Here is a 55,488-nt window from a genome sequence, read left to right on the forward strand (position 1 = left end):
TGTAAACTAGCCTCGGGGGTTGATCTGAGGAACGCCCCTCCGATGCCTAAGTTAGTTATGGGTAAACCGGTAGGTCTCAAGTATAAATTCTTGGGATTCGTGAACGTACCTTATGACTCAGATCAACGGGGTATTTATAGGGAACCCGGATAGGCCTGTATACAAGTTGGGCCCTGTATTTACGGGGGATATTCCATGTATATTCCCTTAGGATCACTCTTATCTTGTATGCAAAATCTATCTCTAGGCCCGTAGGCGCTGATAAATAGAACTAGATCAAGCCCAAACTCTTGGCAATAGGCCCGTAAGATGATACTGGTAAGGCATCTCAATAGAACCGGCATGAAGAAGTTAACGGTTCTGTAGAAAACATGTGTGACCTCATTAATGTATTTCGGCCTTGGTAAACCGGTATGCAACTTAGTCAGCCCCCATGCAATTATATTAATAAATTATTTTTTCTTACCCGGGGAATAACCCGGGCCTAAGAACTAGTTATTTTTCAAAAGCAGACTGCACTGCTCTTTTACTTTGGCCCAAGCCGCACCGAGCCACAACGCGTTAAATAGCTTGGTGCAGTGTAATTTATTATTTAACTTTGTGACAAGATTTTATAATTTGCAATAATTTTTTTTTCTGGTAAGGTGACAACCTTTATTAATAGACTAGTTATTAGGCCTGAGCAATTCCTCAGGTTATTAATATTTTCATGTGAAAGGATTGCATATAGTGTTGTATACTCCCTCTGTTTCCTAAAGATCTTCCCACTTACTGTTCCTACAGATACCAAGGAAAATCAAGTTGTGTGGGGCATGGTGTGAGTAAAGTAGGAGAGAGAAAGGGGTTAATATAAATAAACAAATAAAAAGGGGTTAAAGTATGAGAGAGAAAGGGAGTAAAATTAAATTGATAATGTAATGGTGGACCATATGATAGTGACATAAGAGGGTAAATAGGGAAATTTGTTTTGCCAAATAAAGAATAAAGCAAAAGAGGGAAGATCTTTTGGAAACACCCTTAAACGGAAAGAGGGAAGATCTTTAGGAAACGGAGGGAGTAGTTCATTGGTTAAAACTTAACTATATTAAGTTTAGGTCACATGGTCGAATCTTGTATGAAGCATGTTTCTTACTTTTTTTTTTATATATTTGTTGATGACATGAAAAGAATTGAAACAATTAAAAGAATAATACCACGTGTAGTGTAGACTTGCTTAAAAATGTTTCTTTAATAATTTGTGTATATTATCAAGTTGTGTTTAACTTCTCTCGATGCCCTTCCGGCCTGCCCATTGGTTTGATATTACATTGATGGTTTTGTTCCCATCGAAATCTGATCGAACAACTTTAGCTTAACTGCAATAGTATATCCATGCATGTTTTCTAAATTTCCCGACTATAACACCCCTTGCTTCATTTTTTCAATCTTTTTGTTTCAAAATGTCATTATCATGCATATAACACATTTTTGACCATAAATAGTCATAGATATATGTAAGAATTACGACAATCGTGTGATAGTATCTAGTTATTTTCATTTTTTAGTATACATTCAAATTATCAGTGTTTTGATGACTATAAAAAAAATGTCGTTGCGTATAAAAATATTAGTGCTCAAAAATTTACATTTATAAATTTAAAGGTAAATAAGAACTTCAAAATAAAACAGGAAATATTCATTATATTTTTTGTGGGGTCCCTTTCGAGAATTACATGGTAAGATAAAAGACATAATGTATACTCCCTCTGTTTCATTTTAATCTACACACTTACACTTTTCTCACATGCCAATGCAAAACTTTGAGGTCATATATCTTTGGTTTTGTATTTGTAAAAAATTATAAAAAAATACATATTAATAAAATACGTGTTATGATGAATCTAACAAGATCCCACATGACTATATTTTCATTCGCTTATAAATCACAAATGATGGTCAAAGTGAAATTTGTGAATAGTGTAAAATATCAAAGTGTAATAATTAAAATGAAACGGAGGGAGTATAATTGCCGTATACTCTTTATGTATTTTTTCTTTTTATCTTTCCTACTTTTCATTTTGCGTGTTTGTCAATGCACTTTTTTGACGTTAAGTATTATTCATTACATATTAATAAAAACTATAACGATTAAATATTAATAACATACTCACTAAGATGAATCAAATAAGATCTCACATGATTATATTTTTTTCTTATATTTTCAGAATAATTTAGAAAATTATCTCTGAATTGAATATTGTTAAAATTACAAGTGAAAAAAATAAAAATAAAAATACAAATGGAATACTTTATTTTTGGCCATCGCGCTTTGATTCGAAAGCTACTAACATTATAAAACACCATATCAACCTTGGTATCTACAACTTATCGTCTATCCTGTAAATTTGAAGAAAGTGTAGACTAATAAATTACATCGCCACTGTTAGATATTAATTTTGTAACATATAGAGACGACATACTCATTAATTAAGAGTTCATGTGATTACAAGATAGACATAAATAGATAAAAAGATGGATATATGATATGATGCCAGACGTAGAGAGAACCTATTATGAAATAAGATAAGATTGTAATTATAATCTTTGTTTATTAATATTTTACTTTAACATCATAACAGCAAAATATTATTTGGTTTAACGGTTAGGAATTTAGTACATATAAGTTTGAAGTCATGGGATAAAATCTTATTGCATGCTTTTTCTAAATTTTTTATTGTATGTGGAGTACATGAACGAAACACTATAAGACATAACATCACGTGGGACTATACTTTATTTAGAAGTGCCTTTTAATATATTAGTATAGATTCCATATAAGTGAATGTTGCAATTTATATGCAGCTGATTAGATAATAACATTAGCATTTAATCTTATATATGCAAAGCATACATCAAGAGAGTTCACCATACGCCCATCTAAAACATATTATACTCTATCTGATTTTTAGATATATGCTAGCTCCATTTGGACTTATAATACACTATTCACATATGCTATTTTGACCTTTTTTTATAACATGTGCAAAAATTCAATATTTACATACAAGATATCGTTGAATTTGTCTCAACAAATGTTTTCAATATATTAATTTATCATTTTTAATAATGAATAATTAATGCATGAAAATTTTGGTGGTTTTTAGTGGGAAAATGTCGGGTGTTGTTAAGTGGGAAAATGTCGGGTGTTGTCAACTCAAGATTTCTCTAAAGAGGATCTTATATATTATATGAGCTTCTCTAGCTCCCTTGGTATCCCTTCTGAGTGACGTCAGTGGCCATGGCCAGAAAATTCAAGGCTCCTGGGAAGAAAGCAACCGTGATGATGCCGCCTGAAAGAATGAAAGGCCCAATCTAAATCTCAGGCCAAAGCATCGAAATCAATGGACGCCGTCTTAGGTGTTTCCGCATTGGATGAGGATGTTGTAATAATCCAAGAGGGGATTTATTTTATCGCCTCAAACCTCTCTGGCATCGTTGCAACATCAACCTGAGCTGCGTACCAATTTATCATAATGGATGGAAGCGATTCAGCGTTCTAAAGGAGGGAGAAAACTGGAGCCACCCGATAAAACAGTGAGTATTGACCCCGTTCCTATCCTAGTTTATCTTGCTACTGATGTGAATGATAATGGTGGTTCGTTCTGTCCCCCCTATTAAAATTGACATTAACGAAATGCAACCTGAAATTGATTATTGGGCCTGCTAAATTTTCTATTATGTGATTGGTATTAATCCCCCCCCCCCTCTTTGTTATGGAAGGATTATTTGTTAAGAGGGTGTGGAGAAATCAGGGAGTAGATAAGGCGATGATAGTGAAAAAAAGGGTGTTTATGGTTAGGTTTTGGTCTGTGGAGAAGAGGGACCATGTTTTAAATGACTCTCACATTTTTGATAATAAGCCAGTTATGGTGAAGCCATGGAAGCCTAACATTGATATGATATAAGAAGATATCAAAGCCCTACTTGGGTTCATGTGCACTTGTATTGGGGGAGGGATGTCTTAACAAAATTGTTAGCCAGATTGGGAAAGTGGTGAAGTGTGATCAAGCCACTCTTAAACGTGGAAAATTGCAATATGCTAGGGTTTTGTTAGAAGTTCGGATGGAGCAAGCCTTCCCAGATGAGATCTCATTTTTTAATGAGAGACACTAGTTAACTATGGTGAAGGTGGAGTGTGAATGGAGACTAATTTCTTGCAATGTATGTAAAGGAATGGGTCATAATAAGAGTAAATAATGTAGAATTGTTGTGAAAAGGCAGGAATGGAGACAGAAAGAAAAACCTGTTTTGAGGTGGTGCAAGGTGATAGTGGCCCTGGACAGGAAATGGAGAAGGGATTTTAATAGGTGATGAATCCTGCATAAAGGTTGGTAGTTTCTCCTAAACCAACTGTAACTCAAAATGAGTTTGATCGGTTGAATGTTCAAGTGAATGAGGTGGTGGTTTTACAAACCTAGAGCACAAATGTTATAGTACCCGACTCAGGAGAGGGATAACCTCTTGACAACACTGGATAAGTTAAACTGTTGGAATGTCAGGGGGATTAATAGCCACCAAAAATAGTTAGATGTTAAGAAATTTCTCAACATGAAAGCTATGGGGGTTGTTAGTCTCCTTGAGACAAAGGTAAAGGCTACTCCTAACCTAAGAGTGCTTTATCAAAGGTTGTTTGTAGGGTGGTGTTTCACTTCAAAAGTGGTGGCTCATAAAGTGGGAGGATTCTTTATGCTTGGATTCCAAATAGTTTTCATGTCAACATAATAAAGGTTATCGGTCATGTAATTCATTGTGTAATTACTTATAGGATTAACGGTAATCCTCCATTTGGTGATACTTTCATCTATGCTTTTAATATTGTTGCTAATAGGAAGGAGTTGTGGGAGGATCTAAATCATATTCACGAGACTATAACTGGTCCTTGGATCACGACAGGAGACTTCAATTGTGTAATGAAACATGAAGAGAGAATTGGTTCCTTAGTGAGAGCTCATGAAATAATATACATTCTGAAATGTATGATGAAATGTGGGATGTCTGATTTGTCTAGTACTAGTTGTCTGTTTACCTGGAATAAAAAGCAACATGAGGAGATTAGTGTGTTTAGCAAATTAGACAATGTGATGGTGAATGATGCTTGGTGTTAAATGTTCCCTGATGTTGATGCTCACTTTATGCCATAGGGTAGCTTTGACCATTCTCCAATCATAGTCAATGGGTATCCTCAAGTTTAGTCTGGGAGACAACTATTTAAGTATTAACTACGTGGAGCTTAGCTGTAAATTCCAGCAGATTATTAGATCATGTGAGATACAAATGTGGTTGGTGCCTCCATGTAAAAAGTGGTGAGTAAATTGAATAAGATAAAAAGAGCCTTGAAAAAGTTGAATGTTGAAGGGTTTAATGATATGAATGATGCTGATATTCATACTTTGCACAATCTGACTAGATGTCAAGCTGAATTACAGAATGATGTTACCAATCAATAGAAACAGGAAGCTGAAGATATATAACGTTGACATGGAGTATAGAAGAGTTCATACGCTTTACCTGTCCTTCTTAGGTCCAAAGGCTAAGATGAATTGGTGTAAGGAGGGTGATAAAAATACCCACCTTTTCAACCAATCCATTAAAGTTAGGAGGGTTAAAAATATTGTCTATGCAATCAATGATAATGCTGGAAAGTGGCAGGATGACCCCAAAAAGGTTTCATAGACTTTCTTGGAATATTATCATGAATTGCTTGAAACTGCTATGACAAATAGAGTGCGTGTAAAGAGGGGTGGGGGTGATCGATAAGGGCCCAAAAATCATAGAAAAGCAGATTCAGATGCTAAATATGCCTTTACAAGCTAAGGAAGTGATAAATGCAATATGGTCTATTCCTGGGAGAAAGCTCCTGGCCTAGATGGCTTTGCAGGCTACTTCTATAAAGATGCATGTGCCATTGTGGGCCAAGAGATCACTGATGCATTTCTTGATTGCCTTCACTTAGGTAATCTTCTCAAGGAGGTAAATACTACTATTTTGTACATGGTTCCTAAAGTAGTATGTCCTAGTAGTGTTATGGAATTTTGACCTATTGCTTGTTGTAATGCTCTTTACAAAAGTATTACAGAAGTCTGGTGTAATAGATTGAAAATGGTGTTGCCTAGTTTGATAGCTGAAAATGAAGGTGCTTTTGTCTGGAGAGGTTTATAGTGCGTAACATTATGGTGTGTTAGGATCTAGTTAAACACTATGGTAGGTAGGGCTCTGGACCTAGTGCTTTGATGAAACTTGACATAAAAAAAGCCTACGATAGAACATTTGAATTTCCCAAGTCATTTCATTAAGCTTATTATGGTGTATGGGAGAACACCTAAATTCTCTCTCATGCTCAATAGCTCCCTTCATTTTTTATTTTTTTTTTTTTGGCTAAGAGGGGACTTAGACAGAAGGACCCCATATCCCCCTGCTATTTGTGTTATGCATGGAGTATATATCAAGGATAATGAGAATAAATGCTTCATGAATTCCCTCAGTTCTCTTTCCATCCTAGATGCAAAAGTATTAAGCTCAATCAGTTGGTGTTTACTGATGATATGATATTATGTTGCAAGGGAGATTTTCCTTCAGTTTATTTGATGCTTCAAGTTTTTTCATTTATTCTCTAACTCTTCTGGTTTAAGGATAAATGAGATTAAATCTGAGAGTGGAGTAATATGATATTCAGAGGATAAAGGATGTTTCAAGGTTCAGGCATAGTAGATTGCCTTTCAAATACATATGGGTGTGCATTTTTGCAAAAAGGTTTTCTGCGTCTAAGTATCATGCTCTGGTGGAAAAAATGTGTGCTAAGATTAAAATGTGGCAGTAAATTTTGTACTCTTAAGCATACACATTATATATTGTGCACAACCCTATATTCTCTCCAAGATTGTGCTAATGGAAATTGAGTAAATTTGTAGAGCTTATTTGTGGCATGGCTCTTACTTTAGCATAAAAGCTGACAATGTTGCTTGGGAGAGAGTGTGTTGTGACAATAAGGGGTTTGGAAGTGAGAAATATACAAATATGAAACAAGGCTGCTATGATGAAACATGTATGGGCTTTTACAGCTAAGCAAGATTCTTTGTGGATCAAATGGATGAATGGGGTGTATGTCAAAGATGCAAACTGATGGAATTAGGTTCTACAATCTGGGTGCAGCTGGTACTGGAAACAGATTTGTAAGTTGAAGGAGGAAGCAAAGCAAATTTATTGTGAAGCTAATTTTAGGAAAATGACAAAGTTCTCTATCAAGAAATGCTACAATTAGTTGACAAGAAAAATTGACAAAGTGCATTGAGATAGATATGTGTGGAATAGGTGGTCTACTCCAAAGCACATGTTTATCTCATGACTTATAATGCTTGAAAGACTTAAAACAGAATGGTCATTGAATGAATCATGATAGGATAAGTATTATGAATTTTAGCATTACTTAAAATAAGAGTAGTTACAAATTTTAGCATGAATGAATAATGACAGGAGATGAGGCAAGCGGATCAGTCATTGAGATCTGCAATGATGCATGTACAGCTATAGCCTATAGGTCAACTACTCAACAGGATATTTCCTATTTCCTATTTCCTATAAAAGAACACACCTGATATCCTTCATTTTGTGACCTAAGTAATAAAGTACTTGCCCTTTTCCACTAATAGTAACTTCACTGAGTAAATTGGCGATCACTATCTATAATCTATGGCAGGTCTAAAGCGTAAGCTAGAAGGTGAGATAGAGATAAGAGTTGCAGGGGGTGATGCCTTCCATGAACTGTTCCAAGACAGACCTCATCACATCTGCAACATTCATCCTGAGTTTGTGCATGGCTGTGACTTGCATGATGGTGCTTTTGGTACTGCCGGATCTAAAATATGCTGGAATTATACTTTAGGTGATTGTGATTCATGCTCAAACTCGTTAATTTACAAGCTTTACTTTATTGCTCCCGTTTTGAAGTATATATACGTTGCTTTTCTTTCTCTGCAAATAAGGTGGAAATATCAAATATATACACCATCCGTTTCACTATTGTTACTAAACATCATTCTTAGGCATATACTCCCTCCATTGTGATTTACTTGAAACACTTATTACTTTGAATTATTTTAATTTACTTACAGTACTATTTGTTATGAAAAATCTTTCCTTTATGTCTCTTCTCATCCCATGGCTTGTCTTTTTTCCCTCTCTATTCACCTAAATTACTATGCATCTCCCTTTGTTGTAAGTAAATCAAAACGGAAGAATTATTTGTTTAGGATAGTCATGTAAAGATAAGGGAGATATAGATAAACAAAAAGTGGCATGTACTTATGTGATAAAAGAGAGATAATGATAAGATGTTATCAAATAAGAAAAAGTTGTAATTATTGGGAAATTTTCATATAAGGAAACGTTGGAGCTCATATAAAACGAGAAAATTTTAATATAGTTTAAGGTGTGGCCATTTTTTTGATAGATTTCGATATCAAATTGAATCCATGTCCTGATAGAATGACTCTCATATTTATTTCAACTATGTTTTAGCACTTTTTATGATTTTATCGATTTTTCGCTATCAATCTTTTGATCCATATGATTATAGATGAACGATTCGAAGAATTGTAAATCGATAAATAAAGGAACATTTAGTCCAACCTAAACTGGATTAAAAAAAAAACACTTTCAAGCTTTAGCACATGGAGAAAAATCAAAATTACATAAAGACTAAAAAAATTACATAGAGAGAAGTAATATACTTATTGCGAAAATGTCTAATAAAAATAATGAGGCCAAAACTACCTTATAATTCTTTTTTTTTTTTTTTTTGGCAAGATATTACCAATAGCTAGATTTTAGTGGGTTGACTTTATTTTTCAAGACATTGTGGCTTTGATTTTTATTTTTCTCCTTTTGTTCCTTTTACCTCTCTCTTGCATTTCTCTCTTACTTTTAACAAGATTCTTCCCCATTCCCTTCTTTAATTAGTCCTATCATTAGAAAAGATGATATTTCACTTAGGAATGGATAAATTGTTAAATTCCTATTCAAAATTACAAAGAATGAGGTTGAATCACACCAGATTTTTACGATTTTGGCCTAATAAAAAAAGAGCCTAATGGCTGAATTTAAAAAGGGGATGGGAAGAAATCATGCCAAAAAGAGAGGAAAAATGAATAAAAAGAACTAAAATAAAATTGAGTGCAAGATACATGTGGGTCAAAGCGGGAAAACAGTCCAGGCCATTGGTATCCGGCCACCGATACCTTTTTGCCACAAAAAAAAAAGAAATTTAACGTAGTTTTGTACCTCAAATTTTTATATTAAGTAGCTTATGGCAAAAATTAAATTTTATTCAAAAAAAATCCAAAGCAAACCAGTACAATTTGGGAGTTAATCACCGGAAAAAGTCCAAATATCCAATAATAGACGATATAACTACTTGTAATGGAGGCCGGATAATCTCTATTACTTAAGATAACTTCTGCAAACCCCTTCATAATAGAAAACACTTATGTTAGCCAAAACATAAAAAGTAGAGCTTCTATGATTAATTGTTGTTCAATCTTGTATACTTGTAACATTTCTTTGACATATGCTTCTATTATATTGTAGATGGGAAGCGTCAATCTGCAAAGCAAATACTTGAATTGATCGACGAGGAGAATAAGATCATCAAATTCAAGATGCTGGAAGGAGATTTGATGGAAGACTATAACACCTTTGTTCTAACTTATCACGTGATACCAGAAGGTAAGGAAATTAGTTTAGTAAAATGGATATTCGAATACGAGAAGAAGCATCCAGGGGTTCCTGAGCCATCGTCTTTAATGGATGCATTGCTCGGACTGGCGAAAGAGATTGATGATCATCACCATTGCCAAGATAAATAGGCTTACATTGAGCCATAGCCCATATATCTAGCACTGCTTGCTTCATTACTTGGGTTTCTACTTGCATTGTGATAGGAGTATTGTTTCTTTTAAGTTGTGTGAGATGTAATATTTGACATGTTTTTCACTTACATGTGACATGTATTGTTATGCATGAATGTCAACTAGCTTATTTGCTAAGGTCTTATAAAGTCATGGTATTCAAGATCAACTGTGGAATGTAGTACATATCACTATCTTCCGTGTTTTTCTAATACCACGAAAATAAAGCACGAATTGTAATGCATTCTTTTTAAATGTATGTTATCATCTTTGTGATAATAGTATTGAGAAATGTCAAGTATATTCTATATAATCGACAGTTTGCTACTCTTAAACATTCGACGATTTGTTACCTTTTTATAACTTTTATTGTTTTATTTTTTGCCAAGCACGAGAGGATAAAGGTCCCCAAAGAAAATAATAAAGACAAATATTCTATTATAAAAGAAACAATTTTAATTAAAGATGATACTCTAGGGGAACTACATGAGGGGGTAAATTGTACTGGAGTTCATATACAAAATTTTCAACTTTGATTGCAGAATTTAGATCTTTAAAAGTAATAGGAACTCAAAGTATGTAAGAGAGATTTAACGAGGAAACTCCTTAATTATCTCAATACAAGGAGAAAATCCTGGACCCATTAGGAATTTTCAACACTTTTACTATAATAGACAAACATCTAGTTACAATGGATTATAGATTCTACAACTCGAGTTCCACTAGGACGTAGCTAACCCACAATGATAACTCTGTCACTATGATACTCTCTCTCAATTCCTAACTTTACTCAAAGCCTTAAAAGAGTTCCCACAACTCTTTTTTTAAAATACAACACTGTAGAAAGAAAAACTCTAGTGTTTAGAAAATTAAGTGAAGTTCTAGGAAATCGAAACTGACAAGTTAACTTGTGGATTTTCTCAACAATTTTTAGCTCGACAATGCTTTCAGAAAATGATACTTGTTTGTCTCAAAGCCAAATATCCATCTCTGTTTATCGAAAAGGTGTAAGGACTATAAATATACATAGTTCCAAACTTCCTCCACTAACTGATTTCGTGCCTTAATTTTAGGCACTTAGTCAGGGCCCGTTTGGCATCATCGTAAGTTTACAACTTTTAGTTTTTTAATATAAAAGTCATATAATATAAGGGGGTATAATAAAATTAAAAATTAGTCTTACTTTGCAAGTGGTCTATCCTACTTTATGAGTTCTATCATCACAACTAGGTTGGCCCTCTAGCTAATGGTGATGATCAGAACCTAGCATACCCGTGACATACAATCGTTCTCCTTGTTTAAGGATTCAATGATGAAATACACCGTAGCCTTAATTGGTCCGATCGAAAGGGAGACCATTATGAAAAGACAACCAAAAAAAATTTAAAAGGTATTTCAAAATCTTATTTTAAAAGCCCAATAAATTATTCATTGTAATTAATTGTATTTTGAGACCATTCAAAAATATTTTAATCCCAAAAGCCCGATTGTTTATTTATTATTTTTAATAAATATTCTCATAAAAAAATTAAAATCAGATTTTGAATCCGTAATATTAAATTTTCATATTTCAAGGGATAAAAGAAATCTTTAGAAACACGTTTAACAAAAATAGTGGCAACATGTGTTGGACGCATGTAGTGCTCCCAACGTATTGGTTGCAATGCGTTAGGCACACCAATCTGCGTTTGACATGTGGCTCTGTGTCCCACAAAACCCTGCGCCTGGCGAACCACTTTGTGCGACAAACAAGCTACTTTTTTATAAAAGCGCGTACGACGTGTGGTTATGGTCACACAAAATTTTGCGCCTGGCGCACCTAGCGCATGACATGCAATATTTTTTTTTTCTTAAAAATAGGTGTTGATTTCATATGATTTTTCCATAAAATACATACAAACAAACACACACTCATATTTCCAGGCTTCACGTTTCCTCGTCCTGTAGGTTGTCAACCTCTCATACCCAAACCACGGTATAATCCTGACTTCTCGTTTGGTAGTGGTTAATAAATTGCGGTAATGGGAATGAATTTTAAGTGTAATTTTATCAGGGAAGCATCCTTAAAATCTCCATGGAGAGGCATTTTTTCTCCATGGGCAAGCAATCTCACTCCTAAACTTGTGTTTTTCTCTTCAAGGTAAAGCAATTTTCATTACCACTCATTACCACCTACAAGGTGGTATTGGATGGCAATGAAAATTCAAGAAGGAAAGTGGACACTTTAGGAAAAATTAGCATTACCATGGGAATGGACAATGATATGTTTCACAAATTTACACAGAAATTCATTCCCATTACCACCATTTATGACTAACTACCAAATGGGTCGTGAGGGTCCTTGAATAAATTCTTTATTCTTATATTAAAGTTACTAACTATTTATTTTCCGATGTGGATATTTACTATAAAAATCGTTCTTTTCTGTATATTGTAACCCTTTTCTTTCTTTTTATTTATTTTTCATATTCATATGCATGTATGATTGTCCTGTTAATGCTTTCATCACCCAACATTTTCTTTTTGCTAATAAAGACCTAAAAAACTGTTTTAATATTAATCCGATTATTTGAACAACCTTTGAGGTTTCCTGTAATTTGATTGCTTAATAACTTGTCATCACTACAAAATAGACTTTTATGTGTTTCAGGAACCAACTTAGACTAAATTATTTTTAGGGTTTATGAAGATATTTCGTGGTTATTCTATTGCATAAAACTTGACATGAGTCTATATTAAGTAGAGGCCATCAATGGGCGAACGTGGTTCTTGACCGTGTTCGTAGCCTCTCCCCCGAACTCAATATTTGGTTCATTGACCATATAGGGAGCGAGGCCGGGAAAATCTACATTGGATAATTCCCAAAGATGTCCAAAGGTTTCCCAATATCCAATTAGCTTTATAAATCTTCCTTTAAAGACTTGTTGGCTACTTCAAATCATTTACAATAAAAACTTTACAATGAGGTAGTTAAATACGTGCTCATCCCCTGTATGCGAGATACAAATACGCCTACAATTTGGCGACTTAACTGGGGAGAATTTTTAAAAAAAATTATATTTTTAAATGAGTGGGTGAAACTCGAAAAGTACGATTATTCATACTATTTTTATGCACTATATGACACGTGGGCTATTGTTCAAGCCAACATAAGGACAATCTACCCTGCCTCATTAGCGCATGTTTGATAAGAGGTTTTTAGTGTGTCGTTAAGGCACTAAGAACCGCTTTCCAAACAATATTTATAAGTGCTAACAAGCAATTACTAAGAGAGTAGTAAGGGCAAGTCAAGGGTCGATCCACAGGGAAATAGGGATTGGTTAAAGTTTATCAAGTCTAGACTACCTAATTGAAGGGTATTTGGGGGTTTGAAAGAGTTTTGGTATCTATTAAGTCTAACTAATAGCACGAACAAGCAAATAACACGAGTTCAAATATCAGATAAAAGACATTAGAGTTAAGGTTACTAGTATGAATAAGAATAGCCAATGAATGCAAGGTTTAGTTTCCCTCTAAATTACTTGAGTCCTCTCTCGAATGGTCCTCAAGAGTAATCACTTAATCAATCAACTAAATCCTCTCTCGAATGGTCTTTAGTTAATTGATTAAGAGATTCAATAAGTTTGGAAAACCCCTAATGAAGGTCCCCTTAATTTCCATCCAATATCTTGGCATAGAAATTAAGTTGATTCTTGGGGATGATAAAAGATTCAAAATTCGATTAGAACTTTGAAATCAAAATACCAAAGTATAAATGTGATCAATATCTATCCTAAGGTTTCAAAACACCAAGATCAATGCATAAACTTCTCTAAACATCACAATCACATTAACATCATATTTAAAACCCTAATTCATACTTTCACCCTAACCCTAGATTATGAAACTACTCACTAATCATGGAGTTAAAGCAATTAAACAATGAATCTATGACTAATCTAAGGCTAAACATGATTAAGTAATGATTAAACTAATGAAATCGCAATTATTAAACTAAGAGAATGAAAATCTAAAATAAACTAAGAACATAAACAAACACCAAGAGAATGAATTAAAAACTGAAACTTTGAATTAAGATGAACGAAAAGTACCTTCAATATCAATGGAATTACAAACTATGATCACTAATCTCATTACCAATGAAAAACTCAAGTGTTTTCTCTCTAATACAAAATCCTAAATATCTTTGAAAACTAGAATGAAAGCGTAAGTCTAAAAAAAAGAGAAAAGGGTTTAATGAACGAAATTAAATTCCCGGAACGCACGGTGCGGGCGCACCATAAGTAGGTGCAGGCGCACCATGCTGAGGTGCGGGCGCACCAGACCTCAGGTGCGGGCGCACCTGAGTCTTCTGCCTCAAGGTGGAAATCATCCGTCATAATGTGCGGGCACACAAGTATCTGGTGCGGGCGCACCTTGTGCTGGGTGCGGGCGCACCTGAGTTTTCTGTCTTTTGTAAAAAAATGCTCCGTAGTTGGTGCGGGCGCACCAGCAGTTGGTGCGGGAGCACCAGACACAGGTGCGGGCGCACCTTATGCTGGGTGCGGGCACACCGAAGTCATCTGTAATATGTCTCATAATAAGTCGATGGTGCGGGCGCACCAGCAGTATGTGCGGGCGCACCATCGTGTGCGGGGGAGCTCTAGCGCACCTCATGCTCCCTCTCATCTTCTAGCTCGTTCCCTTGTGCCATGTCTCGCATTACTCGGCCCCGAAAAGGGTCATACCTGCAATAAAAACACGAGCAAACATGGTGAAAGCATATGCGCTAGAAATTCGATCAAAATAGATCGAAAATCTAGCAAAATGTCACTATGATCAAATGAATGAGATAGAAGGGAAAAGTGAGGAGAAAGAAGGAAGAAAAGGAGAAAAGGGGAGCTAAAATAAGCCAAAAGAAAGTCATAAAGTGCGTTAGAAACGCACTTATCAAACTCCCCCAAGCTTAGCGTTTTGCTTGTCCTCAAGTAAACCAAGAATGATAATGAAGGAAAGAAAAAGAAAAGGAGAATAAAAAGAAAAGGGAAACATGCAACAAACTAACCTATATGCTCTAGATGCAAGGTTACAAGCATGACATGCAAGCTTAATGAGTTCATAGCAAGATTTAGGAGACCAACCAAACACAAGAGGGAAGATGATTAGGAAGCACAAGAGTGACTATAAGGTCTCAATCCACCGATCAACCGAGTCTTTTTGAAAGAAAGCTTTCCAAGAATGATTTCTCACTCTTCTCCACTTCCAAGACCCAAGTTTGACTCCTCCCTAGGGATGCTCAACCATAATTGCTCGCCTCTACCATGTTTTGATGACCCTCATCATGAGTTGCACAAAATCTCGCCCGCCACTACTAAATAGATCAAGTCCAATCTAGAAGTCAAAAGGGACTTTATTAAGGTTGTAACGGGGCTAGGTTAAGGGTGGGATTATATTCTAGGAATGTGGTGCAAAAAGGGTAAGTGGAGTACAAACTAGGGTAAATACTCCCCCAAGCTAGTCCTAACACTATTCTCAATTAAAGAAATCTCACACATAGCCTTGAATTTCACTTGTTCCTTTTTCACTTGGTGAACTTTTTCATTTTTCTCATCACTTTGATCTTTCTTTCTTTTCATTTTCAATAATAAACCAAATCAAACAATAAGAACTTTCCTTCTTTTATTTCTTTTGTCTTTCTTTTTCACAAATTTATTTTTTTTTTTTAACTTTTGCTATCATATAAGCACATTAACTCTCTTTCAACCAAGACTTAATATCAAAACAACTTAACTCAACAAAAACTACACATGCACTCCACTTTGGGGAATGTTTGGCCATGACTCATTATGTGGGTTAAGCAAAAATAGGATAGAAAGGCTCAGATGGGTTGAGAAGCGAATATTATGCAGGTATACAGGCTTTTGGTTTTGTAGCTCCTATTACTAGCAAAAGAAACGCCCTAAATCATTCTCCTAGAGGCTCGTTCTTATGTAATCTTGGGGAGCTAAAATGCAAGTCACAAGTTAGGCGATCAATGGTGAGGGTTGTGAGTGAGTCTTAAGAGGTTCTTGGCCCTCCTTCGGGATTCATCGCACAAGGGGCAAGGCAATCCATTCATCCAACTCGCCTAATTTCATAGAGACTCTACCAAAAGTTATCGGTTTCAAGAGACGCTTAAAGTCACAACAGGGCTTCCAAAATCATCAAGTCTAATATAAGGAAGGTCTTCCCATCGAGACATGAACACTTTAGCCACAAATCATGCATGCAACCAAGCTATCCTAAATGCAGAAAAAGGAGAAGAAAAAGAGTAAAAGAGGAAAATGTTTATATATATATATATATATATATATATATATATATATATATTATATATATATATATAATATATATATATATATATATATATATAAATATGCAAAGCAAAAGCAAAACAAAACTACCAAAGCAAAGCTATACAGGTGAAGAGAAGTCAGCATGGGTGGGGGAAATCAAAGCCAATAGACAGGAACAATCACCAACTGATACCGAAAACCAATGAGACCCCTAGATTCTAACCATCAATGACCCCAAAATCCCAAGATATAGACATACATGCAAGTCCCCCAAGCTTAAGCAAAACTCCAAGCTCGGAGTTGCAAAAGGAGGGAGAGGGAGGGGGGTTATGAAAAGCTCCTAATAGCTCCCACCATTACCCCCATCGGGAGGGGGGTAAGGAGGAAAATACCCACCAGAGTACCCATCAGGATAGTAGGATGGGTAGTGGGGGTAAGGACGGAAAGAAGGCTCCTCGAACGGCCCTTCTCGAGGGTCGAAAGAAGGAGGATAGTGGGGATGGTTAGGGAAGGGAGGCTCATGTCCGGAGTGGACATTGCGAGGTGAGTGCGCCAAGCCACTCGAGACACATGGTCGAGCTCGGTGCGGATACCGGCAAGAGCAGCAGTAACCGCACGGTGATTGGCCTCCTGAGAGGCCTGCATCTGGGCTATGGCCGCCATGACGGAGCCCATGTCAAAGGATTGAGATGAGGAAGCTTCGGCCACCACACTCTCAGGAATGCGGTGGTCGGCCTCGGACTCTCAGACGCGTGGAATGCGCTCCGTAGGGATGGGCTCAGGGATAGCCCGTGGGATGTCATGGGCATGGGGAACACGCCAACGGTTTTCACAGTTAGCGGGGAGGTCCCAAACGAAGTCGGGCCCTATAAACAGTAAGGTCGCCCCCCCCCCCCCCCACAAGCCAGATGTAGTTTTCCTTCTTATAATTGCGCAGAAATTTCATCTGCTGCAGACTCGCACCATCCAATCTGTTGGACTGACCAACAGTAGGCACGCTAGCTTCCAAGCGAGCCAGGTCATCGTCCAACTCGAGGTAGGACGCTAACTGGGTGACCATTCCACCACAAAGGATCTCCCCAGTCACCGTAGTACCCCCCCCCCCCCGAATCTTCTGCAGTCGGTGAAGGGAGGAGGAGCGCAGCAAAGTTAATTCGGCTCTATGGTGGGCCCCGTCAGTGGCCAACCAAAGAATCAGCAACTCGTCCATCCTCAACTGTCCTACTTCCTGTTTAGGAAAGATGGTGTAAACCAACATCCTATGGAAGTAACGAAGAGCAAAATGGATGATCTTCGACGCTTTGGACGAATTCGTCCGAAACGGAGTCGTGCCGTTGGTGATTTTGGCCCACCATTCTTGCTCATTGTATCCCTGCCAGATGGTGCCCAAGGGGCATCACAGGGAGCTCGAGAATCCATCCCGAATGCCTCACAGAATTCGTCGAAGGAGAGTGCTCTAGCTTGATTAAACATACGAAATTGGATAGCTAGAGCACCCGTGCCCGACTCCTTACTTATGTTCAACGTACTCAAGAATTCGAGAGTGAGTTGATCATAAATAGGTGCATGGACGTCAAGAAAGTCCGATAACCCGACATTACCTACCATCTCCCTTATCATCGATTCGATGTTAAGGTAGTTGCAGGTAGTGTAGTCATAGAACTTTGTGCGACGAAACGTGCGCTCAGAAAGTTGTTGAAAAATTTGTATATGAGCGGCATTGGGAAGTTTCACAGCATAGAGGGGAGGGGGATGCGAGCTAGATGAGGGTCCTTGTGAAGAGGACCCGGTCTTTGCTCGCTTAGACCTGGAGGAGCCTTCACCACTACTTCTTCCCATGGTGGTAAAAAGTTTTGTTTTGCAATAAAGGGGAAGGAGAAGTGATGATCTGCTGCAATGACACACCACAAAGCGGACTTTTCACTCAAAGAAACACACAAAAAGAAAAATCAAACAACACAAAAAAGAAAACACACAAAAAGAAAAATAAAAAACTAATCCTAAGATCTACTAGCTAGCCAATCCACAATTAGTAGCAACCAAGTTGCTAACAATCAAGAGTATCACCACTTACAAGAGACTTTCAAGACAAATTCACCAAATCAACCACAATTATGCACAAGAATCAACAACACTAGAAATTCATGCAATGTAGTTCAGAAAAAATTCAGAGAATCATGAAAAATACCACAATCAACATGAATTACACTTGTTCACCACCACAACAAACACAAATAAGCGCAAAGTTCATGAACAATCAAAAATTTGTGGAAAATAAGCATGCAATCTAAAAGAAAACACACTAGAACTCCAAATTACTAGATTATTGATGAAAAAGCAAAGATTAGGAGAGAGTTACCAACATGGAGATGAAAATCCCCAATTTCGAAAGCCTAGAAATCAAATCCTTGCAAAACCCCCAATTTTTGTGCCCTTGAATGGTGTAGAGAGGAAGATGATGAAGATTCTGGTGAGATTTGCCGTCGGAAGTCGCCGGAAAAGGGTCGTGGTGGCCGGATCTAGAGAGGGGCAAGAGAGAGAAAGTGAGTGAGTGTGAGAGAGAGTTCGAATTATGAAGAAGATTGAGTGAGGAGGGCCGAAAAAAAAAGTCTAAACTCGCGTTTTTTTTTGCCCAGCCAGGTTGGTGTGGGCGCACCTCTCCCTGGTGCGGGCACACCAATCGAAAAAAATTTCAAAAAAAACGTGTGGTGCGGGCGCACCAAGAAGAGGTGCGAGCGCACCAAACCCTTCTGTTTTTTTCTAAAAAAATTCCGGAGGCTTTGGTGCGGGCGCACCATGTCGAGGTGCGGGTGCACCATGCTGCAGTGCGGGCGCACCAAACCTCAGGTGAGGGCGCACCAAACCTCAGGTGCGGGCGCACCTAAGTCTTCTACTTTTTTTTCAAAGACAATCGACAGAATTGGTGCGGGCGCACCAATTTTTTTTTTTTCGAAAATTTTTTATAAGGTGCGGGCGCACATTGACTAGGTGCGGGAGCACCAAAGTCTTCTGTTTTTGCTGAAAACATTGTAGAGGAAGGTGCGGGCGCACCTGCGAGATGTGCGGGCGCACCAAACTAAATTTTCGAAAAAATTTAGAATGGTGCGGACGCACGTCCATGCGGTGCGGGAGCACCTAACCTTCTGTTTTCTCACTCTTTCTTTTTCGATTCACTCATTTCTCTTAACTTTTCACAATAACTCAGATGTCCCAATGTAGCTCTCATGGCTAACTGATAAATCAAAATTCAATAACAAAAGAAAATAACTAAATAAAAGAAAGGGAGAAAAGAAACGGGTTGCCTCCCGTGTAGCGCTTGTTTTAAGTCATTAGCTTGACTAAAAAGGATACATCCATCATGAGAGTCGCTCAGGTGAGCGAAGAATCAAGCAACCAATGGAGCCAACAGCATGCGAATCATGGTAGAGCTTCAATCTTGACCGTTCACCCAAAGAACCGTTCTCACCCATAACTTCATAAGCTCCTATGGAGTAGTCTTCAACACGGAGAAGGGCCCCGACCACTTGGACTTTAACTTTCCGGGAAAGCTTTAGTCTTGAGTTGAACAACAAGACTTGTCCCCAACCCGGAATTCTCGTTGTTGAATCCGGTTTCGTGCCATTTCTTCGTTTGCTCTTTGTATAGTCTAGAATCTCATACGCGTCAAAACGAAGTTCTTCCAGCTCTACTAGCCTTTCTTTTCGAGCTTCTCCCGCCAAGTGAAGATCCATGTTGAGCTCCTTAACTGCCCACCAAGCCTTGTGCTCCAGTTCAACCGGCAAATGACATGCTTTGCCATATACAAGGCGGTAGGGAGTGTGCCTATGGTTTCTGAAAGCCGTGCGAAGAGCCCAAAGGGCTCATCAAGCTTCAAAGACCAATCCTTTCGTGTCCTATTGACCACTCTCTCAAGGATTTCTTAACCTCTCGATTCGAGACCTCAACTTGGCCTTGGGTTTGGGGGGTGATAAGGGAGACTTACTTTGTGATTCACCCCGTATTTCTTCAATAGAGCTTCTAATTGCTTTTTGGCGAAGTGTGAACCGCCATCATTGATCAACGCGGGGCACCCCAAATCGAGGGAAGATGATCTTCTTCAAAGCTTGGTGACTACCTTATGGTCATTGGTAGGAGAGGCAATGGCTTCAACCCATTTTGTCACGTAGTCGACCGCAACAAGAATGTACATTCCCACAGGAAGGAACGAATGGACCCATAAAGTCGACCCCCAGACATCAAACGGCTCAACCTCAAGAATGTTCTGTTGAGGCATCTCGTGTCGCTTTGTGATGCCACCACTCCTTGACATCTATCACAAGCCACCACAAATTCCGGGCATCCTTTTGCAATGTTGGCCAGAACATACCACATTGGAGCACCTTAGCAACAGTTTTGCTTGCTCCATCGTGCCCTCCACATGCCAAAGTATGGCAATGAGTCAAAACAGAGGTCATCTCATGATTAGGCACACACCGCCTAAACACTCCATCAGCACACTTCTTAAAAAGGAGCGGGTCATCCCAGTAGAACCTCGAAACTTCTTTAAAAACCGCTTCCTTTGTTGGGAATAAAACCATGAGGCTCAATCCCACAAGCCAAATAATTCGCATAATTAGCGAACCATGGAACCTCATTTTCAGAATGGCGAACAATGCTTCTTCTCTCAAATCTTCCTCGATAGGAATCTCCTCCAGATTATCAAGAGGGAGGCGAGAAAGATGGTCAGCTACCACATTCTCCGTCCCCTTCTTCTCTTTCATCTCAAAATCAAACTCCTGAAGAAGCAACACCCACCTAATGAGCCTAGGCTTGGCATCCTTCTTACTCATCAAATACCGGACCGCAGAATGATCCGTATACACCACCGCCTTATTACATGTCAAGTAGGAACGGAACTTGTCAAAAGCAAAGACCACGGCCAACATTTCCTTCTCCGTAGTTGCATAGTTCCGTTGAGCATCATCCAGAGTCCTACTTGCATAGGCTATCACATGAAGCCTCCCTTCCTTGCGTTGCCCAAGAACAACTCCCACTGAAAAGTCACTAGCATCGCACATTAGTTCAAAAGGCAAGCTCCAATCCGGAGCTTGCACAATGGGGGCAGAAGTAAGGGCTTTTTAAGAGTTTCAAAAGCCTTAGTACAAGACTCATCAAACTCAAAATCAACATCTTTTGAAGTAGATTCGTCAATGGTTTGGCTATTTGAGAGAAATCCTTGATGAAACGCGGTAAAAACCAGCATGTCCAAGGAAAGCACGAACTCCCGTCACCGAGTTCGGTGGCGGAAGCTTCTCAATAACCGAAACCTTTGCCGGATCTACTCAATACCCTTTTTCGACACTTTATGCCCAAGCAATGCCTTCCTCGACCATAAAGTGACACTTCTCCCAATTCAGACAAGGTTCGTCTCTTGACACCTTTTTAACCACATTCAAGATTAACCAGACATGTGTCAAAAGACGAACCACACACACTAAAGTCGTCCATGAACTTCAATGGAATCTTCTAGCATGTCAGAGAAGATTGCTGTCATACACCTTTGAAAAGTGGATGGGGCATTACACAAACCAAAGGGCATCCTTCGATATGCAAATGTCCCATACGGACAAGTAAAGGTGGTTTTCTCTTGGTCATCCGGATGAATGGGGATTTGAAAGAATCCGGAATAACCATCGAGAAAACAGAAGTGTGAATGACGAGCAAGCCTCTCCAACATTTGGTCAATGAAGGGAAGGGGGAAATGATCTTTCCGGGTGGATTTGTTCAGTTTTCTGTAATCAATACAGACTCTCCACCCAGTGACAGTCCTAGTTGAGATTGTTTCTCCTTTCTCATTCTCAACTATAGTCATGCCTCCTTTTTTGGAACCACGTGAATCGGGCTCACCCACTTGCTATCTGAGATAGCATAGATGATTCCCGCGTCACGTAGTTTCAAGATCTCCTTTTTCACAACCTCTTTGAGGTTGGGATTGAGCCTTCTCTGATGCTCGATGGAGGAGGCATTACTATCGATGAGATGGATACGATGCATAGCAAGAGAAGGGCTTATCCCCTTAAGGTCATCAATCGAATACCCAATGACATCTTTATATTTTTGCAAAATTCCAATCAGTTTTGATATAGAAATGTCATCAAGACTCGAATTGACAATAACAGGATAAGTACATGCATCATCAAGAAAAACATATCTAAGAGAGGAGGGAAGGGGTTTGAACTCTACCTTGGGAGGAGGCTTAGAACACTCCTCTTTATCAGTGGATGATGAGCTAGAACCTCAAAGCCTCATCTTGCGTTTCTCTTCCATGTCCAAGCTAAGGTGTCGGTAAGTAGCATACAATCGTCCCAGAATTTCCACACTCATGGTCCTCTACCTCATCTTCCACTAGGCTTACCCGGCAAATTTTCTCCATCATAGGTCTCTTCATGTCTTAGAGAACTCAAACACCACCCGCTCATTAGCTACCTCAACCGTGATTGTGTCGTTTTTGCAGTTTATCACGGCACCCAAAGTCTTTAGAGCTTCTCTTCCCAGAATAAGAGGAGTCTCAGGATCTTCCTCCATATCCATCACCACAAAGTCGCATGGTACAAACACATGCCCAACTTGAATCGGTATATCCTCCAACTCACCACCACAGGGACTCTCACAGTGCGGTCCGCCAATTGAATCGTTTTGCGCGTAGGATGAAGAGGAAATTTCAGGTGCTTTGCAATAGAAAGGGGCATCAAATTGACACTGCTCCCAGATCGGCCAGTGCACCCTTAGGCTCTAATCACCTATCTTCACGGCAAGGTGAAACTCCCGGGATCTCTTTGCTTCTTGGGCATAGTTCGTTGCACAAGAGCACTCACTTGGTAAGGTAGGGAGATAAGCTCATCTTCAAGTTTTCGCTTATTGGAGAGGATCTCTTTCAAGAACTTAGCATAAGCTGGCATTTGAGACATAGCCTCAAGGAATGGGATGTTGATTTGCAGGCTCTTCATCACATTTAGAAATTTAGTGAACTTGTCACTCAACTTTCTCTCTACCAACCTATGAGGATAGGGAACCGGAGGCACATAGGATTGGTTGGTGGAGGTGATGGCAATGGTTTTTGTCACCAACTTGAACATGTGACTCATCTTTCTCCCAACTCCTCTTTCTCAGTTTCCTCAGCTCCATCCTCCTTCTCAACAACCTCAGTTCTTATCCGTCTCTAACTCCCCATTGGCATCTTAGGACCCGCATAATCTTGTTCCCGACCTCAAATGAATGGCTTTGGCTTGATGGAGGTTGGGTTAGGAATGGGTTGGCCGGAAGTTGATTTGTGGGGGTGAGGGACTTTTCAGCTACTTGGGCAATTTGGGTTTCAAGCATTTTGTTGTGGGCTTGTAGCTCTTGAAACCTTTGCTCATGGTTTTGGAGAATTTGGTTCATGGATTGGAGTTGTTGGAGAATTTGGAGAGAGGTTGGATCGGAAGATGGTGTAGGTTCGGGATTTTGTTTGGGGAAATGGAAGATTGGAGGGAGGTTTTGGGTTGTTGGTCCTTTGATGTGGAGCTTGGTATGTGTTGGACCCTTGTGAGGAGGAACCACCTTGGTTATAGTTTTGGTTTTGGTTATACCCTTGCGCAAACCCTTGGTTGTGAGCTTGGTTGTACCCTTGTTGAGGTTGATTCCATCCTTGTTGAGGTTGGTTGAATCCTTGGGTGTAGTTTTGTTGAGGTTGTCTCCAACCTCCTTGTTGATTGTTCCTATACCCTTGGTTTCCTTGATATCCATCTCCTCTTGAATTATTGCCGCCACATGCTCCGAATGGGTACCTCCACAATAAGAAGTATCATGGTTAGTACCACCACAAATATCACAAGAAAAAGAGTTTACCTGTGAAGGAGTAGACGATGCAAGATTGATCTTGGAGAGCTTCTTGTCGAGTTGGTCCATCTTGCTTGAATTTGATCCATGGGGTCATTTTAAACTTTCCGCTCTTCTTAGGTTGAGCACCTCTTCGTCTTCCACCCCATGAGTAGTTCTTGATCACTTCCTCAATTGTGGACTCAAGTTGTTCTTGCGGGATCTTAGATAGTTGACCTCCCGCTCCAGCATCAAGGTTGGCCCGTGAAATCGGATCAAGACCATCATAGAAAATCGCATGAGTAGATTCTTGTTGAACTCATGGTGTGGGCATGAACGGATCATCTCCTTGAACCGCTCCCAAGCTTCGGCAAGTGTCTCATCGTTCTCTTGCTCAAATGAGGAGATCTTCCTCCTTATGTCCGCAGTCTTCCACTCCGGGAAGTATTTCTTCAAGAAGCCATTTGACTTCTTCCCATGTAGTGAGGGAATTAGCAGGCAAGCTCTTGAGCCATGACTTTGCTTTTCCGGTAAGAGAGGACCGGAACAATGCATCTTGATGTAGTCAGGAGAGACATCATTAGTAGTTATCATGGCACAAATCTCGAGAAACCTGTCGAGATGGTCTAGAGGATCTTCATCTGAACCCCCACAAAACTGCTCTGCTTTCACCATCCGAGTATACTGAGGGTGAATGCTGAAATTTGTAGTGGTGGTGGGAGTCGAATTCCACCTTGAAGAACATAGGAACCCGGATTTCCGAAATCCCTAAACAGTTGTGGATTTGCTTCACCCATTTCTGATTCAACTTCACTTGATGTACTTGAGATTGGTGAAGAAGGCTCGGAACCCAAAGTCAAATTTTCCAAATTCTTCCGAAGCTTTCGCAAGTACGGTCGATTTCAGATCTAGAGGCAATGTGGGTGAACCGTGAGTTCTTCTTCTCATGTAACACAACAAAGCTAAGCAGAGGATTAGCAAATAACAACCACAGTTAAAAAGAAAATAAAAGAAAAATCAACTAAGCAAACTAAACTAAAATATACTTCAATCAATAGCACAATTTCCCCGGCAACGGCGCCATTTTGATAAGAGGTTTTTAGTGTGTCGTTAAGGCACTAAGAACCGCTTTCCAAACAATATTTATAAGTCCTAACAAGCAATTACTAAGAGAATAGTAAGGGCAAGTCAAGGGTCGATCGCGATTGGTTAAAGTCTATCAAGTCTAGACTACCTAATTGAAGGGTATTTGGGGTTTGAAAGAGTTTTGGTAACAATTAAGCTAACTAATAACAGAACAAGCAAATACACGAGTTTAAATATCAAATAAAAGACACTAGAGTAAGGTTACTAGTATGAATAAAGATAGATGATTGTTAATGCGATTGTGAGACGAAGAGATTATGCAAGGTTTAGTTTCCTCTAAATTACTTGAGTCCTCTCTCGAATGGTCCTCAAGAGTAATCACTTAATCAATCAACTAAATCCTCTCTCGAATGGTCTTTAGTTAATTGATTAAGAGATTCAATAAGTTTGGAAAACCCTAATGAAGGATCCCCTTAATTTCCATCCAATATCTTGGATAGAAATTAAGTTGATTCTTGGGGATGATAAAAGATTCAAAATCCGATTTAAGAACTTTGAAATCAAAATACCAAAGTATAAATGTGATCAATATCTATCCTAAGGTCTCAAAACACCAAGATCAATGCATAAACTTCTCCTAAACATCACAATCACATCAAATCTATTTAAAACCCTAATTCATACTTTCACCCTAACCCTAGATTATGAAACTACTCACTAATCATGGAGTTAAAGCATTTAAACAATGAATCTATGACTAATCTAAACATGATTAAGTAATGATTAAACTAATGAAATCGCAATTATTAAACTAAGAGAATGAAATCTTAAAATAAATAAGAAATAAACAAACACCAAGAGAATGAAATAAAAACTAAAACTTTGAATTAAGATGAAGAAAAGTACCTTAATGTAAATCGAATCACAAACTATGATCACTAATCTCAATTACCAATGAAAACTCAAGTGTTTTCTCTCTAATACAAAACCCTAAAATATTTTGAAAACTAGAATGAAAGCGTAAGTCTAAACTAAAAGAGAAAAGGTTTAATGATCGAATTTCCCGGAACGCACGGTGCGGGCGCACCATAAGTAGGTACGGGCGCACCATGCTGAGGTGCGGGCGCACCTGAGTCTTTTGCCTCAAGGTCGAAATCATCCGTCATAATGTGCGGGCGCACAGGTATCTGGTGCGGGCGCACCAGACACAGGTGCGGGCGCACCTTGTGCTGGGTGCGGGCGCACCTGAGTCTTCTGTCTTTTGTAAAAAATGCTCCGAAGTTGGTGTGGGCACACCAGCAGTTGGTGCGGGCGCACCAAACACAGGTGCGGGCGCACCTTGTGCTGGGTGCGGGCGCACCGAAGTCGTCTGTAATATGTCTCATAATAAGTCGATGGTGCGGGCAGACCAGCAGAATGTGCGGGCGCACCATCGTGTGCAGGGGAGCTCTAGCGCACCTCATGATCCTCTCATCCTCTAGCTCGTTCCCTTGTGCCATGCTCGCATTACTCGGCCCAAAAAGGTCCACCTGCATTAAAAACACGAGCAAACATGGTGAAAGCATATGCGCTAGAAATTCGATCAAAATAGATCGAAAGTCTAGCAAAATGTCACTATGATCAAGTATGATCAAGTGAATGAGATAGAAGGGAAAAGTGAGGAGAAAGAAGGAAGAAAAGGAGAAAAAGGGAGCTAAAACAAGCCAAAAGAAAGTCATAAAGTACGTTAGAAACACACTTATCAATGTTCTATGTGCAAAGCCATACCCGAGGGGTTTGTGCGTTGTCCTTCCAAAAAGGTTCCTAAGCGATATAATGTTGGATCTTAGTGACAAGCAAACCTACCCGACCATGGTATTGTTCTCTTGTTCCTGACTTGAGAATTGAACTGCATCTTACACATGGCCACCTTTCTAAGCAAAGGTAGGAAATGTGGGATCAATCTCTTAGTCATGGACCCTTTCAGACTTAACCTAAATCTGACAGTAGTTGAAACATAGAGCTGGACTTTAGGTTGGAACTTTTGCATCCATGTTACATGACATTTGCTTGTGATTGCAATTTTGCGTGTTATAAAATTGTCAAATTGTCATTATTATTTATCGCACCTAAAATTGCGTCTAAAAAAAGATCGTCAATTGGCCAAAACCTCGCATGAATCCCCGAAAAACATGTCGGGGGGAGTAGTGCGCCAAGCGCATTAATGTGCGCCTCGGGGCACCACTCCCGCGCCAGACGCAGTGCTATGTGACGTGCGCAACAATGCTGCGTGGCACGTAGCCTTTGCATCGTATACTTTTAATCGATTTAGCCGTCATGGTGGTTGATCCTATGTTCGGTCCGTCTGCATTCGCGTAAAAGCATGGTCATTCTAGGGGTCTCACTATATGAAACGAAAAGAAAAAGAATTGGTCTTTTCATGCAAGGTCGAGTCTGTAGTAAAAAAAGTGCATATAGAAAAGTGGTCATGGTAGATTTAGAATTGTCATGCATGTGCACCCTCTCCCTACTATCCAACTAATCTTCCTTATCCATCTTACCTTATCATATTCAATCAAGTTAAAAAATGTACATATTTCAAAATCAATCCTACACCCATGTCTATTTTACCTTTTTACAAAAACATGTTCAAAATTAATCCATCCTCTTTTCCGAACAAAAGATAAAAATAAGGGGTTCCTTTCAAAAACGAATTTCGAAAGCCAAGTCGAAACACTTGCATACAATACAATCCCATCAATATCCACTTGCATTCATTTTAGGCTCACGTGCATTAGAGTCCATTTTACATATATATTAAGTCTATCTAAATTTGAGTCCATATGTTAACAAGCATTAAAGTCGATCTCGAGCCCATATAAGTGTAGTTCAGGTCAAATACTAGGCATGTTTGCTTATGTCAAGCCTAGTTCCAGTCTATTCCTAATCCATTTCAATTTAAGTCTAATTCTAATCCAATCCAAATATTAGGCTTATTTAGTTCATTCCCTAGGTTTAGTTTGCATTTCTAAACCCTAGTTAAGTCTTAGGACTATAAAAGTTCATTCCCTAGGTCTAGTTTGCATTTCTATATAAACCCTAGTTAAGTCTTAGGACTATAAAAGTTCATTACATCGGGTTAGTTTGCATTTATATGTAATAGTTAAGTTTTTGGACTATAAAAGTTCATTCGCTAGTTCCAGTTTGCATTTCTATGTAAACCATAGTTATGCACTACTATAGAAAAGGGCAAAGATAAATTTCAAATAAAGCCTTACATAACACTTTTGAGGCGTTTTCCAAGTCATCTTAATGTAACGTAAAGATAACGCTTTGTCAAAGTGTTATATTTGAGAGAGAAAACACAACAGTTCTTTATTACAACTATTATACGCACTAAAAAATACCTTACCCAAATAACTGTTAAGTTTGCTATTATGCTAGTTCTTTGAAAGAAGGAAAGCATAACACTTATGTTAAATAATTGTTATCTTTCTTAAAGCCGAACAATACCCCTGATCTCAACCGAACTGTTATGTTTTCGAATAACAGGATACAACTATTTTTCCTATAATTGTAGACTTTGATATTCATTTCCATTTTTTAAAAAAAATCTCACATGCATCACATCGCTAACGCTTACAATGCCCATCCAAATTAAAGTTAAACTAAAGCACGTGTATATACAACTCATATCTTAATATTAAAAACGGCTTTTTAACCAAGTACCCCCGAGTTTTCATAAAATTCACCTGCTACCCCCCAACTTTTCAACATACACGGGGTACCCCTAAGTTACTAACTAATACACTCAAATACCCTTAATGACTAACGGCATTAACCGTCGTTGGTCTTAACCCTAATTAACCGTTACTTTTAACCTTAAACCCTAAAATCTAACTTTTAACCCTAACCCTCTTCCCCCACCCTCCCACCACCCCTGGCAGCCCCCACCCCTGGTAGCCCCCACCCCAACAGGCTCCCTCCTACCCCCGAAGCCCCCCTCACCCTATCCCGTCACCACCCCCCCCAACCCCGTCGCCAACCCCGGCGAATTCGGCACCCCTCCCCCACCCCCAACAAATTCCGCAACCCTTCCCCCACCGCCGATTTCGCATCGAATCCCGCGTACTCCGCTCTACTCTAGTTCGAAGATGAAGGCGAGAATGTCGTCTGGGAGCGCGCGCTCGCGATTGGGTTATTGGATTATGAGCTCGCGACGGCAGTGGGGAAGCTCGTCGGTGACTGGCACTAGTGGAAAAGAACAAAAGGGTTGCGGTCAAAACAGCCCTAAGGGCTGCGTTTTTGGCCAGCAGCCCTTTCCATAGCAGCCCTTCACTAAAAGTGAAGGGATGCGGTTTTAAACCGCAACCCTTCACAACGAAGTGATGCGGTTTTAAACCGCAGCCCTTCACAACGAAGGGCTGCGGTTTAGGCCCAAAACCGCAACCCTTCTTTGTACAAAGGGCTGCGGTTTTGATCATAATCGTAGCCCCTTTGACCCAAAAAAACAAAAAGAAATTATTTCTTTTGGCATTATTTTACTCCTAAATATCAAGAAATTTACGACGTAAACTGGTAAGATTGAAAAGGTGAGAACGCCATAGTCCAAAAAACGCAAATTAATCAAAAAACACAACAAACTTCTTCTTGCATAAGAAATTCAAGACAACTTTATGCAAATGTCTCGCAACAGCAAAGCAAAATTCCAGCAACCAAATTCACAAAGATCATCCAGATTAAACCTAAATACTGATTCTCATAACAATATCAAGATAAAATTTGAAAAGAAATCTCTCTCAAATGAATCAACGACATAAAATCAAATTAATTCCACAAAATAAAATTAAAAAAAAAACTAAAACTCAAAAAAATAAATTGATAAAAACTGAGTAAATCTTGAACCCTAGATCTGGTGTGAGCGACGACAGAGGAGATGCGAGTGGTTTGTGTGAATGCCGGCGAGGTAATGTGAGACGAGGAGCGATTTGTGCGAATGCCGACGAGGTGGTGTGAGCAACGGCATAGGAGACGCGAGTGGTGCTCGCGAGAAGAGAGGGTGTGGTGGTGTGAGAGACGGCAAGAGGAGACATGAGGAGCGATTTGTGCGAATGCCGGCGAGGTGGTGTGAGCAACGGCAGAGGAGATGAGAGTGGTGCGCGCGAGATGAGGTGGTGTGGTGGTGTGAGTGACAATAAGAGGAGACGCGAGGAGAGCCTAGAGACGAGATACGAAGGAGGATTTGTGGTGGTGGTGTGAAGATTTGTGGTGGTGGTGGTTTGAAGATTTGTGCGTGAGAGACTGATCGACGAGGGAGATTTGTGAGATTTGTGTGAGAGGAGAGAGAATGATGGTTTAATAAGGAGTGTTGAATATTTTAAAAGCCCACCTACTGAATTCCTTCCAAAATATTTAAAAGCCCATTGAAATAATATTTTCGCGGATGGCTAAAGGGCTGCGGTTTTTGGGCTAACCGCAGCCCTTCGTTTACGAAGGGCTACGGATTTTGGGCTAACCGCAACCCTTCACTATTTAGGGCTGCGTTTTTAGAGAAACGCAGCCCTTGCACAGCCGCCCTTCCGTTTTTTCCCCTAGTGTGGCATGTTGGATTTCAGGCTCGCGACAAAAGATGGGGGAAGGGAGGGTGGGGGTGGGAGAGGGGGGTCGCGGGGATGGAGGAAGGGGGTGGTGGGGTGGTGGGATGGTGGGGGAGGGGGTGATGGGAGGATTAGGGTTTAGGTTTAGGGTTAGGTTAGGGTTACGGTTACGGTTAGGATTAAGGGTTTGAGGTTAGGGTTAGAGGTAGGGGTTAGGATTAAGGTTAGTATTAGGAGGTTATTAAGGTTTAAAATAGAAAATTAGGGTTAATGACTAACGGTGGTTAACGTCGCTAGTCATTAAGGGTATTTGAGTGTATTAGTTTGTAACTTAGGGGTACCCCGTGTATTTTGAAAAGTTGGGGGTACCAGGTGAATTTTTTTAAAACTCGGGGGTACTTGGTGAAAAAACCATATTAAAAAATATGATATTTCAAAACCTCCAAAAATTTGTACGTATACAAAATACCTCAATCAAAATTACCATTCCGAACCTCCAAAAACTACTATACATATCAAAATCAACAAATTTCATATTAATCTAAACTAAAAAAAAATATTCCATTCCAGCTACATCCACAATCATATCAAAAAATATATATGTAAGTCCATATAAAAGGATTAAGGTAAAACAAATAAGGCCAGAAGTTCGAACTCATTCATCATCCGTTCTTCATGTTAATCCATGACATATATAATCCACGCACATCTTCGTGAGTTCATCAAAATTTTATCCTGAGAATAGGTTGGAGGAGAGCCATAATAGTACTACAATAAATCATTTACATAATAAGTCATAAAAACTTGAAAAGTAATTAAATACATATATAATCCAACAGTAACTATACAAGGGGAAAAAAACTAACTATGTTACCACCATTTTTCGATGCATGATAGCATTTATTATGGTATATTGTATTAGACTTCAAAAGGTGTAATCTCACTTTGATATGAAGGCCCATTTATAGTATAAAGCCCATGGTAGAAAGCCAATGGAAGTCAAGGAAGGACAAAGGTACAAGTAGTTATAGAATAATCACAAGATGAATCAACATAAGGAAGAACTGTGCGCTACAGTTATTCAGCACCAGAAGATGGTTGAGATTTGAATCAAAGATGATTCAAATATTTTCCCTCCAAATATGCATGAAAGTTACATATCACTTAGGTTTATAAATATAAGAAGGAACATCAAGCAGAAGACAATCAACATAACACACAACAACTTGCATATTACTCTTTTCTAGCGTAGCATAGTCTTAGCCTAGCCAACCCCCTTCTAGGGTTATAGTTTAGTTCTTTAGATTCAGAACATGTCTTTGCGCCAAGTTCTTTAATTCGCCATTTGAAGCAATAACTCATGGAGGTAATAATCTTCTTGTTTTCTCTTTAGTTGTACAGCCTGGTTTATCCTCATATGTGCTGCAAAATTTGTTCTTGAAGTTTGTGATGTGAATGGGAATGTTTTGCTATAATTAATAGATTAATTATTGCTTCTTACTCTATTTATTGCGTTTCAAATTAAATAGGCGTTGTAGTTTAATCAATTAAATTGCAATAAAGTACGCACGTTAGCAAGGTTTTATCTAATTGAAACTAGAAGAAAAAAATAAGATTTGGGAGTTTAGGGTTTTGAAGATGGGGGGTGATGAGATGAGAGTGATGAGAGGACTGGTGAGGGGCGTTTAGAGAGGAGAGTGATGAGAGCCTGATTTTGGAAGTTTAGGGTTTCAAAAAGTCTTATGCGCTATTTGGGCGTTAATTCTTTTGGGCCGTTCTAAGGGAGCCAACAACGAGTTTTTAACGAAAAATCTGATGCGGTCCACAAGAGGACCGCATCGGATTATCCTTCCAACTTTCTTTCTCATTTTTAATGTTCATTTTCGGATGCGGTTTTGTAAAAACTGCATCTGTTACTAAGTGAAATATGAGGTTTTTTCAACTAGTGATTCTCCGAAAAATATAACCAATACTTTTTCCATTTAAGAAATTCAATAATACCCTTTTTATTTCACGTTATTCGCTTCTCTTTTTTCACTTCTTTTTCATTTCATTTTTCATTTTTTTTTTTTTTGTTTTTAGAACTTTTAATTCAATTTTAAAGCTTACTAAACATACTTTTCCATCCTTATAAACCATAAATAGAGCACTTCCAATCTTTATAAACCAAATCAAAACTTATACTCGATTCCCCAAGCTAGGTTTGGGACAAGAATCAAATGAGGCCAAGGCTTGTAACGTAGGTATTAATTTAAACTCGATCAAAAAAGGCTCAACCGGGCTAGAGGAAGGATAATATGATAACAAGAATAAATTTGGAGCTAAGATCATGAAATAAGATGCCTCAATCATATCATAATGTATACAAAATCAAATATCAAGGTGTACCAAGTCAAAGTCAAGATCAATGTAACAAATGAGGAACTAAACACACATGAAAGAACAAAACTAACACATATACGTCAGTTTATAGGCACAAAAGCTCTCTTAGGTTAAGTTGCCTGCACATTAAAATGAAATCAAGCCAGAAAGAGATCAACCAATCTTACCACAAACAATCAGTTGTGAAACAATATTGCTATGAAGTATAAGAATAAGATGAGTGATGTTTAATAAATGTAGTAAAATATCAACAAAGTTCTCAAAAAGTGTCAGCAATAGTCCCATAAACGCAACTAAAACGGGATGAAATCTAATATGAGATGAAATATATATGCAGATGCAACTAAGAAAACAGTGCAATATTTTTGGTTGGACGTACTCCTAATGAGCGGTACAAATCATGCAATATCCTAAGAAAGCAATGAAATCTATACTAGAAAGCAATAAAGGATAGAATATTCCTCCCCCGAGCTAGAATGTGTAGTGTCCTCACTGCAGGAAACAAGATAAGAGAATGAACCAAAGCAAAACCCCAACCAAACCCCGACAATCACCAAATGCTCCCACAAATACCACAATGCAGCACTAAAACCACTCATGACCCCAAAAATCGACCCAACAAATGAAAATTACCACAAGAATTCAACAAGAATGGCATATAAAACAAAAAGGCAAGCAAAAAGTACAAGTCATATAAATGTGAACACTATAAATATAGAAGCTTGCGACCCAATGGGAGAGTCAATGAGCTTTACAATCACATAACACCACTTGTAGAAAACTAACTTGAACTGTTGTGTTGCTAACTTGCTCAAATCCTATAACAACAATATAAAAAAATATCAATAGAATTAGGTGTTTAATGAGGTAAAATTAAAAACACAAAAGGAATAACCAGAAAGTAGATAAATAAAAAAAGAAGAAAAGAAACTAGAAGATAAAGTAAATAAGAAGAGAGGAGTAGAAGGAAAAGGGGGGATGGGTTGCGAATCAGGAAAATTAGGAGGACAGCAAGCGATGGTGGGAGACAAGAGATGCCATGGGGTGGGCGCCTCCGACGCCGGCATGGGGCGAACGAGAGAAAGGTGCGTTTGGTGAGGTTTGTGGCGAGGTGATGGGGTGTAAGGGAGTTTGCATGAGAGTAAAAATGTGTCATAGGCAGTGGTGGTGGTCAGTTGAAGGGTCGATTGTTGACGGTGTTGGTTGTGATGTGATCTGTGAGAATGTGATGGTGATTGGTGATTGTAGATGGCAGGGGAAAGGTTGGAACATTAGGACCTAATTAAGGAGGGAGAGTAGTCTCGTTGTGTCTGCTTTGCCTCTCAAAGCTTGCCCGGTCAGGCGAAAAACAGCTTGGTCAGGCGAAAAATTCTGCCTGATCAAGCGACCTCGCCCGGTTGACGGGGCAAGAAGTACTTAGTTAATTTTTTTTATTTTCGCCAAAATGTGGTAACTACAATGTGAAGCCTGTCAATTGGGTTGGAATTCTAGGAAGATAGCAAGAAGCAACGCACAACAACACATATTTATGGCGATTTGTGTGGGGGTTGGATGGGCCTCTTAAGTTAGATCATCTTGTGTAGCAAGTTCGCAAGGAAAGTATGGCAGTGAAAAATATATTATTTAAGAGTCATATAGCCTAAGATGAGTTGTGTTCATTTTGTGGGGTAGAAGTGGAATCAATAACACACATTCTCTTTGAATGTGATTTGATCAAAAGTATGTAGGAGGATATAGAAAACATGCTCCTATGATAGAAGATGCACCAGTGGGTTCAGTGCTGACGAAACTAAACTGGTGGGTTAGCAAGGTGGGGAAAAGTAGGGTGAGAGAAATCATGACAACTGCATGGGCAATATATGTTTTTGTCGAAACAAGCTTGTATACGCTCATGAAACGATTAATGTCCACGTCATGGTAGCAAGCTTTCTTCAAATGTTGGCTGATTTTGACTCTTATAAACGGAAGGTATCACTGTTATGGCTGATTTTTATAGGATGACATTGACGCAATGACGCAGTGACTTTGACGTTAAGACGTAAAGCCATCCGTGAAAGTAAGGCATGAAGACTAAGTCAGTCAATCTGGCAACTAACGGTCCGAGAAAGAAGGAAGGGGATCCTATCATGATTCAGCTAATGATGCCGCTAAGGAAAATCAGTTACACAAAGCTAGGAGGCGGATTTTGTTGGTTGAGCATAGCAAGGAGAATCTCCTACAATCAAGGAGAATTACCGTTGTAAACTCTTAGTGGAGTGATAGAGTATTTAAGCACAAAAAAGCCAAAAAGAAAGATACGGCATTATTGATAAAAAGAGCATACAAAAGAGAGAGTTATTCATTACTCCGATTTACATTTTACATTTGTACTTAGATCAAAACTTAAGCTGTAACGATTTTTGTTCATCTGGAACGACAAACCTTGATAGTAGATTGGTGGAACCATCTCCACCCGCGGTTTTTACCCACCTTCATTGGGGTTTTCCCCGTCACCATTTCTGTGTGTTCATCCCTTGAATCCCCTTTGCATTCATTCCTTGCATCATACATTCAACGGCTGGTTAAATCGTCCTAACTTTAATTCTGTCGTAAGAGGCAAATTTTAGCATAAACAGTTTGGCGCCCACCGTGGGGCATAACCAGATCAACTACTTTTTCAAATCCGTCAAATGGCTCAAACACCAAGTCTCGACGAGATGCAGAAGCTTTATGACCAAATGAGAGCAGAGATGATTGAAATGAAGAAGGCTAATGAGCGTCTGTCCTCTGACTTCTCATCGTCCCAAGAAAAAATTCAAAAGCTGCAAGAAGAGTTAGCGTTATCAAAAGCCTCCAAGACCCAGTGTTGTGCCAATACGGACGACATCCCCTTCATGTAGAATTACTCTAATTCAAACATCGCCGAATCCGAAGACGACGCATAGTTCGAGGAAGAGGATCCCTCAAATGACGCAGAGAAGAACTCTGGTGACGGAGAAGCAGATCCCATGATAAAGCGGATGATCCTGATTGAGAAGCAGAATAGGCTCCTACTGAAGCTCATGTCCCAGCTCCCCGGAGCTCCGACGCCAAGCATTGTGAAGTATCCTGACGGCTATGCAGAGTCTCCATTCGTAGAGAGGATCTCGAAGATTGTACTCCCTAAGAAGCTCAATCTGCCCGTCCTCATTGCCAACTATGACGGTTCAACCGATCCAGGCGAGCACGTTGCCCAATACAAGCAGCAGATGTGGCAAGCATCAATCCCCTGGCACCTGGTAGAAGCCTGTATGTGCAAGTCTTTCGGGGCCACGCTCACCGGTCCAGCTCTCAAATGGCTCGGATCCCTCAAGCCAGTAAGCATCAGCAATTTCTCCACTCCGGTCAACAAGTTCTATGAAAAGTTCAAAGGTTGCCGCAGCCTGTAAAAGCAGACGAGCGACCTTTATAGCGTCGTTCAAGGACCTAAAGAATATGTTCGCGATTATTATAATCGCTTTAATAAAGAGATGATTAGCATTAAAGATCTTGACACTAAGACTGCTATTGAATGTTTCAGGAAAGGTCTAATTCTTCGATCAAAACTTTACAACCGTCTGACGAAGTATCTGTGCCAGACATTCGAGGAGGTCAAGTCCCGAGCATTAGCACAGATGAGGCTGGAGGAAGACGACGCTATTCTCAACACTATATCAACGCGTCGTGCACCAGAAAATCCTAACGACCGGAAAACTTTCATTCCCAAGAATAATAATTGGCGAAACCATCCGTACAGTTGCCCAAACCAGGTAAATAATGTCACTGACGTTGTTGATAATGCAAGTAGTGACACAAGGACAGAATCACCAACCTTTCTAGATCTCGAATCCCTATGGATTTTCTGTCAACGTCGGAGGCGTAGTAAACGCCTTAACCAAGATTGGAGCGCCCGTCCGATGGCCGAGAAAGAGTGACCGACCAGATTCGCAGAAAGATCAAACAAAGTGGTGTCAATTCCATCACGATCATGGTCACCAAATGGAGGAATGCATTGCGTTGCAACGTGAGGTCGCGTTCATGCTTAATAAAGAACATCTTCAAGATCTCCTAAGCGACAAAGGCAAGGCATCCTTCGAAAGGAACTATGCGCAGCCTGTTCCACCCGCGTCACCGATGCACGTAAAGGTAATCAATGTAATTTCTGGTGGGTCTGATGTGTGTGGACTAACGTATTCCGCAGCCAAAAGGCTAGCAAGAGAGGGCACTCCCAAGTCCGGCGTTTTCAAATCTTGTAGGTCTTAAGAAGATCGCAAACTGGAGGCAATCGCGATTACCTTCGATGACGATGACGTATGCGACGTAGAGCACCATGACGGACTGGTCATATCCCTGACCGTCAGTAATTGTCCTTTGAAGCGAGTACTGGTCGATGGGGACAGTTCAGCGAACATCATATTCAAAAGCGCCCTCGAAGGTATGAGATTGTGTGATAAGGATGTTACTAAAAAATCCACTGTTTGAGTTGGTTTCAGCGGAGAGGCCCAGCACACTGTTGGAGAGATCACGCTGCCAACACTAGCCAAAGGCGTCAACCTGCCGACCAAATTCAACGTCGTAGATTGTCCATCTGCATACAACATTATCCTCGGCACTCCATGGATCCACAAAATGAAGGTCGTGCCGTCAACTTATCATCAGACGTTGAAATTACCAACCAAATGGGCGTCCAAGAAATAAAGGGCGAGCGGAAGTCCGCAAGATAATGTTATAGCTCGTCGCTCAAACCTCCAAAGGCATCCATCTAGCAATTAAAGGATGGATTAGCGCCCGACGCGCCAAATGAGCAGGACATAGATGAAGTGATGCTTGATCCGTCCATCCCAAATCATGTCGTTCGAGTCGGAGCGACGTTGTCGCAAGAAATGCGAGGTCATTTAATTGATTTTTTAAAAGCTAATAAAGATTGTTTTGCCTGGTCCCATGAGAACATAACAGGAATAAGTCCCGACGTCATAACGCAGAAGCTCAACGTCGATCCCGATCACAAAGCGGTAAAGCAGAAACGACGCAAGTTCGCGCCTGAGCGGAACCAAATCATCAACGACGAAGTCCAAAAGGTTATCGACGTAGGGAAAATACGCGAAGTAAAATACCCAAAGTGGCTGGCCAATGTTGTGGTCGTGAGCAAAAAGAACGGGAAGTGGAGAGTCTGCATCAACTTCACAGACTTGAACAAAGCATGTCCCAAAGATTTGTTCCCTCTTCCGTATATAGACGCGACAGCAGGGCATGAGCTCTTGACGTTCATGGATGCGTATTCCGGGTAATAATCAAATATTGATGCATCCGGACGATCAGAATAAGACAGCATTCGTCACCGATAAAGGTATATATTGTTATAAGGTTATGCCCTTTGGTTTGAAAAATGCAGGTCCCACCTATCAACGACTGGTCAACCAGATGTTTAAACAACTGGGTGACACAATGGAAGTATATATAGACAACATGCTCTTCAAGTCCAAACAAGCAAATGATCACGTCCAACACTTATCAAAAGATTTCATCGTCCTAACTCCTACGAAGGTATGGTATGAAATTAAATCCTAGTAAGTGTACATTTGGAGTGGCTGCAAGTAAGTTCCTAGGGTATGTCGTAACACAACGAGGAATCGAAGCTAGCCCAGATCAAATAAGGGCCCTCATCAATATCCACTCCCCAAGGAACGTCTAAGAAGTGCAGAAATTAACCGGTCGCTTGGCCGCTTTGAATCGCTTCATATCCCGGCCGTCTGAAAATTGTCACTTATTCTATGACGTCCTAAGGAAGAATAAAGGCTTCGACTGGTCACAGTAGCATGAAGACGCGTTACAAGCACTCAAAAAATACCTAGCGTCACCACCATTGCTGTCAAAGCCTAACGACAGAGAGACGTTGCAACTTTATTTGGCTGTGAGCGGCGTGTCCGTCAGTGTTGTCTTGACGCGAGAAGCAGAAAGCCAGCAGCTCCCAATCTACTACGTCAGTAAGTCTCTGCTAGATGCAGAGACCATGTATTCCTCATTGGAAAAACTCATCCTATCTATAGTAGTTGCTTTTAAAAAACTTAGACACTACTTCGAAACGCATACTGTTATTGTTATGACTAACTACCATGTCAAATTTGTCTTGTGACGCCTTGAGTTAACAGGACGCATGAGTAAGTGGGCGACAACGCTCAGCGGATACGACATTCAATATCGCCCCAGAACAGCCATCAAGTCGCAGGCATTGGCAGATTTTGTGGCGGATTTTAGCACAGAGCTAAAGAAGCTATCAAATGATGAAGTCGCACAAATTAACCATGTAGACTATGAACCTTGGACATTATTTGTTGACGGATCCTCTAATTTTCGTGGTGCAGGTCTAGGTATTGTGCTAAAGTCGCCACAATGGGGCAAGGTAGTACGAGCTATCTACTGCGAGTTCAGAGCGACGAATAATGAGGCCGAGTACGAAGCGCTTATAGCAGGAATGACTTTAGCAGAAGACATGGGGGCAAAGGCACTAAAAGTCTATAGCGACTCATTGTTGATAGTTAGCCAAATCAAAGGAGAATTCGCCGCGAAAGATTCCGATATGGCTATGTATCTAGAATTAGCTCAGCAAAAAAGTAAAGTGTTTAATTGTTGATAGTTAGCCAAATCAAAGGAGAATTCGCCGCGAAAGATTCCGAAATGGCTATGTATCTAGAATTAGTTCAGCAAAAAAGTAAAGTGTTTAACGCATTTGACATTTGGCAGATCCCAAGAGACCAGAATACCCATGCAGATGCGTTAGCCAACCTTGGATCCTCCTTGAGGGACATTTCATTCGCTTCCATCCCCATAGTCCATCTAGCAAATCCAGCAGTCGCTCGTAATGGTGGAAAAACGGTCGCGACGACGGAAGAACGTGTCCAAGTCAATGGCGACAGCGATCCTAATGCTGGTAACGATGTCGCAAGTGATGAAGGCGAAACTGCAGCGATGAACGATCTCGACAATGAGGAGGTAAGTGTCAGTTGAACAAAACCATTTTATGATTATCTCACTAACAATGTACTTCCAGCAGACAAGGCAGAAGCGCGCAGAGTTTGATTCAAAGCGTCACGCTGTGTGATCATACAAGGAGTGTTGTTCAAAAAGTCTGTTGCAGGCCCCTACTTGCGCTGCTTAGAAGAAGATCAGTGGGGGAAAGTCTTAAAAGATCTACATGAAGGAACATGTGGGAATCATTCAAGAGGACGCAGGTTGTCCAACAGAGCGTTGCGCATGGATTATTATTGGCCTACGATGAAGAAAGACGCAATAAGGTATGTCACCAAGTGCGACAGCTGTTAACAACACGCAGGTATGATGCACAAACCCTGTGAGATTTTACATCCTTCTTTAACACCATGGCCTTTCATGAAACGGGGCGTGGATATCGTTGGTTATTTACCTCCAGCCCCAGGTCATAAGGTCTTTATGTTGGCACTAACCGATTACTTTTCTAAATGGATAGAAGCAGATTCTTTCCAACAGGTACGCGACAAAGAAGTTATTTCTTTTATATATACTAACATAATTTGCAGGTTTGGTGTCCCTTCTGAAATAATACAATGGGTCGCAGTTTATTAGCGACAAGACGAAGCATTTTTGCGACGAATGGAACATAACGTTGCTAACGTCAACGCCAAGGTATCCAAAAGCCAATGGACAGGCTGAGTCTAGCAACAAGACCGTCATTGACACCCTAAAGAAACGACTCACCGCCAAGAAAGGCAAGTGGGCAGAGGCATTACCTTCCATCCTGTGGGCCAATCGCACGACACCACGCACTGCGACAGGGCAAACACCGTTCTCGTTAGTCTATGGATGTGAAGTTGTTCTATCATCTGAAGTGAACGTCCCGACCGCCATGTATGGCTTAATGACGGAGCAGCAAGACTGCAATGAGCTTGTCAATGATTTGGATACCATCGAGTAGTTGCGAGACGCAGCATTGGTACGTATGGCGGCTCAGCTGCAAGTAGTCGCAAGAAGTTTCAACAAAAACGTTCAAGTAAAACCTTCGTCGAAGGCGATTAGGTTCTAAGGAAAGTATTTCAAAACACACAAGAAGTTAACGCTAGCAAGTTAGGACCTAAATAGGAGGGACCATACCAGATTAGTAAAGTAGTAGGCAATGAAGCCTACCAACTGGTCCGACGTGACGGAAGCCTCGTGCCACGTAGTTGGAACGCTATGCATCTTGAACAATACTTCTTCTAGTTAAGTAATTTACTATGTTATCTTTACAGTATGTAGGAAATAAATGACACCTTTATCATGTCAACGTCGCTAACTGTTAGCGACCTTAGTGTTGTCTCACTGTGCTTTGTTTTCTTTCAGGAAGATCCATTTCCATTTGTTTCAATAATGTCGCAACGTTCAAACGATGCGACGAGTAGTCGTTTTTTTCATTGCACAATAAGAGTAGGATTATGTTGTCACCATCTACAGTCTTCCAGTTTTTCTTGCTCTAATAAGCATGTCACGACGGATGTCTTGCGATTGTATACCATGGCTATCTGCGACATTTTACATGATCCCTTCAACGAATAATGTAAGTGTTTATTCATTTCTTGTGAACATTTTAAGTTATCACAATACTAAGGTCCAAACGATACGTCTGAACGACCAACGTAGACTAACTAAGCGCCTGACCATGTCCTTAGAACGTCAGAACAATGACAGACAACGAAATGCATGCATGTCACACAAAAGTAATATCCATAGATTAACTTAAAAACATAAAGTTGTCAAAAGTTATGGTCACTCCCCTGAGTGACCCAAAAGTACAAAAGTGAAAGTCACTCTCTTAACTGACCCAAAGCAAAGTTTAATAAAATTCTTAAGTTTAAAAGGAAGAGACATAATGAAAAGAAAAGAAAGACTACGTGTTTGAGCTCTTGTCAACTTCCTTCTCTAACGACCCAACAGATGGTAGAACGTGGTTGGTGCTTCTTTCTCAGTCTCCGGTTCAGGCGGCACGTCTGATGCTATGAACCCGGCACAGGACGGTGCACTTTCATCTACTTTAGATGGAGAGTCTGCCGTTGCAGCCAGTTCATCTTCATCCATTAGATCCTTCATTCCTCCCATGTATTTGAGGAAAAGGTCTATATCTTTCTGTGGTGTCCAGGATGCCGTCTTCTTCATCATAAACCGGTACATGAGCTTAGCCCTAACCCTAGTAGTCACCTCAGCTTCAAGCAAGTCCAACTCGCTCTTATGCACGTCAATCGTCGCCTGGAGATCCTTGACCTCTTGACGTGACGATTCCTCAAGCTTGGTAGCTTTTTCCCTTATTTGCTCCAACTCCTCTCCGTTTTTCTTTAGAGTCTTCTCCATGTTCTTGATGGTCGACTGGTAGGACTTCAGTTCAGTCTCTTTGGACTTTACGTCCAATTCAACTTTGTCAACCCTTTGCTTCATGGTTTGATGACCCTTCAGCAGTGTCGACATCTCCCTCTTAGCCATGAGGAGATGTTGTTATGACTGTGCAAAGAAGAAATACATGTTAGTCAGTAATTATAACTTATTATAAAACGTTGTAAAATCAATAGTTAGATTAAGCGACCAGACCTGGAAAAGAAGTTCTAAGCCATCCGACATCATGCGTGGGAGGGTGTGCTCCCTTATCCTTTCCTCAGCGTTAGGAAATAAGAATTTGTCAACTTCCGGCCATATGGACCTCTCCAGTGACATAAAGTCGTTGGGGACGGTCACAGTGTATGATGGCCCACCCTTGTCAGGAGGGGTCAGAAACTCAGTTTTGCGCACCTTTAGCGCGATTTCTTGTTCATCGTCCAGTTGGACGACGACTGTAGTGTCATTCTTCGTCGACGTCGTGGACGCAGACGCAGTGTTGGTTGAAGTTTTCTTATCCCTCTTGCGCTTGCGTAGCATCTCTACATACGCCTGACTATCCATGCTTCCCCTAGGACGTGATTGCGAAGAACTTGTCAAGGATTGCTTAGTCATTCGGATGATTCTGACATCATTAGAATTCAGTAGGAAAAGTAAAGGTAAACTTACCAGAAGCCATAGGTGAGTAGCTGTCCTAATTAGCAAATAAAATCCTTCTGAATTGTCTGTCCTCCTCTGACGCTTCCAGAAATTTGTCACAAAGTCGTTGAGATTCGTCGCGATCCGTCAGCAATTTTGGATTCAGGCCTGCAGAAGAAACGTTGTAAGAACAATGTTAACGACGCAACACAAAGTAAAATATGATTGAAATCAAACAAACCTTATGTGTTCCAGCCACCAATCAAGGTCTTTCCAACTTCTCCCAAAGACAATTTCTTCACAAAAACATATCTGTTTTTCCATCCTCTGTCGTTCGATTGTACTCCCCCGACTAATGGTTCTAATCTTGCTTTAGCATGGAGAGCTATCCTATTCTTTGTTTTAACCCTAATTTTGTAGTAAAGTAGAAGGTCGTGGAGGGTAAAGGCTTCTTCCCAAGACGCCGTCACTCTATTGATGACGCTTAGGATTCGCAAGACTTGGGGCATTATCTGCCTTGGACTGATTCGGTATATCTTCATCAGATCCCTAGCTAGGGGAGAAAAAGGGAGTCTCAAACCTATCTTAAAGGGGTATTCATAAAGCACAACCCAGATGTTGGGGCACATCTCCAGTTGTTCGGTCGGTTCTGCGTTCCTAATGACTGTGTCGACGGGTAGGTTCCCTAACTCTAAAAATATCATCATGTCTTCCTCTGACATGTTTGATTGGTCATCTTCGTTTTCACCTCTCTTTTTTGCTATTTTTTATTTTCCCCTCGATTTTTCTTGGTTTTTTACAAATGTCCTAATGTTACGCCTGCTGGCGGCCATGAATGCAATTGGAGTAGAAGCAAAGTGTGAAACGAAAAATTAGCAGCAGTGGGAGTTTACCTAGTGTTGGAGATCGATTTTCCGGTAGAAAAACAGTTGAAAGTTCTAGAGATCTTTTCGCTTTGGAGATAGAGAGGTCAAGTGGGCTGAGAATTTAATCACGCGCGATATTTATAATCCCAAGTGCAATCATTGTTTTGGTTAACGGATAGAAGTTAGCGGCTTTATTTTCTTATCTTTTTGCGATATGACCTTTGAGTTACCTTGGTGATATTTTTTATCTAATTCAACCGTGTATCCCTTCTTATCTGTTGTTTGATATTTTTAGCTAAGGATTTTTGCTAACTACAGTTATCTTATCTGACATGATCCTTTGATTTTTCAACAATTGTCTCATGGACTTTGTGTTACCCCGTTTCGACAATTGGGGGCAAACTGTTATGGCTGATTTTTACAGGATGACATTGAGGCAATGACGCAGTGACTTTAACATTAAGACGTAAAGCCAGCCATGAAAGTAAGGCGTGAAGACTAAGTCAATCAATCTAGTAACTAACGGTCCGAGAAAGAAGGAAGGGGATCCTATCATGATTCAGCTAACAACGCCGCTAAGCAAAATCGGTTACACAAAGCTAGGAGGCGGATTTTGTTGGTTGAGCATAGCAAGGAGAATCTCCTATAATCAAGGAGAATTACCATTGTAAACTCTTAGTGGAGTGATAGAGTCTTTAAGCACAAAAAAGCCTAAAATAAAGATACGGCATTATTGATAAAAAGAACATACAAAAGAGAGAGTTATTCATTATTCCGATTTACATTTTACATTTGTACTTAGATCAAAACTTAAGCGGTAACGATTGTTGTTCATCTGGAACGACAATTCCTGATAGTAGATTGGTGGAACCATCTCCACCCGCGGTTTTTACCCACCTTCATTGGGGTTTTTCGCGTCACCATTTCCGTGTGTTCATCCCTTGAATCCCCTTTGCATTCATTCCTTTCATCATAACATCAACATCTGGTTAAATCGTCCATAACTTTAATTCTGTTGTAAGAGGCAAATTTTAGCACAAACAATCACTCTCTTTTATTCGTAGAAGCCCAGGTTAACAAGCACAAAATGGAATAAACCATCTCAAGGTACGTTCAAAATCAATGTTGATGCACATGTGGTGGACGGTGTATATATTAAGTTGGGATGTGATTCGGGATGCAGATGGAAGAATTGTTGTGGCTACTATGAAGAGGATGGAAGTAGGGGGGACACAAGGTGGGCTGAAGCTGCGGCTGCTCGTTATGGGTTGCAGGTTGCTCGAAGGTTTGGGTTTGATCATGTTGGGCTCAAGGGAGATGCAGTTGACGTGGTTCAGAAGTTGTTGTAAGAGAATGAAGGTTGTGCTTCTGTCTGCTTGTTGTTTGAGGACATTAGATACTTGTCGAAAGGCTTTAGTATCTTTATGTTTTCTCACGTAAGGAGGGTCAGGAATATAGTAGCTCACCTAATGGCTAGGTGGGGTACTAGAGCTAGTTTGGAACTTGTTTGTGTGGCCCAATCCCCCAAAGCTTGATTATTTTGGGGAATCTTAATATGCAATAATATTTTTGGCTAACTTTTTTTTTCAAAGAGAAAAAATAATAAGTTAAATGTATCTGAATTTAGTTGAATTTAATTTTTCTATATTAAATTGAATTGAATTTGTCCAAATTAAATTGAATAGAATTTGTCTGGACTAGATTTTTCAAAATAAACTGAACTGAATTTTTATTAATTCAGCTCAAACATAGAGGGCCTTATCCGATTGTATATGAATTATGGGCCAAACAAATTTTGTTTTTTTTTTTGAAAGGAAAAACGGTTTTTTTAAGATAAGATGAAAATCTACACAAATAGAGGGAAATTACAAATTAAGACATCTTCACAAGGATGAAAAGAGGCTAAAAGATTCGTCACATTCACTCGCATAGCCGTCTAGCATGTACAATGGTACATGGCTCTCCAACTAGCTATCCACTCTCTCTCATCTTTTCTCTCTCTTCAAGCTACTCTCAAGAACTATAGCTAAAAACACCTAACAATAATAAAATTCTTTAAAGAGCTCTTCATTCAACTTTTCATTGTTTGGTGGTCCTCTTATCAATAAATGAACCTCATTTCATATTATGATCAAAGCTATATAAATTAAGTTTTTCATGTAAATTAAATATAATAACAAAAAAATTATTTTTCATATTTTATGTAATCTGAAATTTTTTATAAAAAAATATTAATTTTTAATGCTAATTTAATTTCATAAGTCAAAGAAGATAATAGATGTTGTGCATGAAATATATCCGATATTAGGCTCATTTTATAGATAAACAAAACTTATATGTGTTTGTATAATAATTATTATCATCTTTTGTTTTACTTTTATTAAAAATATCATCAAATGGTTGTAAGAAGAAAACAAAACTTAAGTAATTACGATAGTATGTGGTCTGCAAAGTGTTTACCTAAAGAGATACCCAAAACCCACTCAAGAGCTCCATTATTGGGTAATTACCCATTTTCCTGTGTCAAATGAGTATGAATAGATTATTATACTCATTTCACTAGGTTTATCTAATTTCTTTTTTAGAAAATATATACTCATTTTCACTTTATCATACTCATTTCAGTTGTAACTCTCTATTTTCTCTCCTTGAAGAGCTAATTTGGAAAACTAGCTGGAGAACTTATCTATACTTATATATTAAAAGGCGTGCGTAAACCAGGAACGGTGCCACGTGGCGCTATCCCTAGGGAGTTTTAGTTCATGTAATCCATGTACAATAAAAAAATTTAAAAATTGCATAGTATAGGTTTTGATCCCATGACCTCAAGTTCATGTACTAAAGTTTTAACCACTAAACCAAGTTGTATTTAGTGTTATCATATCAAATTACAATATTAATAAATGAAATTTTTTTTCTTACCCGGGACATAGCCCGGGTCTAATAACTAGTTGTATATGCTCTAAGGAGTACTATTATTTTTATCACTTTGCACTATCTTCAGTCCAACGCATCAGTCTACCACTGTCATTATTGCGTCATTGGTTTTCATATGTAACCACTAACAACCATTATGCGTTGCCCCAAAAAAAACCTCCACTAAACCCCTCCTTCCCCGCCTATCTTTTCCCTTCACTCTCTCTCTCTTTCTGTCTCTCTTTTCCTCTTCCTATTGTTTTGTCTTCAGCAATAAAGGGAGTTTTCTCGTTTTCTCTCTCAACTGTTTTCATTTCTCTTTATCCAATTCCATAAATTTTATCTGTAAAGATTGAGCTCAATTTGATGAAAAATGGGGACTGAAGAAAATCCAGTTCGCAAAGATTATGATAATCAGCATATACCCACACTTCCTAATCAGCAGGTGATCACTTTTTCTCTCTTTTGTATTGCTATTACTGTAATTTTTCTCTTTTTCTATGAGCAAGATCCCAGGAAAAAGAAGTATTATTAAGGCTTCCAATAATATTGAAGTTGATAATAATTGTAGAAGTTATTCAGAGAAATTTCATGTTTATTATGATTGATTGATTAATGATTATATCTACACAGCTGGAACCACATGATGAAACTAGGTTCATTGAACTGTAATATGTCTTATTCATTGCTGTAATTTGTCAACTCCATCTTTAGTTATCTATTTGCAATACTACTTCCTTCATTCTATATTATATTAATTGCAACATATAGAGCTTTTTGGCTTCCAATGCACAACTTCAACCATCTATGTCTTCAATTGTCAATATGTAAACTACTATAAAAAGTTGATATCTTGAAAGTATATATGGAGACGAAGTATTTCCATGTTCAAATATGCTTCCGATTTCTGGGTAATTCAACTTGCTAAATTATGATATTAATATGAAAGATTCTGAGTTTGTTAAAGCTTCATCAAATAGCTCAATTTGGTAGTAAGAAAAAGAAAAGAAGTTTGCTTTAAAAGATTAGCAATCACTGTTCCTTTTTAGGTCTTAGGATATTAGATTTGGATTTATCAGACTGCAAAACAGCTTAATTTCACTTAGAAATAGGACCCAGTATTAGTTGATGCAGATGTTTTCATATAATGCATTTCAATCAAGTTTTCTTGCATTTGATGTTTGGCTTTTAGTGGGTTCTGATTCTTGGTGCATTATAATTTTAGAAAGCTGTATGGATATGATATTTTATATACTTTAGTTTTTATATTTGCCTGTTTCCTAAGATATGTAGGCCTTCTTGTGGATCTCCTTAATCCTAGATATTGACCCCTCTATTTTTCAACTATATGCTTTTTGGCGCACTAGCACTCAACAGGCCGCCCTAGTATAACCTTGAGTATTGAAAGCAGCTTGATCTTCAAGAGAATAATTAAATTATTTGTATTTATGTGATCATGCTTTCACACTAATTGATTGATGTTTTCTTCATGTTTAACTATATGCCTACCTAACATTAATATTAGATAATGTGATTAGGGGAAACCAATTTCCTTCTTTGATTTATATTACACTAGTCTAATTCTAATATTTATTTCATTTAACCAAGCATCACTTGGGGTTATGCACTTGAATTAACGAATTAAAGTAAGCCATTAGGTGACCATTGTTATTTATTCTTGGAAGATGACGAGTGAGATATCAATTTAAAAGTATATGATAATCGTGATGTTTTTAGAGTATGACTAGTACATGAAAATTTGATACTACATATATAGGATAACAGTGAGAAGTTTATATTGAAGTACGTCAAAGACTATTGAACAAACTTATTAATATATTGCTTTCTTTTGGGAGTAAATTGATGTTTGATGCCTGTCAAAAAAAACATTGATACTTGATATTGTCAACAATTATTATAGCTCCCAATAAAGAAAGGAAACTTGTAGCTTTCCCCCTATCTTTGTTCGAGGTGTTTAATTTAGTTAAATTTATATGATTTTACACTTGCATGTAATGTTTGTCATTTGCTTTATGTTTAATGGGTGTCCTTGTTGCCTCCTTACTATATGCATCAAGCATGAGACCTAATAAAGTGGCTGCACAAACTTTAATTATTTGTTTTTCTGTTTGGGTGGAAGGAGAATTGCTGATTCCTGAGTATGGATTGTATGGCACTCCGTTCGAAGTACAAACTTTTTTATCCCAATTTCCCTATTTTCTTCGAGTTGTATTGTTGCAAAGTACAACTTTATGTGCTTTGGGGTGTATTTTGTTCTCTTTGATTATGTAGGAGGATCAACATATCTGAGATAGGAGGTTGACCTTGGGTGAAAAGTGTGAGGTAGCCAAAAGGTTTTCGTCCCGTAAAGCAATTACTTGCTATATTGCAAAGGAAGCGACTTTCACCTTATGGGGGTCGGGGGATATGCTTCTTTCTTAAGCTAGTCTATTTACATGTAAAATGATTAGGATATAAGAGAATTTTTTTGAAGTAGAAGGAGCTTCAATATTGCAGTGTTTACTCTATTGAGTTGGATCATTCAGGAGCTTCAGCTTGGGAAGGTTGACCGATGTTGACTCGCCTTAAGTTAAATATATATTGTATAAAGCTTTTGATCAGTTACCGTTGTGTCTTTGGTTATATAGGTATTTAGTGTATGCTTTCACTTTACATGTTTTTTTTTGCACTCTATTCTTTCACTTTACTCCCTTTACTTTTCATCGAGCTGTTTTTGTCTATGAATTTCAATCTCAGAATGCAAAAGTTGAAGTGGTAATGTAATAGATTAAATATTGTCTTTAGCCTATCTGCTGAACCAACAAGCAAGTACTACTTTATTCTCTATGTAATGATGCAAACAATCAGCAGCCTGTAATCTTTGCCATTGTTTGCTCTTGCAGATGGAAGAATCAACAGAAATAACTGAAGAAATGTCCCCTGGCCAGCGCAGTAGGCCACTCCCACAAAATCTCGTGTTAGAGATACCATCAAGAAATGTTCAATGCTCCCCAGAGGATTCTGTGCAGATAAGCATTCTTCCTACACCCAAAAGAGTGAATTTCTCACCAATGAACAGCCCTATCGTTGCTGGATTAGATAGATCTTCAAGCTCCACCATGCGTAGGGACAAATCATCAATAAAAAACCTTCTCCCAAGACTTAGTTTCAAGTTCAAGAATTCTTCTTCAGATAGTGAGAAGGCCGCCATTCTATCCATTGGATCCCCCTCATCGGTGAGAGGAGGAAGACCCCGAATGACAAGGACATTTTCACTTTCAAAGTTTTTTACACCAAAAGGAAACAAAGCATACTCTTTGCCTGCTACTCCAATTGCACACTCTAATCCAGGGTCCACACACGGAAGCAATGTAAGTGAATTATTGTTTTTATCTAAAGATTCTAGCTTTTACCCGGTTTCTTCACTTCATTGATAGTTATTTGGAATTGTTGATCTGAATTTTGGCATATCTTAAAAAAACAATTGTAGCTTGGAGAGAAAAACAATTGTAGCTATTGCGTTTGAGTATATTCATTGCTACAAGATGTCTTATGATGTTACATTGGGCAGTAGCTTTGTATTTGTTTTAAAACTTCTGGTTCTGACTGCATAATTCTTCTGCTTGCTGCTTTCTTGTGATATTTATATGAATTCGTTATATTATCTTAGGCTATTATGGGTCATACTATTCTACCTCATCTTGGCTAGTAGTCGAGTTTTGTATAGTCCTTTCTCTGAGCTTCATAGTTGGCCTTTGTTTGATGTCACAAGGTAATTCAGTTAAGAGGACTACTCTATATGATTACTGCAGTGCACACTCTTTTACTTCCGTTATTCCATCTCTTATCTTCTATTCAACCGAGAATGACAGTGTCCTGCATAATCATACAAAACATTATGGCGCTCATGTATCAATGCTTCCTCCCCTTTATTTGGGAGAGGGGGAGAGGTGGGGTGGGGAAATGTTAGTGTTGTGGGAGGGGTTGCTTATGGAGCGTAGAGAAGACCTCTCACAGGAATTTCATGCACCAATGTATTTGATTCTTAACAGATTTCCTCACTTTACAGAAAGGAAGGCTCCAATTACCTATTCATCGTTCACATTCTGTTCCAGTTCTTATCAAAGATGGTAGCATACGACAGATAGATTCTCTTGGGGGAGTATTTCGTGTAATACCAACCACTCCACGTGTTAAAGATGGAACCGCCCTGGTGACAGATGCAAGTACAACTGATGCTGATGGTATAATTATTTGACTCTATGATTCTTTCTTGAACAACAAAACATTATTTATCAATAAATGCGAGAATAACTTCATTTGAATACCATATGGTTCAGAAATTGATGAGGGTGAGGACATTCCTGAAGAGGAAGCTGTTTGCAGAATTTGCTTTGTTGAACTTGGGGAAGGCTCAGAGACATTGAAGATGGAATGTAGCTGCAAAGGTGAACTTGCTTTAGCTCACCAAGAATGTGCTGTAAAATGGTTTAGCATCAAAGGTAACAAGATTTGTGAAGTATGCAAACAAGATGTTAAAAACCTACCTGTCACACTTTTACGAATTCAGAATGCTCAGGGCCAGCAGACAAGTGGACAGCAGGTTGAGTCAGCTGGTTTCAGGCAAGTGAAAGATCAGCAGTTCCTGCAATCAGAGAGTGCTTTCCAGATATCTATATAATTGTATTCTGGAAAAAAATAAAGCTCTAAAGATTGCTATTCCAATTAGTTTTAGAGGAGATATATTGATTTTTCTCAAAGAACAAAATAAGATATATTGATATAGCCATGCAATAGAGGTTCTTAGGAGGTAAAAAAGGGAAATATATTTTCTGTAGAAAGTATTAATTGGAACTTTAGCATGCATACTATTTCACAGGGTGATATTTGTTCGATAATTTATATCTCATCAACACAAGTGAAAAAAACTGCAGTATTGGTCTCTCTGTAATACAATAATATAATTATACGAGCCTTAATCCCAAGACAATTTGGGGTTGGCTACATAAACTGTCATAAGAAATTGTCCCGTAATATACTGAAAATAATTAGATTAACCAAAATTTTCATGTTTTGGGATATATAAAGCAAACTTTGATGTTCTTTGTTTTTTGTTCTTTCAGGGTTTGGCAAGATGTTCCTGTTCTGGTAATAGTAAGCATGCTTGCTTACTTTTGTTTCCTCGAACAACTTTTGGTAAGTTCTGTGAACTGAAACCCACATAATTTGCAAGAATTGCTTTAGGAAGTACGTAACTGTTATAATGGTCCTATGAACAGGTTAAGAAAATGGGTTCAGGTGCGATTGCCATTTCACTTCCATTTTCTTGTATATTGGGTTTACTTGCATCCATGACGTCAACAACAATGGGTATCCTTATTTGACTTCTTATTTTCAAGTATATTGACTTTGTTTCCGGAATTGTCATATATCTATCTCGATTTTTCTCTTTTGGGTATTTTGCTCTAATCAAGTTATACTTTGACATTGTGTTCAGTTGGAAGAAAATTCCTTTGGGTATATGCTGCTGCACAATTCACTTTTGTGGTTCTCTTTGCACATATTTCGTACTCCCTGGTATGTTCTGCCCTTCGTAGTCTAGAGCTTTTAGAAAGAATTGCTACCATTATTCTCATCCTTGAGTTATCCATTCTTTTCTTTAACCGAATTGAAGCATAACAAGCTAAATTTGACAGCCAAAGACCACAATCCCAACCCAAAAATAATGATTAGGCTACAACATATGTAGAAAGTCTGCTTTGATTATGTTTCTTGTATTATTGCAAACACTAATGTACTTATCATATTAAGTGAGATGTTTTCTTAATTTTTGTTTCTACAGCTACACTTGCAAGCAGTGGTGTCAGTTATAATTGCTACATTTGTTGGTTTCGGAGTTGCGATGTGTGGATGTTCCATCCTCTATGAGATATCGAGATGGAGGGAAATTTGGCGATCTCGCTCAAGTACCCAACCAACTGTTGTTGATGGAGTTCCTGCACAAACATCTGAAACAGCGAGCGTGACACAAGCAACCCCTAATGAACCTGAAACTCTAGCCAGCAGTCCTGACTCACCTCATCGAGCCTAGGTCACTGCAGAATGTACATATCAAGCTCTTGTACAGAAAATGTTGGTCGAACTGATCAGGCATTTGAGTGAATTATACATACTTCATCAGGCATTTGAGTGAATTATACATACCTTTGTATAGTGAGGTGGGACTTTTTCCCGCCTTCCTATTTTAAAATAGTTTTCTTGGTTGTTTCCTGGGAAAGTTAGGACTCGGGAGGGTGAAAATGTAAATCGATCGATATGGGAAGCATGTTGGATATTGCTCAAATTTCAAGCCTTATGATTAGTTCTTTTGAGTTCTAACTTTTATGAGTGTCACCTTTCCGTTTGCTTTCGCTGTTTGCTTAGCCCCTAAACCAAGATAGAAAGAAAATTAAGTCAATTGAGAACAAGTTTGAGCATAGAGCTTTGTCATATCATGTGCTTTTTAAACTTGTTGTCGATTCACTTTTAGGAGCAAACACTCCTGAATCGTGTTTGCTATTTCTTTAATTTGACATATAGTCTAGGAAATAGAAGTTGGTGTTGCGCGGGCACTTGGATTGAGTTGATGATATTAGCACAGTCTATAAAAATGGTAACCTTATAACTCGGATAATTTTTGAGCCATGATAGAAGGCGTGGAAGACCGTTGGCCTCAGCATGCAGTGAAGCTTAAGCCATAATTTCCACCATTATGAAGAGTAAAACCTTGTGTTTTGCAAAGAATCCAAGATTATCCCATACACCTTAGTATTCTTGTTCCAGGCAGCATCAAATTGTGTATTATAGCTACTGAAACCATCCCTCAACTAACCTGTATGAATTTCCAAGAAACCAAGCGGCCATTTCTGGAGGATGAAGGAAGCAAAGGTTCGAAAGTAAGGAGAGAGAATTGAGGTAATGTTGTTGTTATTCAATAGATCGAAGTAATATTTTGATAAATTCTAGTCACTTGGACAGGAACATTCCTGAAAACTCTCTCATTCCTATGTATACAAATACTCCAGAGAGTCCAAATTAGCCTTCTGATACGAATGCTTTGTAGCCCATCCTTGCTTTTGGAAATCATGATACATTTGATGATCATCTTGAGTTTAAAAAGTAATTAGACCAATTTGTTGCCAGGTTGTGTATGCTAGAGTATATTTCCGAAAAAGACGATTAGAAGTTTCAACCTCCTGGGTGCAGCAATCACATTCCGGGGAGAGGGGAATACCTCTTCTATGAAATTGAATTTTCGTTGGCATTTTATCATAACGAAGCTTCCACATAAAAAATTCCCACTTTGGAATAATAGGAAGGTACCATAGGATCTTGAAGACATCAGGGTTAAGAACAATAGCTGAAATTTGAAAGGAACTCTGAAGAATGGAAGCATAAGCAGATTTAGAAGTAAAGTTCCTGTGATGCTTCCATATCATTTGATCATCAACTGAGTTGCTAGATAATTCCATAGCTAAGATTTTTTGAGCATCATTATGCACAAAAAATCTCCCTACTAAATTGGCTTTCTAAATATGAGAATGAATGTCAATGAAATCAATAACCTTTGAATTCTTTATCTGTTGCAAGGGAATATTGTCATGAGCAAGCGTAATCTCACTATTAAGCCAATTCCGAGAGAAAGAGGCCATCTTATTACCATTACCAATTTTGAAAGAGAACCTTTTAAGCTTCTTGGATTGCTTTGAAACTCCACGATCTTTGAACTCCTATTTTCTTCACAAAGTTTCCCATAACCAAGGTACTGGGCTTGATAGATGAATACTCTACTAATTAAAGCAATGGGGTTTTTGTAGATATGACAAACCTTCTTCATCAAGAACACTTTGTTCATCACATCAATAGATCTTATTCCTAGACCCCCATACCTTTTGGTAGGTCTGTTACATTCTTCCTTATCCAATGAAGACCTTTTCTATCTTTAGAAGCCCATAGGTCTGTTACATGCTTAGCCGCTTTGTTAGTGTTGCTCAAAGGTGGTCTTACAATGCAATATAATTCTTGCCTTCGCCAATATTGGACAATTGTGCGGTTGCTAGTGAAGGAATTGTCCTTCGATCAAGTTAGCAATTATTGATAATAGAACATGATTAAATATGAAGATTGATTAAGTTGGATATTTTACTTCATTATAGAGTTTTGTTAGTTACCAACTATGATCGGTGGATCCAATGTGATTATGTCTAAAACCAAATTACATACAAATCCTACAAGATTACACTTAACAAGTAAATAAATTAGAAAAAAGGAACCCTAAATCCATTAAGATTGTGATTTTGGCCATAATTAGGAAAGGAGAGTAGGTTAATAGTTCTCCAAATATATCTAATTATATATATACTAGGAAATGATGTTTAAGGAAACATAACAAAAAGGCAAAGAAAATCTTCCCATCATTTTCCTAAAACCAGCGCACTCCTTGAGAGAAAAAGAGAGTATTTCTCCATTGTTCTAGCAAACTAAAGTGTTGGTTCTAACTTCTAATTCATTGCTTGGCGGACTA

General features: G+C 38.9%; 2 protein-coding genes and 1 non-coding gene across 6 annotated transcripts; all 3 read left to right on the forward strand.

Moving 5' to 3' along the window:
• The first annotated feature begins 7,634 nt into the window (after window positions 1–7,634).
• LOC104898753 (MLP-like protein 43) lies at window positions 7,635–10,254 on the forward strand. Its single transcript, XM_019250798.3, has 2 exons — window positions 7,635–7,918; window positions 9,622–10,254. Exons 1-2 carry the CDS (start codon window positions 7,726–7,728, stop codon window positions 9,897–9,899), a joined length of 471 nt encoding a protein of 156 aa, XP_019106343.1. The 5' UTR covers window positions 7,635–7,725; the 3' UTR covers window positions 9,900–10,254.
• Window positions 10,255–24,407: 14,153 nt separating this feature from the next.
• On the forward strand, window positions 24,408–24,514 carry LOC125492129 (small nucleolar RNA R71). The gene has a single exon (XR_007268574.2). It is a non-coding gene; the product is annotated as a small nucleolar RNA R71 (small nucleolar RNA).
• Window positions 24,515–47,048: 22,534 nt separating this feature from the next.
• Window positions 47,049–53,303, forward strand: LOC104898704 (uncharacterized). Of its 4 annotated transcripts, XR_007276258.2 has the most exons (9): window positions 48,107–49,112; window positions 49,829–50,296; window positions 50,995–51,169; window positions 51,266–51,548; window positions 52,049–52,121; window positions 52,205–52,295; window positions 52,423–52,502; window positions 52,768–53,075; window positions 53,107–53,303. XR_007276258.2 is itself a non-coding variant. In XM_010685808.4 (8 exons), the coding sequence occupies exons 1-8, from the start codon at window positions 47,299–47,301 to the stop codon at window positions 53,014–53,016; spliced, it is 1,491 nt and encodes a 496-aa protein (XP_010684110.2). In that variant the 5' UTR covers window positions 47,049–47,298; the 3' UTR covers window positions 53,017–53,303. The 4 variants fall into 4 exon arrangements, 3 of the variants coding, with proteins under 3 accessions (XP_010684110.2, XP_048504081.1, XP_048504080.1); XM_010685808.4 differs by lacking the exon at window positions 48,107–49,112 and adding an exon at window positions 47,049–47,370 and having other exon boundaries at window positions 52,768–53,303; XM_048648123.2 differs by having other exon boundaries at window positions 48,109–49,112; window positions 52,768–53,303.
• Window positions 53,304–55,488: the final 2,185 nt, after the last annotated feature.

The sequence above is a fragment of the Beta vulgaris genome, chromosome 7, assembly GCF_026745355.1.
Source record: "Beta vulgaris subsp. vulgaris cultivar EL10 chromosome 7, EL10.2, whole genome shotgun sequence".
NCBI classification, from domain to species: domain Eukaryota; kingdom Viridiplantae; phylum Streptophyta; class Magnoliopsida; order Caryophyllales; family Amaranthaceae; genus Beta; species Beta vulgaris.

What these genes read in the sequence shown, in the direction of transcription:
- LOC104898753 (XM_019250798.3), top strand. Translation starts at nt 7,726, where the DNA reads ATGGCAGGTCTAAAGCGTAAGCTAGAAGGTGAGATAGAGATAAGAGTT. An exon ending in ATGCTGGAATTATACTTTAG is followed by an intron (nt 7,919 to 9,621) that starts GTGATTGTGATT and finishes ATTATATTGTAG; the next exon opens with ATGGGAAGCGTCAATCTGCA.
- LOC104898704 (XM_048648123.2), top strand. Translation starts at nt 48,966, where the DNA reads ATGGGTGTCCTTGTTGCCTCCTTACTATATGCATCAAGCATGAGACCT. An exon ending in GGTCCACACACGGAAGCAAT is followed by an intron (nt 50,297 to 50,994) that starts GTAAGTGAATTA and finishes CTCACTTTACAG; the next exon opens with AAAGGAAGGCTCCAATTACC. An exon ending in GTTGAGTCAGCTGGTTTCAG is followed by an intron (nt 51,549 to 52,048) that starts GCAAGTGAAAGA and finishes TTGTTCTTTCAG; the next exon opens with GGTTTGGCAAGATGTTCCTG.